Source organism: Eumetopias jubatus, unplaced genomic scaffold, assembly GCF_037043125.1.
Source record: "Eumetopias jubatus isolate StellerSeaLion01/CBP00866 unplaced genomic scaffold, mEumJub1_p1.0 scaffold_11, whole genome shotgun sequence".
NCBI lineage: Eukaryota > Metazoa > Chordata > Mammalia > Carnivora > Otariidae > Eumetopias > Eumetopias jubatus.
Window position 1 is genome coordinate 101,315,440 of NW_028274817.1, and position 72,089 is coordinate 101,387,528.

At 41.2% G+C, this 72,089-nt stretch overlaps 1 protein-coding gene across 2 annotated transcripts; it reads left to right on the plus strand.

The window, feature by feature from the left end:
- Nucleotides 1–12,953: 12,953 nt before the first annotated feature.
- Nucleotides 12,954–28,341, plus strand: TASL (TLR adaptor interacting with endolysosomal SLC15A4). Of its 2 annotated transcripts, XM_028088665.2 has the most exons (3): nucleotides 12,954–13,178; nucleotides 13,705–13,809; nucleotides 26,015–28,341. In XM_028088665.2, the coding sequence occupies exon 3, from the start codon at nucleotides 26,016–26,018 to the stop codon at nucleotides 26,907–26,909; it is 894 nt and encodes a 297-aa protein (XP_027944466.1). In that variant the 5' UTR covers nucleotides 12,954–13,178; nucleotides 13,705–13,809; nucleotide 26,015; the 3' UTR covers nucleotides 26,910–28,341. The 2 variants fall into 2 exon arrangements, with proteins under 2 accessions (XP_027944466.1, XP_027944465.1); XM_028088664.2 differs by lacking the exon at nucleotides 13,705–13,809 and having other exon boundaries at nucleotides 12,955–13,178.
- Nucleotides 28,342–72,089: the final 43,748 nt, after the last annotated feature.

Below are 72,089 nucleotides of genomic sequence, written 5' to 3' on the forward strand. Positions count from 1 at the left end.
AGAACCACTAAGTGTAGCAATACTTGTAGGGTAAAGAGCTTTCTGACCCCTCGAGGCAGCTCTAAATGGGAGAGTAGATCCTTCAGGTTCCCAGTTTCAGGTGGAGTCCCTCTGGGCAGGGCCTGGAATTCTAGGGTTGGGGAATAAAAACCCTAATGGGAAGTGGGAAAGCTTTAGGAGGGAGAAGGCCGCATCAGGTTTGGAGCTGAGGGGCCGTAGTGGGCAGGAGGGAAGGGATGAGCCTGTGGGAAGAAAAGTTCGTGTACAGAAGACAGGTCGGTCATCTCTTCCTTTCTCCTATTACTGGGCCATTCCGGTGGGTGATAAGCAGAGACTGAAACCTCATGGGGGGGAAGAGCATCCGTGGAAAAGTTGGTTCTTAGTTACTGAACGAGATTTTCTCTTCCTTGCTTTCTTGCAGGTAGATGGCGCCCACTCCGGGAGGCTTTCCTGCCCCCCCCCCCAGGCCCTTCCTGCCCTATAGAGACCCTCTGCCCCGCCCTGCTCTGATGTGGGAAGGCAAGGCTGGTAGAAGACCTGTTCCCGAGGGAGGCATTTTCTTGAGCACACAGGGACAGGAGCAAGTGGGGGGCAGCCTGTCTGCGTTTTTATGCTTTTTCATAGATAAAAGCAAATAACCTTTCTTTCTAGGCGAGGGGTCTCCCATTGGCTGGAGAAGTGGAGTCCCACTTCAGAAAAAGAGCTCTTGCCTTGGAAGTTAACACAGAAAGCCATTTTAGTGGATTGAGTAACAATACTGCTGCCATTATTTTTAGAAAAAGGAAATAAACCCCAAGAGGACTAATTCTTGAGGTGGTAAATGGTAAAGGAAATGGTTCTCTTGTTACACCCATGAGGGTTCCAGTGCCCTGGCCTTCTCCAGGAACAGGTGCGCTCTTCAACGGGTGTCTGTCATATGCTCAGTATGACATAGACCACATCATTTTCCCATCTGCACCCTGGGTCACCACATCCTGATCTTGAAAAGCTGAAATGTAAACTGAACTATGCTCCTTTTAGGACTCGAAGTGATTTATGTGAATTAACTTCTTGCCTAAATTTCCATACACTGAAGGTTTTTATACACGTGCTTTTGCCTCGCCTTGAGGAAATGAAACATATAAACCAAGATTTGTTGATCATATGCTATTTTATATGTCAAGAGGCAAAATATTTGTTTCATGTATTTGTTTCATATATATAATTTTAGGTTTCTCAGTGTTTTTAATTAGGGGATGTTTTAGCAAAAGATTTTTTTTTTAAAGATTTAGAGGGGGGGAGGGGCAGAGGGAGGGACTCTTCAAGCAGACACCTTGTTGAGCTCGAGCACGGAGCCCAACTCAGGGCTCAATCTCACCACCCTGAGATCATGACCTGAGCCAAAACCAAGAGTCGGATGCTTAACTGACTGAGCCACCCAGGTGCCCCAGCAAAATGGTTCTGGAAGTCAGTCTTCTTGGGTTAAAATCCTAGCTCCGTAGTTATTAGCTCTGTGTCTCTGGAAAAGCTAAGGAACTTCCCTGGGCCTCTGTTTCCTCACATTTAAAATAAGGCTAATCTGTGCCCTGTTGGGAGGATGAAATAAGTTAATACATTTCAAATTTTGAGAATGGTTTTTACTCATATATATATGTATTTGAAGATTTTATTTATTTATTTGAGAGAGAGAAAATGAGAGATAGAGAGCACGAGAGGGAAGAGGGTCAGAGGGAGAAGCAGACTCCCTGCCGAGCAGGGAGCCCGATGTGGGACTCGATCCTGGGACTCCAGGATCATGACCTGAGCCGAAGGCAGTCGCTTAACCAACTGAGCCACCCAGGTGCCCTACTTACATTTTTTTCTGAGAATAGTTTTTAGAGCCTAGTAAGTGTTCATTAAGTCTTATACCTGCCATTCAAGCCCAGAATAGTTCAATAGAAGGAAGGGCAAGAGAACAAGCTTAAAATCACCAAGATCTAGATTTTCATCTAAATTCCTGGTCCTTCTTTCATCCAGAAAATTATTGAACCATTCTGAGCTTCAATTTCCTTATTCGTGAAATGGGAATAACACTATCTACTGTGTGAATGTTACCATGAGGCGTAAATAAAATAACGAAATAACTATGTGTGGTAGATATTCTCGTCTCAGCAATATAAATGTAAATGAATGCTCCACCTGCCCTACCCAAATCCCCTATTAACACTGCTTTCTGGTCTTCTAGGTCAGCAGTTTTCAAAGTACAGTCCCCAAGACCCTTCCAGGGAGACCAGGAGGTCGAAACCATTTTTTTATAATAACGCTAAGAGGCTATCTGTGCTTTTCACTGTATTGACATTTGCACTGAATGTGCAATAGCAATAAAAAGAATTCTGGCTCCTTAGCAAAAATCGAGGCGGGGCACCCCGCTCTCTATCAGTAGTCATTTTATTCTTCCCCACCACACGATGACAGTAAAAAAAAAAAAAAAAAAAAAATTGTTGAATTCAAGAATGTCCTTGATGAAGCTGCACAAAAGATTAATTTTATTAAGTCTTGATGCTTGAGTAGATTTTAAAAAATTACCTGGAATGAAACATGAAGCACACATAAAGCACCTTTTCTGCGTACTGAAGGAGAATTGATGCCTTCAGGATAAGTCCGTGAGTTGCAAGCTGAACTAGCAGCTTTTCTCATGAAACACCATTTTTACGTGAAAGAACAATGGACAAACTATGGCTATTCAGACTTGGAATTTTGGCAGACATTTTCTGGAAAATGAATAGAGTCTGTCACTTCGAGGAAAACAACTGATCATATATGTTGCCTATGATAAAAATTCAAGTTTTCAAATGGAAATTAAAATTTTAGAAAAGTTGATCCACCATTATCATCTAGCCAGCTTCTCAACACTTAAGGTCTTTCTGTTGAGACTGTGATATTAATGTGATTTTTTGATATTATACAATATGAAATGTGCCAGCATTAGGAAGAACCGCAAAACTCACAGTAGTTTTTCAAATGACCAATGCATATTACAAAATCATGCCTGAGTAAAAGATACATTCCAAGTATAAGATACACTAATGGATTTTAATGGAACAGGGCATGAAAAGTTCATTGATACAGTTTCAGACTTCACATAAAAAACCTGTACAAAGTTAGCCCTTAATGAATTATGGTGTGTGTTAAAGAAGGATCTCCACCATTATCTGAAAAGCCTATTAAAATACTCTTTCCTTTTTCAACTGCTTATTTCCAAGAGGCTGGATTTCCTTCATATACTTCAATTTGAAGTCTTTAAACAAAACAACATAGTCGGATTAAATCCAGAATCTAGCTGTCCTCTATAAGCCAACATTAAGGAGATGGACAAAAATAGAAAATGACTCTACTCCTCTCAATGGTTTTGGAAAATAAATTTTTCTTTAAAATCATGTTATTTATATTACTACTTAATGAGTCTATTATGATTTTTCATAATTGTCGTTCTTAAATGAGTACATACTAAGAATTTTCCTTAGTTTTAATTTCTATTGCGAGAAATATCAATATAATCCACCTAAACGAAAGCTCTTTGGTATCCTCACTCCTTTTTAGGTGTACAAAGGAATCCCGACACCAAAACATTTGACAACTACTGCTTTGGACTATCACTTCTGAGCACTGGAATAGCTGTACACTAGAATCACCTGTGAAACTTTTCAGATACACCAGTGCCTGGCCCCACCCCTAGATAAATTAAATCAGAAAATAGTTTAAACCTGTTGCCCTAGTGTTTTCCCAACTTGTCCAGACATAAAATTCATCTGAGACTGGTGTTAAATGCAGCAGTCCCAGGTCCCTTTCTAAATTTCATGAACCCTATCTCTGGGAGAAGTGACTGGGAAATATGCCTGTTTTATAAGAACCTCAGTTGACGCTTTTTTTTTTTTTTTTTAGATTTATTTATTTGAGAGAAAGAGCGCGCACAAGCAGGATGACAGGTGGAGGGAGGGAGGGAGATTCTCAAGCAGACACCCTGCTGAGCATGGAGCCCTATGCAGACTCCCATCTCCAGACCCTGAGATCGTAACCTGAGCCCAAATCAAGAGTCAGATGCTTAACCGACTGAGCCACCCAGGCGCCCCATCTCAGGTGACTTTTAAAATGAGACAACTTTGGAAAACACCCCACTGTTCTCTTCCCACCCTCCTCATTCTTGATGGCAGGCTAGCTAAGGCTTAAGTTGTTAAGGAAGGCATTACTTGCCTAAGTTCAACCTGCCAAGTTTGGAGTGCACACCTTAAAACTTCCCCTGGGAAATTACCTTCTAATGTGAGGTGTTGCATGCAAAAATGACTTTAGAATTTAAAAGTACAAAGACAGAGTAGTTAATTATTTGACAAGGTACTATTCTTGTATGGAGGGACTTTTCTCCCAGGTCACTCAAGTTTCACACAGTTCTGTGGGAAGTACTTCCTAATTTGGGTTAGGTGAGTGAATTCCGCACACAGCGCTGACGCCTCAGCTCTAGTGTGTGGAGGGGGGACTGGCAAGAACCAGTTTTTCTTGATTTGATTGTCTTGTACCTGGGATAAAAGCTTTGTCAATACAACAATGTCATTTCCTCATGAATTTTAAGGAGGCAAACATATCGAGAGAGGGGTTCAAATGGATTACCTTGGAGCGCAGACTGGAGAGTGGTTTATGGGAATTACTGTGGAGAAGTGAAACTTGCCTCAAGAGAACACGCCCTCAAATTCCTACTTTTTATCTTTGGGTAAAACAGGAAGAAGGCACTGCCAGTACTGAATAGTAATTTCCTGTCTGCGCCACCAGAGTTCATTCTTTTTCCTGGTCACAGAAACATAGAAATCACTCCACTCTGAGTGAGCGGAGGTAGAAATTGAACCTTGGTAGTTTTCCTGTGCTAAATGACTAATGCCTGGCTCTCATAATAAATGTTCAGTAACAGTAGTGATCACCTGTCTAGAGCTCAATGCCAAAAAGATACAAAAATATTAATAATTCTATACAGAACATTTAACTTGTGTTCAACAAAGCTCATACCGCATATTGGCAAAAACCCCTAAGAAAAACTTAGTACTGCCAGAAAAGATAACCATAAGGCCGAAAACAGTATTTCCCTCTGGGGAGTGGAAATGAAGGGGCTAGGGGAGGAGACTTTTTTTTATAGCTCTCTACCATACGTTATTTTAACCATGAGTAGCTATAGACTTTTTTTAAATGACACATTGACATTTTGAATTACATAATCATACAAGTGGAGCCCTTGAAGGAACCTTGGAGACTCCTTTCTCCCCCTCAACCCCAACCCTCTGCAAAGGTCCAACTTCCTCTTCACTATTATCTACAATTGGCCTTGGTTGGAATGCTGACAATTCTCCTCCATCAAGGCATACCCATACTGTCTTTTGAATATGGGTTGGCCCTGTGATTTCCTTTGATCAATGGGATCTTAGCAACTGTGCCACGGGCAGAAGCTTAAAAACCACTGGTTCACTGGGGCCTCCACTTTGGTGCCCTTCTCATTGTGCAGCTTGTTGATGATGAGAGACAAAAGCCCATTCGTACTCGGTGCCCTAACCAACCACTAGACATGTTGGCAAGGCCACCTGGGGCTGCCATCTGATTCTCCTACTGACCAGACACTTCAACAACCCCAGCTGAGATCAGCTGAGCCTCGCCCAGACCCGAAGAAGCCTCGGACAGAACTGGGAACTAAATCAATGGTGGTTGTTTTAAGTCTCAAAATTTTGGCATGGTTTGTTATGCAGCAATTGGTAACTGATACAGTCTTCAAATGATGAGTTCTCTGCTCTAATCACATAGGTCCATTCAATCTCCACCACAAACCACTGTTCATACACTCTTGTTCATAACCTTTCCCTAAATGTGCTATCTTCAGTTTTTATCCAAGACCCATCTCTCTTCTTTGAAGATATTCTCAATTCCTCTACTTCTCCATGACCAAGAGCTTTCTTTTCTAAACTCTTGAAATATGCTTTCTGTTAAGTGTGCTAGTGCTAGATTTTGATTTCTATTGGCAATATTTCCATAGTTTAATACAAGGGAGATTAATGAGAGTTAATCCAAAGTAATTCTATAAAAATATGTTGAGTAATCTTTTCCCTTTCCAATTTTATTATTAAACTCAATATTCTATATTTCCGTGATCCTTGCACACTTAAAAAACTGTTATCTTTTTATGTGTATGCCCAGTTTCTGCCATTATATTGTTTTTTTTCTGCCTTTGCATTGTTGACTTCCCAAGGGTAGAAATGCTTCCCTCTTTCTCCCGAAGTGCTCTGTACAAGACTTTTTATGTAACCTACACACAATAGCGCTCTGGCTTTGGAGTCAGAAAAGCCTGAGTCCAAATCCCTGGCACCTATTAGCTGGGTGACCTTGGCAAAAGAATTTCTCTGAAAGCCAACCTTTGCTTATTTAAAAAATATTTACTTGACAGTTATTTTGAGGATTAAAAGACAATTTAAACTTTCTAGTTAGTATTGCACACATAATGGTCACGCTACAAGTAAAAACTTTGGCTAGAAATATAAGCCTCATGTTAAGGTGCCTTAAAACCTGGCAACACAAAGCGTGGTCGGCTGCTCATGAACAGCATGGTCATGCCCTGCGAGACTACTAGAAAGAGAGAAGGTCAGGCCCCACTCCAGACCTACTGAATGTGGATTTTGACAAGATTCCCAGGTGATTTGTATGCATGTTAAAATTTGAGAAGTACTTCCTTAAAAGACCTTAAAGTCAAGAGTCCTGTAAATTGATTTAACATGATATCTGGGCAATTAAGCACTCATATCAACTGGATTAGATGCTCATCTAATCTCATTATTTGGTGAGAATTTCTGATAATGAGCCCCCAAAAGAAAGCTTGGATCATCATCCACATCACAGTAGTTCCTCCCAGAGAGCTGATATAAAGGATTTCTTTTTTTAAAAATGTTTTATTTATTTATTCATGAGAGTCAGAGAGAGAGAGAGAGAGAGAGAGAGAGAGAGAGAGAGAGAAGCAGGCTTCCCGCTGAGCAGGGAGTCCCATGCGAGACTCGATCCCCGAAGGCAGATGCTTAACTATCTGAGCCACCCAGGTGCCCCTAAAGGATTTCTTTATCTAAACTTCAAAACCAATTAATTAATTTCTGCTAAATGTGAGTGCAGAGGGACTTATAGTTTTAAAACTTATCTTGAAAGTTTTTTTGTTTTTTGGTTTTTGGTGGGTTTTTTTTGGTAGCCTCAAACATCTTTCTTTTCATCTCTGGGAGTTAGAGAACAAGGGAAAGACTTAAAGAGAAATTACTTTGTTGTTGTAAATGGTACCTGTAAATAGAAGTTGCTTAAACAAAGCTAGCTCTTAAATCCATAATCCGACATAGGCATTATTTCAAATTTTACCCTACAGGGACAAGAACCAAAGGAGGGTTGGCTGTGGCAAGTAGGAGACAGAGATGGAAAATTTTCACCCCAGAAGGCTCTCCACAAAGGGAGGAAATCTGGAGACTTCAGGGCTCAACAGCACTGTTTTCACTTCCCTGTTGCTTGTGAAATGATATTATTTGGACTGAAGTTCTAGTGTCTCCTCCATAGGCCTCACGTGCTCCTGGCTGCCTTTATAAACATGAGTCAGTACAATGGCATGATAAAAATAGAATCAAGGGGTGTGTGGGGGGGGCTAAGAACACGCATGCCAAAGAGAATGTCAATTTTTAAACATCTGGAACTTTCTCTGGGGTGCTAGAAATTTCTACTTAATTTCAGTTGTGTAGTCCCCCTTGCTTCAGCTCTCTGCTCTTATTGCACAGTCTGGTGGGATCGGAGCTCACAAAGATGAGGCAGGTTTAACTTTTCTAGGCCGGCGTCTAAGAGCTGTTCAGTCGGCTCTCATGAACGAACCTATGAACTTCAAACTGCTTGGGGACAGAAGCTCAAATTTTCATTAGAAGCCTGGGTGTAGGGAGTTATTTAAACTGTTTGGAACCTTTGCCCTCGAGAGCCACTGTCTCAGGCTGGGAGAGAAAATGCATTTGGATTTGAAGTTTTACTATGCTCATTCTCTGTTTATCGTTCACATCATCCTAAAATGCAGAGACAAGGGTGCTCAAGAGAATGGAATCCTTAACTTCTCTCAAAACCCAATTTTTACCTATTGGTTTAACATATCTTTCCTTTTCTTCTAATTCAGTCCCTCAGGGAGGCACAAGTAGGAAGGAAAACTAACAGATTCAACTTTCTCCTTTCTTTTCTTTGATAGAAGTTGGAAAGGCGGACAAAAGGAAGGATAATGAGATACACTTGGGGTGAGGATTAAAACTGATGCATAAAAACTGAAATTCTCCACAGATTTGGCTAAGTCTTTGGCCTCTTGGTCTTAATAGAAATAAATGATTAAGAGGCTAAAGCAGAGTTCATGCAAATACTCATTTGTATGAGCTGCAAAGAAAAGGTCAACAAACATCAGTAAAATGGAAATTCTCAGTTGCTCAACTAAGGGACAGAACAAGTTTCTCTCTTTAAGACCAATTTATGGTAGAGGAAGTGAAGCATTATCTCGACTTGAGGAGGAAGTGTCCCTGTGTCCCAAGACCTGAACATTAGATGGGGCAGAGAGGTAAGACGTGAATAGAGGAAAATATTAGAACTAGGGAAGAGGGGCACAGTTGTGTAAAAATGGGTAAAAAGCAGCAAGGATTTGTAGCCAAACTATCGAATATTTCTGGGGTCACTTACTTCAGAGTAAATGAGAGGGATTTGAGTTTTGGTGTTAGCAACTTTTGGCTAGATTGTTAAGGCAGAGAACGTCAAATAATAGCAAAGACTAACAATTAGAAAGCGGGAGCCGAAATAGTTCATGGGGTTGCTAATTCCTTAAGCATTCAGGTACTTGTCTTGCTACCTTTCATTAATGCCAATTACTGGGTAATGGCCAACGAGGATGAGTTATTCTCTATTCTACACACGGACTTAAAATGAAACCTATGGGATGAAATTCAATTTGCCCTTTTAATTTATATCACATTTTAATTCTGAGTCATTTTTCAACTGAAAGAATTCCGAAATGCTTAAACGTTACAAATGCAATAATCATATTATTTGATGCCAAAATGAAAATCTCTCTGAAGTGGAAAATGGGAGTTATTCAAGAGCAAACAGTACACATTACAATCAATTATATCCTAAATAACAAAATCTCTAGTGCACAACAAGCCACTACAACTTCATAGGAATTCAGAATGTTGTACTTAATAAAGCAATTGTAATCTGTCATCCCGTCCTCAAGATAAGCAGTATTGCCCCAGAGCTTACGTTATGGATTTCTTTGGTAAATTTGGTATAAATTAGACTTACTGAAGTATAAACCAAGAATTTTTAAATGTCATATTCATTTTACTCCATTGAATATGTAACATGTTCCGAAACTCTAACATGTTCATGTTAATTTTTAGGGAATATCAATTAAGATTAATCTTCTGTGGAGGGAATGCATGAAAACTTTCTATATAAAACTCTAATTGTGTCTGCAGGAAAGAGTGATTCTAACAATGACTAAGATAAACTGTGAGAATGAATATGGGAAAACAGGATTGTTTTTAAAGATGCTACAAGTTATACATGGCTATGAAAAAAGCTTATTCTTCCACCATTATGTACTGTCATGTGGACACAAGGGCTTCTGTTTTGTTGGCTTTTCCTAGAGGCACAGCTCAAATTGGGTTATAAACTACTCTGGTCTATTGAGTCGAGTTGGCAGGCACTGGTGATTAATCCTTTGTAGAGATTAGGGATAAAAGTGGAATTAGAGTGAATTTCAAAGCACTTGAGTAATGCTATCAGGATAAGTACAGATGTAAATTTTGGGGCCAAAGATTAAAGATTTGGCCTCATTTACATGAAGCAGTCAGATATCCACAATTGAGAATCTGGAGATGACAGGAGAGACACCTCGAGGACTGGAGATACATATTCACAGACGATCCAGAGAAGATAATGGCAGGTGTGCCAAGTGCTGAGTTCACCAAGAGAAGATACCAGGGGACGGAGGGAGGTGGGGAGAAGCAAGAATTTCAGTTCTAGGAAATGGAAGGTTGATAGGAAACCAATGAAAGTTCTTAGAAAGGAGAAAGTGGGGAGGTAGGAGAATGAGGAGCAGTGCCCAATGACACAAAAATCCACCGGGTGGTGGTAGGGAAACCTTCCTAAAGGAGGGGTTCTACTGATAAAGACCTGGACTCATACATTCTTACTGGAACATTCTATACATTGAAAGACTGTGTAGCTGTTAAAAAAGGATGTCAATCTACACATATGGACATTGAAAAATTCATACATAAAAGGTAAGGGACAAAATCGCCTATGTAGTATCCAATCACTGGTATATAAAAAAGATGTATGTAATCTTCAGAATGATACACAAGAAAGTGACAATCTTAAGTGCCTCTGGGGAGGGCATCTGAGAGCTGAAGATCAGATGGAAAGAGAGCTTGAATTTTCACTGTATACCTTTTGGTACCATTTACACGTTTGCCACATATACGAACCTTTAAAAACAAACCATTAAAAAAGAAAAGTGATTTGTCAACAGGGCCAAAGTCTATAGAAACGTCACAGAGGATACAGACTGAGATAAAGGTCATTAGATTTGTTTAAGGGGCCTTGGTAACTTTGAGAAAGTAGGTTCAGGTCAGTCATTTGATACTGAGAGAGAACACTGTATTGTACGTGGCTGGAGAACATAATTCAGGAAAACAAAGAATTTGTCTTGGAAGTGTTGAAGTTTCAGGGATTAAGCTTGTGAACTGATCAGGTGTGTGTACTTGCATAGATACACATACATACACATATCCACCTTTCTCTGGTTATGGGAAAGGCAATGATAGATTTTACCGGTAACTGGCAATTGGCAAGTATGATGTGACACAAAGACCAACAGTTGAGGAAATTGAGAGCGTGGAGGAAACCTATTGAGGACTAGGGGTGAGCTGAGTACGGATGAAAACATAATGGAAAGAGCTTGGAGGAACTTTCGACACCAGGAGAGGTAATTGAATAACAGGAAAAAATATCCTGTTAGAGGCACAGAAATTAAGGCTGTAACTCTTTACCTACCATCCAGCAGAAATGACAGAAAATCGTATTCTAAGATTTTAGTTACACAGGATATAATTCTGCTTTTATTACAGCCAGGAAAGAGAAAGTAGTCTAAAGCCAATTTCATAAGCTCAGGTCTTATCAAATGAGAAATGGTAAGGCAACCTGACATGGTGCCAACTTTAAATTTTTTTTTTTTTTTTTTTTAAGTAGGCTCTACACCCAACGTGGGGCTTGAAACTCATGACCCCAAGATCAGGAGTTATATGCTCTACCGGCTGAGCCAGCCCGGCGCCCCAACAGAATGCTAACTTTTTGATGACAGAAAATATTTCCTGCAAAGAATGATTTCCATAAAATGCTTGACTTGAGACAAAAATCAATAGTCTGATACAAATTCCGCATATTCAATTTGAAACAATAAACATGAGTTAATGCAACCTAGAGCAGATAGAATCCCCCGAAATGGTTATTGCATGGTACTGCCGGGTGAGCTCTCTGGGAACCCATCGGAAAGTGTTTCTGGAGGTAGGTGTGACCCATTCTAGAATATCCTCAGTATATCTGCTTGTGGTTGAACCTATACTCAAATAAAACAATAAACAAATAAAACAATATTTGGCCCTTAAGTTACGACAAACTCTTGCTCACGACTAAGTTCTTAATGGTCAGATTCAACACTAATTCATATTATGGCTCACATGTGGGAACCTGCCTTTCCATCTTGGATCTAAGTAACGTCCCATGAAATAATGCAGAAAATCCCCAGAGACGCTAACATACATAAAATGCCAGTACACTTTTAAAGATAACACTTTTTAAGGCAAGTTGTAAATCAAAGGTAAACAAAACAAACCCATTAAGTGGACATATTCATAGTTTGGAAGGGGCGGTAGGTGGGGGGGATGGGCAACTGGGTGATGGGCATTAAGGAGGGTACTTGAAGTAATGAGCACTGGGTGTTAAAATTCAACTGATGAATCACTAAATTCTACCCCTGAAACTAATAATACACTATATGTTAATTAAATTGAATTTACATAAAAATTTTTAAAAAGGCAATTGCTTTTTAGTTTCTTCGATCTCTCTACAGAAATAGTCTGTGTAAGCAAACATATATATATACACACACACACACACATATTCTTTTAAATATACAAATTGGAGTATATGTTCTTGCTGAACAACATTATCTTGGGGATCTTTTCCTATGATTCGATGCAAAGCCAATCACTCTAACAACTCTACACAGCTCTACATTTATTTAGCTCCTATCCTATTTATGCATATTTTTTCCAGTTGTTTACTTACTTAATGCTGCAACAAACACCTTTTCACATTTTTTTTGCACAGGTATAAATATGTGACAGGTGAATTTATACATATAAAATTGTTGGGTCAGAGGGTATGAATATTTAAAATTTTGGGAAAAAAAGTCAACAGATACTGGGAAATGGCCCTCTAGAAATGTCTACAATCTCACCACTAACATAGGAGAGTGCCTGTTTCTCCACAACTTTGCCCACTCAGGGTGTTACCACATTTTTTTTTTACCTTGGTTAATTAGAGAGAGAAAACAATTTTCATTTGCATTTTTTAAATTTGTGAGTACAAATCTGAGAATACTTCTAAAAAATTATAGATCCCCGATGAAACTGAAAATTTTCTAAATGCTATCTGATGTAGGCTCCCTTTTGGTAAAGGGATCCCAGAGAATTTACTGTTAGAGGAGTAAACTTATGTTGATAGAGTTCTTATATAAAGTGTGGCAATCAACTCTTTTAACAAGAGACAGTTTCATAGATCGGTTTCATTTTGCACAAAAGGGGAAGAAACACCATTCTGTGGCTCGATGTGGGTTTGCCGGTTATTACCTCCCCCCTTCCTGGGACTTCCCACTGTTCTTGAGCACAAATCAGACTCGAGCAAACACAACTCTTTCCATGGGATCAGTTATAAGAAGAATGGCCAGGCCATGAGCAGCTTAGTTTCTTGGTCTTACCAGCGGAAGTCTTGCCAACATTTCTGAAAAAAGCCCTGGCTGGCTCATTCCTCTCTATATGGTCGACTGCTGTTTCTACCGGACCAAAGGAGCAGATTGGTTAGTGAAGGTAAGTCAAAGGAGGCAACAGGCCCTCTCAGTGCTACCCCTTCGGTCATCTCTCTTCTCACCTTTTTAGTCTGTTCTCATCAGAAGCCAGATGCAATCATAACATCTCAGATGCTTTTCTAGCGGACCAAATCAGGGGTGAGCGGGAGTTGAAGCGAGCATTCCAGAGAGCCGGACAAGAAAGGGCAATTAAGTCAAACACTCCTTTCTCTGAGCTCCCCGTGCTCACCTTTTGGGCATTTCTGGGGGATTTTTTTTGACCTAACAATTTGGACGGGTGGGATCCAGGACTAGTTGTGTAATTGATGCAGCCCTCGTGCATTAACTGCTGCACAGATTTAGCTTCCATGTTTTGGAAAAGAAGGGCTTAAAAACCTGACCACAATTTGGCAGGGACAGCACAATTCTAGAACTGAGTTACAGTGATCGAGTTTTTGAGATGAGTACCATTACAGTAAGTTCCAACCGGCTTTGACTCTCCATTATTCATTCCAAGAGCTTGAGATAAGTGTTTTCCTGTGTGGCAGGGCCGACTCAAAGCGAATGTGATCTTCCGCGCTGTTGCTTTTCAAATTGCCCCATCTGGCTGACCATGGGCAAGTCTACCTGTTGGTAGGAGAGACTGCATCCAGGTGGGCTTTTGTCTGAATTCTCTGTAGATCTGCTCAAACATCCCTTTTTTCTGTGCTTCAATGTAGACCTGACTTGGCCAGAATATTCAGACTGATATTTTTGCAACGTTTCTTCTGGAGGGCAGTGTAGTAACAGTGTGTTTTGGAGCTTGAGAAGCTTCTCGGCAGAGTGGAGAGTATTTTAATTCACATGAGAATGGTCATTTAGGGGATGCACAAAGGTAGTGCACTAATCCTGTTAGCTCACAGCACAGCTGTGTTTGAGTAGCTATTTCAAGTTACTGAAACATTCCTCATCACATACCTAATGATTACTTCAGATGTATAAGGTATTGTCCCTCTAAGCTCTTCACAAACATGACAGAATATAAATTTGCCTTCATTAACTCAACAGAGTTATTTTCCTCCCAGTTTTTGTTTTGCAAAGTTTCAAATCTATATTAAAATGGAAAGAATAGTACAATGAACACCCACATTTCCATCATGGAGGTTAATCAGCTGTAGCCTGCTGCCATATTGACTTTCTCACTATCTTGCTCTCCTCACATATGCGCCCACACACACACACACAAATATAGACACAGTTTCTTTGGTGACTTTAGGACACATGTCACCCCCAGATTCTTGAGCATTTATCTCCTAAGAAAAAGGGCAGTCTTTTACATAATTACAGTGCTAAGGAAATTTAACATCAATATGTTACTATTATCTAATATATGATCCATATTTAAATTTCTCCAATTATCCACAGGTTCTTCACGATTTGATTTTCTTAGTTTAGAACGTAATCGAGTATATTGCACCGCATTTTGTTGATAGGACTACGATTAAATAAATGTTAATGGCAATGGAGGTAATTAGCAATATAATGAACAATGATTATCAATTATAACACCAAAGAAATGTAACATCTGTCAATACTATTATGATCACTTTTCTTATTTTTCTATTCCTCTCATTTTATGTCAAATTCAAGAAATTGATAAGCTTTAATTTTTTCGTTTGTGAGATGTCAAGACTGAATATGAGGAAAATCCAAACTATGACAAAAATGTATTTACAAATTTTCTGCATCAAAATTTACACTTTCCATAATAAGGAAACGGACATATCCAGGTAGAGCCGTTGGAAGTTGCTGTTACCTTCGGTCTGAACTGAACAGAAAATTTACCTGCTAATGTTAATATGGAAAAGAGAGGCCTTTTGACTTATATTTTCTTAGCCATCAGATTAGACTTTCAGAAATCAAGAATCACTTCATGTTTGATAGAAGAGATAATCCCAAACTATTTCTTTTGTAATAAGATTTGATATATTGATGAGTGATACTTCAGAGCACCCGCTGACAGATGCCACCAAAGATGAAATAAGAGGAATATAAAGCAGGGTATATGGTGAAGGGAACGCTCATTTCTAGCTCTAGAAAACATGCGCTTTCAAAGACAATAGTAAGGAAACTGCAGAAGCTTTTTTTTAGATGGGGCGATTCCTCCTAAAGAAACGTTGTTTTGGGTAAAGTTCTTGCATCACTCGCTAAAAAACAAAACATGAAACATAGATTTACTTCTCATGATGAAAAAAAGTGTAATATAGATTTGGTTCCATAATAACTAGATTATGAACAAAATAAAATTCAAGGTTTTCAGTGATAAACTTTTGGTAGTTTAGTCACAAGACCCCAAAATCGGGATCTTAATAGAAACAAAAACAAAAATGAAAACTGGAATTATGGGATGTAGGATTTAGATTAGAGGAAAAAAGTAGAAGAAGAGATGAAATGGAGTATTTTGAGGATTGGGGGGTATTAAAAAATATCTCTGATAGGTCACCTACACATAATCTTCACAAGACAGTGCTTTATTCTCGAATTTGAGGCAAGAATAAATCTGCTCATCTGATTGGCAAATTAAAAAATAAGGTTGTGTTGAAGAGTGTCAGTGGAAACAGTTAATTTCCCGTGTTGCTGGTGAGAGAATTGGCCCAAGCTCCTTGAAAGGCAGGTTGCAAGGGGTGTGAGGTAGTAATTCGCCTTCTCCAAATCTGGCCTAAGGAAATGCTCATGGATGTACGTACCGGGATGACACACAGTAAAAGAGCAAGAAAAATCTGTGTCCGCTTTGAGAAAGGATTTGCTAACCTAAGATGTGCCTGTTAAAAAAGGCAGCTCTATTTAAGCGGACATGCTGACAATAGGGGGGAACCAAACTGCACCCCAGCCAGCCGGGCCCAGGATCTCGGAAACATCAAACAGCATTTTCCTGCCTTTGTTTCCTAGGATGCCAGGAGCTGGCTCCATCCTGCCTCCTCCACGTGGCTCTGGAGGCCTCTTTGCAACCCTGTCTCAACCCAGCCCCTCAGACATATCGCCCCAATTTCCCCACTTCCCACCAATCCCCCCACTTCTTGCTTTCCTTTTGCTATTGCTAGTTACTCCTTCATTCAAAGGACTTTCCCGATGATTCATTTCACTGATTTAAGTTTCAGCTGAATTTGCTCAAATTCCATGCAATCCTGAAAAATATCTTGGGGGTAGGGACAGAATAAGCCAGACATCTCATTTTGGGGCAAGGATGCTGAAGGGATGGCCAGGGGCTCGGAACTGTGGCTTGAGGAGATGTGAAGGGTGAAACAGGGGATGGATAGGGAAAAGCAGGGCTCTCAGGACAGAAATAAAAACGCACGAAGGCCTGGGACGGGCATGAGGTGTGGAGAACAGGGAGCAGGCGGGCATGGCTGGGGTCCCGAGTCTTGCGGGGAACAGGCAGAGAGAAGGTTGGGAAGACAGACAAAGACCATGGATCACGAGGGCCTCACGTGTATGCACTTGATCCCAGAGGTCACGGGGTGCTGTTGATAGTTCAACAGTGCCTCTGTAATATTAAAGTACTCTGCGGTTTTAACATTAAGGGTGCGATGATGTCAGGCCATTGCCCGTGGGCGTGGTTACAGAAAATGTTCACATGGTAAGATTAAAAGGCCAGAGAGGGTGAATTATTTGAATACCTCAAAGACACACTGGCATTGATACAAAATTGGGACATGTGTGTAGCCCTCTGGGCCACTCCTCTGGGGTGGGCACTGGCTGTCTTCTTGGAGCCTTTTTTTTTTTCTGTACTTGCCTGTACCTTCCTTCCTTTATTCCCAAGTGCTGTTGTTAGTAAACGGACTCAGGGTGGACCCCTTTCTCCTCGAAGGATTCACTGCTTGTCATGACTACTTGATGTTAACTGCTCTCAACATGGCAGCAGTGGGATATATTTTACCAAAAGACCACATGCTTTGGGTTCATCCATTTGGACTTGAATCTCGCATCCAGCACTTAGCTGCTTTGTGTCCTTGGGAAAGTCATGGGTCCAATCTCAACCTTGGCTTTCTTGCTGGGAAAATGCAAATTACAGTAATAGCTAACACGCAGTGTTATTGAAAAATGAGGCAGAATGCATGGCAAGCACCCGACACAACTACGATTATTATTATGCTCTATCCCACTACTGCAACTGCTTTCTGACTTAGGTCAAGGGTAGGCAAACCGTGGCTCATGAATCAAATTGGCCCTTTGCCTGGTTTTCTAAATGAAGTTGTGTTGGAGAACAGCCACCTCCATTTGTTTACATATGGTCTATGGCTGCTTTCCTGCTGTGAGGCAGACTAGCAGGGGCAGAGACGTAAAATACTAAATATTTGGTCCCTTATAAAAAAAAAATTGCTGATCCCTAACTTAGGTTTTTCCAAATGTTCCCTGTTAGAGAGTTGTTAATCCATGCTTATTTTGTTTGGGTATAAATGAAAAGTATTTCTACGTACAGAGTATAACAAGAGTTTTTGGAGAAACGAGGTAAATGCTAGCGAAGAAGGAAGAATTTGTATTGCCATTTCTTCTGAAATCCAAGTCAATGATTTAACAAGTTTCTGTACTTTAGCACAGACTTCTAAGATGTGAATTTGCACCTAAGGTTAATTTTGGTATTCCCCTGTCTGGTAATGATTAATGTAGACTAAATTTGCCTGGAACATCTCATCTGCAAATGTCCTTGGATGTCTTTTCCTTCACACTTAGTTATGGGCAGTTCTAAATGCCTATATATATATACACACACCTACCTACCTATATATCTTTTCTGGGATGAGAAACAAAAATTCAAGTGATAAACTATCTTGGAACAATTAAAATAATCCATTGGCTTACATTTCAGCGTCTCAGATGAAATTTACTCTAATGCATGTCTTAATATTTGTTTGAATTATACATTTTACATTATCTGTGAAGAGATTAAGGTCATAAGAATTTCACAAATAATCACTGAAATTTTTTAAAATGCTAACAATTAAAATCGACCCAAATAACATTATTTATCTATTTTTAAATTTTAGGATGTCAGGATATGCAGCATTCTTTTCACTCTAATGGTACATTAAGGGGTTTTATGAATATTAAATGGGTTAATACATGTATAATTTTTGTTTATAAATTTCACCCAATATTCCTCTGCATAGCTTTAGAGCAAGCTTTCAAAAGCTGCGTTAGCATGCTCTCTGCTGCACTCTGCTGCTAATTTTCAGAAACTGCTTTCAATTCTGAGTAACGCCCGCTTAACAGTCTTTATGCTTACAAACACACACAGTATTAAAGTCTGAGGGGACTCAACCAATGATTTCATCCTACAGTCTTCATTTCCAGCTCAGAAGTTGAGTCTCTAAGGAGTTAAGCGACATGTGAGTGTGGGCTCCGTTTCCTGACTGCCTGTGTTTGAATGTCTGCTGGCTTTGGACATATTACTTAATTTTGACTTCTACGTAATGAGCAGAGTAATAGTACCTCCATCTTAGAGTCTTTGTGGGGAATCCAGTGATCTAGTACGTAAAAAGCACTTAGGATAGGATGGGGGTTGTAGCCAGCACTGATGTGAGCTATTTTATTGACTTGTCATTAACAAGACTAAAATTCTGGTCTCCTGATGACTGGTTCAAGAATTTTTTTTTTTTGCCTTAGTCCGACTATATGATGAAACTTTACCTTTGAATGTAGATTTTAAAAACATGAGTTGCCCAGTATATCTGAAGTTCTTGTTTTTACAAAGCTATTGAAACTACCGCTCTGGCTGTGGCTCATTCCTCCTTGGACTATGCAAGGCTGGCTTCCCCTAGAAATTACTACAAGCTCCTCTAGCTCTCAGTATAAATTCCTGCTGCACACACCTAGAAGATGATTTCACTGTGGACTGTAAGTAGCCTCTCTAGTGGTCTCCCTGCCCGAATCTCCAATGCACAATTAGACACCTGCCCCCAGAAAGTTAATCTTGCATGAGACTCAAGAGAACTCAACTAAACCCGTTAGCTCCTTTTCCAGCCCTTTCTCCAGATCTCCCCATTTCAGTCAGTGCTGGTACCATTTCCCCAGCAGGTCCAGACTCAGTTATTTTTGGCTCCTCTCTCTCCTTCATTTCCATGTCCATGAGTCTTGGTTTCTCCAGTTCATTCCTTCTCTTCCTCTTCTGCTACCTCGCTCCCAGGTTCCTGTCCCAATCCCCTCCGCTGGGGATGAATCCAGCCACCTCCTCACTTGGGTCCTTAACTCCAATCTCACCTTGCTGAAGTCGGTCTTGTACTTTACTGAGAGATGGCATCACGTCCTGTATCAGCTTGGTTCCCTTCCAGAGCTTTGTATGGCCTGCAGGGTACACTGGATGTCCTCAGCCTCACATGACCCAACTTACTTCCCCGAATGCTCCTCCCTCCGAGCAACTTTTTCCTTTAGCCATGAGCCTATCTCTTCCTAGAAATTAGGATATATTTTCTGCTTTTCCATCACCGGACTTACCACTTTCTGCTTTAGTGGCCTGCCTTGGGCCCCACACATCAGAACGGTAGGGTTCTCGTTCCACCAGAATCAAGTTACCACCAAAGCTCTCGGCTGATGACAAATAGTGCAAATGGCCCATTAGTCCAAGCCAAATCCTAGACCCTCTTCCATCATTTTTTTGAAGGAGTGGAGATGATCTCAGAGTGCTCATAAACATTATTCACATAAAATGAGAGAAGACTCCATTAGGGCCGATTATTTGGTGTGAAAAGCAGCAGGACACACAGTGGGAGATTTGGGATAGGGCTAAATGGCAACAAGGGCTAATAAAGAAGGATTGTGAAATTTTAGTAAAAGCCTTAGGTGACCATGATTTTGAGAAATAACACTTGTATCCCACCCAGACTGGTGTCTGTTACTGACGACAGGAGAATGACAACACAAGTCTTTTTACTTCTGTTGACTTCCTCTCTCTACAAGAATTCTTCCTTTTCCTCATGCCTGTTCAAATCCTTCCTGTTCTTTAGGGCTAAATAAAAGTTTACTTTTTACACAGTGATTTTTCGGTCTCTTCTTCACCCTTAGAATATGTTCTATCTTTGGGGCACCTTGGTGGCTCAGTTGGTTAAGCACCTGACTCTTGATTTCATTTCAGGTCATGATCTCAGGGTCGTGAGAGCCCCAGGTCCAGCTCTGCACTGGGCATGGAGCCTGCTTAAGATTCTCTCTCTCTCGCTGCTCCTCTCTCTCCTCCCCTCCCTACGCTTCCCCACCCTGTTTGCACGCTCTTTCTCTCTCTCTCTCTCTCAAGAAAAAAAAATGTGTTATATCTTTAACCACAAATTCAGCTGTATAGGACGGGCCAGCCTTTTTTTTTTTTTTTTTTCCTCCCTCTTAGTTACTTTAAAAATAGTTCTGGTTTTTATTTTATTTATTTTTAAAGATTTTATTTATTTATTTGAGAGAGAGAGAGAATGAGAGAGAGAGAGCACAAGAGGGAAGAGGGTCAGAGGGAGAAGCAGACTCCCCGCCGAGCAGGGAGCCCGATGTGGGACTCGATCCCGGGACTCCAGGATCATGACCTGAGCCGAAGGCAGTCGCTTAACCAACTGAGCCACCCAGGCGCCCCTATAGTTTTTATTTTAATTAAAAATTGAATCTAAGTTCTACATGAACATAATTTGGGTCAAATGATCTTAAAAGGTTTGTTAGGCAAAACAGCAGTCCCTGCCCCTCTTTTTCAAAAGCAACTATTTTTATCTCCTTTTTATTAATTATTTAGTATTTGCCTCCAACTTTTATATTTTTCACTTTGGGACCTTATTTATTGCCTTGTCACCAACCAGATAATGATTTAATTTTTTTATTCCCCTCCCCAGGCTTCTACCAAGAACATACACCAAGCATATGCTAAGTCAGTGTTCCTTTGTCTACACTGGCTGGCCACCCAGTCTGGACACAGAGGCAAATGCCCATGACAATTTTTATTGCTATTACATTACTCTATGTGATAAAGTACTATCCTTGTCTCCTGACTTTGTCACCCTGTGACTATACCTCAAATTTGGTTAGATTAATTTTCACCGTTTTATATAGTGTTGTGACTATTGAAAACTATGTCCAATTGGGGAGGGTATGTGCTGTGGTGAGCACTGTGAGTTGCTCTGATGAACCACAGACCTATACCCCTGAAATAATACATTATGTGTTAATTAAAAAAAAATAGAAAACTATGTCCAACTCGACCATGTAGTAAACCACACTTTTTCTTTTCTGCACAACTTTTTCTAAATTATGAGCTGGAGTTTAGAATTGCCTAGATCTGTGGAGCGTGATACGGTAGCCAAATGCAGCAATTTAAATGAAAGGAAACTGTCTGTCACTCTAGCTACGTTTCACGCCCTCCCAAGTCCTATGTGGCTCTCGGCTATCATATTGGACAGCACAGATATTTCACATTTCCATCACCAGAGAAATCCGTATTATATGGCACTTTCATCACCTCAGAGACAACCTAAGAAACCACACTATTAAAACAAAAATAGCTTTAAAAAATTTCCTTGAACCACTCACACAGGGATTCTAGACTTCCCCAAATAGTAATGGAAAAAAAAATTAAAAGGAAGTGTCATATAATCTTGGTTTCAAAATAGCTAAAGACAAAGTGTCTCAGATTAGGGTCCCATAGATCATCACCAAATAGCTCAAAGTTTATGCCCTTGGTTCACTAGCTTTTGGTAATCCCTCTCCAACACTCCTTGAAAGGAGTACAGAGATGAATTAATCAGACGTTACCCTAGAATTATTGCGATGACAGTGAATGACAGTGATCATCTGGTAGACTTTAAATTGCAATTATAATCGCCTGTCTTGATGATTTTAAAGTTTTGGGTTATCACCTTCACTATCTTCTAAGCCTGTGCTGTCCAATAGAGTGCCATGTGGTGTTTTAAATTAATTTAAATAAAATTAAAATTCCATTGCATTAGCTACATTTCAAGGGCCTGCTAACCACATGTGGCTACCACTTAACATTTTGGACAGCACAGAGAGAGATCATTGCATCATTTCAGAAAGTTCTGTTGGACAGCACTGGTTGAAATTTTTCATTTGCTTCGCTTTTCCTAATTCACCCCCAAGTCCATAGTCAATTACATAAATCTTACTTCACAGTGCTCAGACTTCTGAAGTGGTGTTCAATGTCATCTTCATCTCCAGAAGCCTTCTGATCTGTTCCAACCAGCCAAGTTGCCTTTTGAGCCTCTAATACTTACTCCTTTCTATAGAGCCCATCTTCCATGGACTTCCTGAGAAAGGTGCCTGGGAGATGAGCTATTTGAGACTTGTGACTTAAAAAATATCTCTATTTTATCCTCATACTTGATTGATGATTTGGTCATTAAATTCCAGGTTGAATATAAATTTCATTCAAAAATTTTTAAACATCATTACATAATCTTCTTGCTTCTCATGTTGCTTTGGAGAAGTCTAAACATTCTGGTTCTCATATTTTTTTCTCTCTGAAAATGTATGTTTTCTTTGTCCCAAGCGCTCTTTTTACAGTAACAAGAGGGGACGTATAAGAAAAAAAAGTGGGCATTTACCCAGTATTCTGGAAACACGTCCTTCAGTTCTGGGAAATACTGTTTAAATTTTTCCCCTATATTCTCTGTCTTTTTTCTGAGCCTTCTATTGCTCAGATAATGAATCTCCTGGACTGGTTTTCTAATTTTATCTTTACTATTTTTCATCCTGTGTTTTTGTTCTACTTTCAAAATGGGATTTTGCCTCAACTTTACTTTTCAGTCTTTCCACTGAGCTTTAAAATTCACTAACATTTTTAATTTCTAAGGACTTGAAAATGGTTTTTTTTATAGTATCTTAGTTTTAACTGAAGTTTCATCAACTCTGTCCCCTTGAGAATATTGACAGTAGCTCATGTCCCCCTCCCCCCAAACCCGAATTGGCTCTTGGAGTTTTCCATGGTTCTTATTAAAAGTCAGTTTTCTCATCTCCAAAGACATTAACCCTTGGTCTCCCACTTTCCAGCTTCTGAAATGTTACTGCACTTGTCTCTTCTGTTCTCACTTTTCTCGTGAATATTAACGTTTCAAATTGATCAGGATTTCTTCAGTCACTTCAGGGCTCCTTATTCCTTGAGCGCTCCCTTCAATTCCAGCTTGCTCACACAGAGCTATAGGGTCAGTTGTGCATATGGCGGGGGGACGGGTTTGGTGGTCAACGTGTCATCATACTGGCATCCATGGAAACTTATTCACCCGGTCCCTGGGAAATAGTCTATAGATACGTCTGCAATCTTCCCACCCCCAACCCAGGTCTTCTCCAGGTTTGGAGGCTCTGGGTGTGTGAGCTGACTTGATGAGGCTGATGAGGCAGCCTCAGGCCTGTCCACCTAAGCAATCCATGTGGCTGGCTCTCCTTCTCCCACACCAGGCTGAGCAGGAGAGCATTTCCTTCGACTTCCTGCTCCCTTGGATTTTATGTGGGGGGTAGGGCACAGACCCCTCTTCTTGGCTTCTCAAACCTAGCTGGAGTCCTAGCACTTCCATCCACGGGGACTTCTATCCAGGAGTCTCTTGTTGATGTGTAAATACTATGCCCTAGATCCTTTAGGGCTCTGGATTCTCAAGTTTAAAAGCTCAAGTTACGTTTTCTCAAAAGCCCTTTTTCTAAAACGGAATTCTGCCAAGAGTTCTAGAAGCCCATTTAGGAACTCAGAAGTAGAGTCTCATTTTTGCTCTGGTTTTTCGGATGGTATTCTGAGACCTTGAAGGCTGAAGCCCCTAGCTGCAGCCTAAGTGGGGCGGCGCAGGCGAGTCGTGACCTCTCCCTGTTAGACCTGTATGATAACGTCCTTTGCTCTGTCAACGATCTGCTTTTCACGAATGTAAGAGCGGTCTTTTCATATTGATGTACAGTTTGAGGGAAGAACTACACTTAGAAAGTTTTCTCAGGAAACATTTTCATTATCCTAAGGGTGTTCGGCATACAAGAATCACCTCACAGATTTTTTGAAAACCTTTAATTTTGTGTCTTTATGGTATGTAACCCTGAGTAGAAAATAGTAATTAATTGATAAATTTACTGCATCTAACTCCAAATGGCTCTAAAAGAGAAAATCAACACTGAAAAATTACTCTTATACAATTAAAACAATTGTACTATTTTTTTGTTTATATTACCTTTATACAATTAAAAATTCACTTGCGAAGTAACTGAATTTAGATGCTGAACTGTAAAAATTGGACCCTTCTATTTAGATAAAATTACTTCCTAATTTTTTTCTTTTTTTGAACACTGGGTTTTTTTTTTTTTTTTTAAGATGTTATTTGTGAGAGAGAGAGACAGAGAGAGGGAGTGAGCACAAGGGGGGAACGGCAGGCAGAGGCAGAGGGAGAAGCAGACACCCTGCTGGAGCCGGGAGCCCGACGCGGGGCTCCATCCCAAGACCCCGGGATCATAACCTAAGCCAAAGGCAGATGCTTAACTGACTGAGCCACCCAGGCTCTCCTCATTTGACTATTCAATTTCCGGCTCAAGTTAATAGATGTGTTTGAAAAGCCTGGCCCTCAAAGCCAAAGAGGAACAGTTATCTTTTGTGTTGTCTGGTGCCCCAGTGCCAGAAATGCCACACTGTTCCTTTTTTAGAAAATGCAGATGCCCGTTTCCAGCCTGTTCTAGCCCCTCCAGATTCCACGGACACCCGCTGAGGGGGAGGAGGGGAGGCCAGTGGTGCCAAAGCCCCAGATCAGGAAAGCTCCCTACTGGCTAGGGCAGAGGGAAAGCCATCTGCTGGGCACAGACATTTCTAGGACGTCGTACAGTGAGAAGTGGGCCGGACAGAGCCGAGAAAGCCCCCCCACCCCCCCGCCCGGCTGCAGAGGAAGGGAGGCTCCGTGGGCCTTCGTGGTGGGTTGGTAGTGAATTCTTTATCCTCCCTGCCATTTTTGATTATTTAATTCAAGCTCTTCACAACAATCTTTTGAGTCCCTTCAAAATGCAAACACTTGTGCCAGTCCCCAGGGATAAATGCAACGATGAGTAAGACACTGTTCTTATGGTCAGCAGAATTTGCCGTAAGTTTCTGGGTTTTTTTTTCCCCCCATAACCCACTAGTTAGTTACCCAATTTCCAGCTTCTCAGTCATTCCCCATTTTCTCTGGGACAGAGAGCAAACACTGCTGCCTGACATCCAAGGCCCTCCAAGACCCAATTCACGTCTTTTCCAGCCCCTTCTACTTATGTTTGACATCTTGGTACATGGTGAACAGGCCAAGCCACCATATTCTCTTTTAACTCTGTGTGGCTGAAACTCCCACTCAGTCGTCTTCTCAGTTTAGCTGAAATGTCACCATCCCTAGGACACATCCTGTGACTTCTCTGCGTTTGCCCCAGGCTGTTAGGGGCTCTTCTGTGCTTCCTTAGTGTCCATCACTTTTCGAATCTTCAGTGATGTAATTATTGGAATTGTCTGCACCCAATTTTTCTCCCATAGTAGAACCTTCTTGCAAGACACAACTATGTTCTCTTTTTATCTCTACCATAGGCCATAGTCCTGGTACACAGCAGGCACATCATTATTAATGGCTTGGTAGATGAATGAAATCACCTTCTTTGTTGTCCTCTATTGTTTAAAAAAATTAAATGAGGGAGAGGGAGAGAGAAAAGAGCGTAGGTCAGAGGGAGAAGCAGGCTTCCTGCTGAGCAGGGAGCCCGACACGGGGCTCGATCCCAGGACCCTGGGACCATGACCTGAGCCAAAGGCAGAGGCTGAACCACCTGAGCCACCCGGGTGCATCCCTTTATTTTGGCTATCATCAACTGCTCATTTTTACAATTCCAATCTTCATTTCTCCCATTGTTACTTATCAACTCTCTTTCCAGAATGCTGTCAGAAGGGTATCTCAGTGGACTTGCCTACCAGAAGGACATCCACTGGAGCTGTTCATCTTATAATGAGCCGGTGGCTGAGGAGAAGGAAGAAGAGACAGAATCTGTTACTCATCCCTACTGCTCGGTGGATGAAACCCAAGTCCGAAGTCTGTATGTGAGCTGCAAATCCTCAGACAAATTTATTTCTTCAGTGCGTTCAAGAGAGAGCCAACACAGTAGAAATCCGAGAGCCACAATGCTGCAGATGAACCCCAATCCTGTGTTTGAAAGTCCCAACGTGGCTGCGGTCGAAATATGTAGAGACTCCAGCCGAGAGACCTACTTGGTCCCACCTTCCTGCCAAAGTATTTGCAAGAATTACAATGACTTGCATATTGCAGGGGACCAGGTGATGGCTATTAATTCAGTGACAACAGATTTCCCCCCTCAGAGCAGTTTTGAATACGGCCCTTTGCTGAAATCATCTGAGATTCCTTTGCCCATGGAGGATTCCATTTCCCCTCAACCCAGCTACTTTCCCCAAAAACCTATCCAGCGGTATTCATCCTACTGGAGAATAACGAGCATCAAAGAGAAAAGCAGCCTGCAAATGCAGAAGCCTATGTCTAACGCAGTGCTGAATGAATACCTGGAGCAGAAGGTGGCCGAGTTATATAAGCAGTACATTATGGACACCGAGTTTCACGACAGTTCTCCCACCCAGATCCTGGCATCTGAACTCATCATGACAAGTGTGGATCAAATTAGTCTCCAAGTGTCTAGAGAGAAGAATCTGGAGACCTCCAAAGCCAAGGACATAGTCATTAACTGTCTATTACAGCTGGTATCAAGTGAGATCAGCACACCTAGTCTCCGTATTTCTCAGTATAGCAACATCAATCCATAGAGAGGATGCCTCTCAACTACTCCAAGCTAGAGCAACATTTTCTTCATTGATTCCGAGAATGTGCAGGAGTTGGGTGTGAAGCGGAGTCCAAAGCTAGAGAAGTAAAGGTTGGATGGAGGTCAGGTGTAAATTCAGAGGAAATCTTAACTATTACATGCGATGAAGGCGTGTGGAAAGAGGAGCCATAAAGACTAATTTCAAAGCTTATTTGAAGCCACGAAGCAAAAATAAAACCGACCCAAAAAGAAAAGGTATGATTTAAAGGACTATAGAAGTTTAAAAAGAAGCCAAGCCAAACAAGAACATCCACCATGGGAAAACAAAAGGCCAAAGGTTTCAGGGTCAAGAGTTAATGTTTGTTAAGCAAATAAATTCCTCCAAATTGTTTCTTCTTGAGAAGAACGGACTGTAGAGGGTGCTATGTTTGGCTAGAAAGACCGGTTTCCAACAGTTGGGAAATTCTCTATTTCTTTTCTCTATTCTTTATCAGATCATTTAAAATCTATATATTCTTTATAAGCATTCAAAGAGTAGCAAATTGCAATTGTGGTTTTTTTTTAATGATTACTTAGCTATGGCCACTCTAACCTTCTAGTTCTGTTTACTAGTGAAGTTTTCTAAATGAAAAATATCACACCGTGAATTTTTCTTTTTAAGATCTTGTTTTTAAGTCCTCTCTCCACCCAACTTGGGGCTTGAACTAACAACCCTGAGACCAAGAGTTGCATGCTCTACCGACTGAGCCAGCCAGGTACCCCTCACATCGTGAATATTAAAATAATTCCTTTTATTTTGCTATATATGATTTTCTTGGTGGTACTAAGCTTCTAAAGAAGTTATGAATGTTAATCCCCCCCAACATTTTTTTCCTCCACTTTCTCTTGACCCTTTTGGAGCCAGGAAGGGGTCTTCTGCATCCTCCAAACAAGGTTACAAGCTCTAGGGGCCCATCATAGCAAATTCTGTCACCTCATGCCCTAGAATGGTAGCTTCATGAGCACCTCACTGCTCTACCCCATTCTTCTCACCTAAGGGAAGGCAAAATGGCTCACTGGCCTTATCTAGCCTGCTGCCTATTTTTTTTAAATTATGATATAATTGACATAACATTACATTAGTTTCAGGCGTATACCATGAGTCACTGTATCAATTGCAAAATGATCACCATCAATCTAGTTACACCCTTTTTGAACCCCCATGAGCTCAGAGTTTCTTCTATCATTTAAAAATGGAAAAACCGGGGCGCCTGGGTGGCTCAGTCATTAAGCAACTGCCTTTGGCTCAGGTCATGATTCCCAGCGTCCTGGGATCAAGCCCCACATCGGGCTCCCTGCTCAGCAGGAAGCCTGCTTCTCCCTCTCCCACTCCTCCTGCTTATGTTCCCTCTCTGTCTCTATCAAATAAATAAATAAAATCTTTAAAAAAATAAAAATGGAAAAGCCATCAAAAAGTATTTGACAGGTGGACTTAAGATACTCAAATTCAGTGTCCATAAAATCAGGCTTTACTATAATTCAGCCACAGCCATCCATTTATGTATTGTCAATGGCTGCTTTCACACTCGAATGGCAGAGTTGGATAAATACGACAGAGAAAGTATGGCCCACAGGAGTCTGAAACACTATCTGTCCTCTTAAGGACAAAGTTTGCCAACCATGCTCCCCAGTAGGGCTTTGCCCATACAATGGTTGTTGGACTTAACTGAGCTTCCTTGGGAAGGTGACGGAGATGAAGCCTGGGGAGGTAGCTTCCTGGGGAATGAGGAAACAGAAAAGGTTTCCACAGAGGTCTCAGGCTATCTCAGAAAGCTCTGGAGCTGGGATGGCCCTTCAAAATGGATCCAAATTGAAATCAGAGGGTTGGCTGTGGTTCTCCATCTTGGCCAGAAGGGGGCGTAACTTGAGTTGAGGCAGTTCAGTTCAGGGCAACATTCTCCAAGTGGGAAGTAGTTGCTGGGGGAAGGAGCGCCTCATACGGAAGCAGTGATCGGGATGGAGCAAAACAGCATCTTTTACATTTCTATTTTTATAAATTAATATTTTACAACATATAATCTTGAGTAAGGAAACCTGGTTTTGAAATGATTATTCAGATATTTTATTCAGTTTTAAATTTACGGAAATAGCTGCTCTTTATTAATTGCTTGGTATGTGTCTGGCACCATGTTAAGTATTTTGCACGAATTATCTTATAGAATCCTCATCACCTATGAGAGCAAATGCCTATTATCCCTTTCATCGGGGATGAGCCTGCTGGGCTCCGGGAAGTTAAGTAATTTGTGGTAGGGCTAACAGTGGGTGGTGAACTTGGATTTGAATCCAGTTCTATTGAAAATCAAAGTCCTGGTCCTTAAGTGCTACCACCTGCTCTCCTGTTGACCACCATGTTTTTTCTCATTAAAGACTGGTTTTCCTCTCCAAAGGAAAAGAACTCAATTCCTTCACCATCATGCTACATCATTTTTTTCTTCATTGTTTTGCTTGATAAAATTTGCAGATCTTCATCCCAAGAACATAAGCTTTGATTTACTCATTTGTTTCTCCAGGTCTCAAACACTATTTACACATAGTAGGCACCCAATTAATGTATGCCAAATGGATACATCTGGTGGTCGAAGTGAGAAACCATCAGTATGAAAACCAACTACTTCTGACTAGAATCAAGTGCTACTGAGAGTTCCCCCTCAAGGAGAAAAATAACTGAATGAGCTTAATTTCTTCTAACATGTTAGTATAATAAAGTACATTATAATGAAATATCAGATATTTTTCTTTTTGCTTACTGAGAAATAACTCATTACAGAAGAGACTGGTTTATCTTTTCCACTGAGCCTTATTTTGATGCTATTTTGGGTGGGGGGGTTGGAACACGGTGCATTAAACACAGGTAGGGAAGACGTGTGTGCACGCACACACACAGGGGAATAGGCCCTGTTCTCCGCCAGCTTACTAGATTGTTGGAGAGACCTAGCAAATAACTAGGTGACAAGTGACAAGGCCCCTTAATAGACAGGAACTTGGCAAAGTGGCACAAACAGAAACACAATTATCAATGATTGCAACTCAAGTGTGATATGGGCTAAAAGTAGATGGCTTAGAAGGTGGTGGACAGTGGGGGAGCCCAGCGCAGATGCCAAAGGGAAGGGATGGTTTAGATGACTCTTGAAGAGCAAGATAGGATCTGGGTAGACCGATGGGAGAGGTGTTTCATGCCACAGGGAGCTCCGAGTCCACAGCTACAATGGAAGCTGCATGAATGCACCAACGGCAGGTTGCTAGTTTGCTATGGCTCATGTAACGGACGGCCACAAAATTAGCAGCTTAAAATAAAACAAACCTATTATCTTAGGGTTATGGAGGTCAGAAGTCCAAATTGATTCCTACTGGGCTAAAATCAACGTGTTGGTAAGGCTGAGTTCCTTCTGGAGGTTACAGGGGAAGAAACAGTTTGCTTACCCTTTACAGCTTCTAGAAGCTACCCACACGCCGGGGCTCCTGGCTGCACAACAAAGCGACCACAACCACCAATGGAACTTCGCCTGCCCTGCCCCGCCCGCTTCCCTTTTATAAGGACCCTTAGGACTCCACTGGGTCCACCTGGATAATTGAGGCTAACGTGCTCGCCTCAAGATTCTTCAAGTAATCACAGCTGCTAAGTTCCTTTTGCCTTGTACGGGAACATTCACAGGTTCCAGGAATCAAGATACGAATATCTGTCAGGGCAAGAGGGTGATGGTGGACAGTATTCTGTCTACCACAGAAACGACCATTTTCCCCCCTCCTGACTGTCAGAAATTTGCCTTTCCACTCTTAATTCTTATTCAAGATGAATAAGTCCATGTTTGTTTATATGTAAAATAGATGGTTTCCTTTTCTGCCTGTCATCCCATGCTGTATATTTTGATTTGTCCATATACATTAATCCACTTTTTCTTGTGCTCATTTTAGATATCCTTTTCTGGATTCTATTTTTATCTTTCTTTTAAAATATGTTTCTTTTATTCATTATGAACATGGTATCGGTTTGTTCCAGAAAATCTGAGTAACAGCAAAGCAGAAAGCTGTCCTCAGTCCCCAAATATTCAGGTAATGTTTTTGAATGAAATTTTTTTAAAGACTTTATTTATTTATTTGACAGAGAGAGACACAGTGAGAGAGAGAACACAAGCAGGGGGAGTGGGAGAGGGAGAAGCAGGCTTCCCGCCGAGCAGGGAGCCCGATGCGGGGCTCGATCCCAGGACCCCAAGATCATGTCCTGAGCCGAAGGCAGACGCTTAACGACTGAGCCACCCAGGCACCCCGATCACATCATCTTTGAATAAAATACTGTATCTTTGTTTGTTTCAATGACACTGTTACAGAGGTAGAAGTTCTAAAACTAGTAGATTTGTAATGTTTGTCTGGGGGACAATTAGTTTTTCTTCCTTCCTCATATACTATTTGATAATGCCCAATATTTTGTGGACATTTTTGTCTGTTGTAGAACATTGGGGCAATAGACTCAGGAAATTGTATTAACAGTAAGGTCTCTCTCTGAGTTTTAACTGTTAACCTGAAGTTTGACATTCAAGAAATGATTTAGATTATTTGCCTTTCTATATTGTAGTTGTCTATCCTGATAATCACCCGCCAGACTTTCATTTACTCACTTTAAATTCAAAGAAATCCAACTAATATTTATTCAGCATGAACTATTATACAAAGATGAGGTTGACACGGTCCCTGTTTAAAGAGCTTATTGATGTGGTACAAAATCTAGCAAGCAATGCACACTAGTGTGGTAAGACATGGGCAATGACTATTTAAGGTATGTTGAATAATTTTCCTTTCAATTTATCCCAATTCAACATCTGCAGTCCTAGCCCATATCTTGTTTTATTTATTTTCTTACTTTTTGACCCTCAGCCCCTATTAGAGGGCTATGACTAGAACCTTCTTTACTAAGCACACCGAGAAGCAGGAAAGGGGTAGGGATGGGGTACCTTCAGTATGGACTTGAGTAATCAAGCCTGGCTTTGACTTTGACTTGGTCTTAATCTCAGAGTTGGCATGATGTGTGGCTAAGGCACATTTGGTACTGAAACCTCTCCCCTCCTTTGCACAACACTGATTTCTGTCTTCCTGTCTTTCCTTCCTTCCTTCCTCCTTCCTTCCTTCCTTCCTTCCTTCCGAGAGTGTGAGTGTGAACAGGGGGTGGGGAGGGACAGAGGGAGAGAGAGAATCTTAAGCAGGTTCCAAAGTCAGCATGGAGCCAGATGCGGGGCTCAATCTCACCACCCTGAGATGACCTGAGCTGAAATCAAAGAGTCAGAAACTTAACGGACTGAGCCACCCAGGTGCCCCCCTTCATTTTCTCTCTCGTTCTTTCCCGCTCCTCCCAACCTTCTGCTTCCCTCCCCTGCTCCATTCCTTTCTTTCCTTTTCTTCTTTGTGTCTTTTCTCCCTCCTCCTTCCTTTCTCTCCCTACTTTTCTTCTCCCTCTCTCTCTTTTGTTATTTATTTGGTAAAATGCAAATTTCTGAAATTTCAAATACATCCCTCTATCTGATTTGATGAAATGCTAATGAATAAGAACATTGCACATTGCACAAAAGAAGTTCAAAGAGAGAAAACTCCTTACTTCAGCACCCCCTTGTCTTTTGATTTCCCAAATAGCAAGTCTCATAGTACTCTACCCTTAAACAAATGTTTAGATTAGTATTTTTAGGCAAATGGTATTCTACTATCTTGTCCTGGCTTTTGTCACTTAACGATACAACTTTCCATAGGAAGGAGCACTGTAAAAGGTTTAAGTCACACACACTCTGTGAGGAGGATGCTCTGAGACCCCATCCCACTCCAGCTTCCGCTGGGATAGGAAATATGGAGACCTACACACGCAAATGTCAATACAGAAGAAACACTTAACACTATTACTCCTTGTAAGCTGTATCTCTTCCAGGGGGAAGAATAACCTCACCAAATAAATGAGACTCTTACTGTGTTTTAGGCATCCAGTGTTATGTGGAGCATAATTCAGTTGAAGCACATGGTCTTACACTGAAAAGGACTCTGTATAAGTCATCCATTTGTCATAAGTCTCTTGCCGTACTGACACTGGGCCATCAACAAACTTCTCATCTATGGATCACAGATTGTAGATTGTCTTTTCATCTAGTTCTTATTTCTGTGTCTTGTCCACAGGATACTGTGATGGTTAATTTCATCTGTCAACTAGACTGGGCAACTGAGTGCCCAGATATTTGGTCCAACATGATTCTGGATGTGTCTGTGAGGGCGTTTGAGCATGACAGAAGCATTCGAATCAGTAGACTGAGTAAAGCAGATTGCCTCCCTTACGGGTATGGCCCTCAGCCAATCAGCTGAAGGCCTGAATAGAACAAAAAGTTGACCTTCCCCCAGGTAACAGAGAATTTCTCCTGCTTGATGGCCATTGAACAGGGACATTTGGCTTTTCCTGCCTTCAGACTCAAACTGAAACATGGCTCTTCGTGGGTCTCCAGCCTGCCAGTCCCCCGAGAGCCTTGGGTCTCCTGCTTCCCAGGCTTTCAGATTCAGGCCGGAACCACACACTGGCCTTCCAGGGTCTCCAGCTGTCTGACTGCAGATCCTGGGACTTGTCAGCCACCCTAATTGCATGAGTCAATTCCTGACAATAATTTTTTTTTCTTTTCAAATTTTTTATTTAAATTCTAGTTAACATATAGTGCAATATCGGTTTCAGTGCTCATCACAAGGGCCCTCCTTAATACCCATCACCCATCTAGGCCATCCCCCACCCATCAACCCTCAGTTTGTTCTTCATCTTTAAGAGTCCCTTATGCTTTGTTTTCCTCTTTTTTCCTCCCCCCCATATGATCATCTGTTTTGTTTCTTAAATTCCACACGAGTGAGATCATATGGTATTTGACTGACTTATTTCGCTTAGCATAACACTCTCTAGCAAGACTAAACTAGAATGTCTAGGGGTGATACAACTATTAAGAAGGATAAGGATATGATTAGTTTAGAGGTCAAGATCGTGGTTACTTTTGGAAGGAAGCGGAGGCTGGGATTAGGGTGGAACACAGGAGTGACTTCCACAGTGTCTGGCAAATTTCTCTTTCTTTGCTTGAATCAGGATTTAAATAAAGTCAGTATGTTGCAATTGACTGATACGTTTCAAGTGTCTTTCAACCTTCATCCTTGTTTATTTGTTTTCCTTACAGTTTGGAAACTAACTTGGTCACTTTACTCTTAGATTTTGCTGACGCATTCCCAGAGTATTTTTCTGTCCCCTGTGTTTCTTTTAAATTATTAGTTAGATCTAGAGGCTTAATCAGTTGCAGGATTTTTTTTTCAAGAAGAATTCATGGGTACTATTGTGTCCTTCCACGAGAAGGCACATAATGGCTGGTTGCCTAACATTTTTATCTGAGGTAATATCCTTCCAACTGCTAAAAAGCAAGTATTACAATCTTTAAAAAATATTGAAAAAGTATATTTTCCAGATGATATCTTTGACTCGATTTTTCAATAAGTATTTTTACGAGAGAAACTGAGTCCAGTACATTGTCTCTACCTATGATACTTGGGAATGTTTTGCCAAATTTCAATGCTACAAAATTAAAGCCTTCTTGATTTTATGCTGATAAAGATAATAAATTTATCCAGTTAAAAACTAGAGCTCCACCAAAGGATTCTTTCCACAAGTTGAGATATTCCAAAGCCCAAAAATAGAATATCAAAATTAAATCTTGCATACTATTTGTGCTATTGTCATTCCATTTGTTTAGTTCCTCCTTTTTTTTTCCCAAAGATAAATTTCCAGTCTTCCTTTTTGCAGTTTTCATCTAGGAGCTCCAATGGTTTCCAATGGAAAAACCACTGCATTTTGAATGAAATGCAACCACATTTGAGAGGGCTAATTTACATAAAAGTTCAATATTAATGAAGATACTTAGGTTGATTTACAAAGGAGTTTTTCAAAAGTGCCAGCATTTCTACAATCTGATTGATGATAGGAAGCAGAGAAAAGTCATATTACCATGTTAAAGTATTTTTAGTTTTCAATGTCAGCTTTATTACAAATATTTTATAGTTCACTTATTCTGTATCTTTATTAAAATACTTAAAAGTATTTACAACTTTCATTTCAATTGGTAGAATATTACTCCTTATTTGGATGCATTTAGGAATTTTGTGTTCACTATGATCTATTCTGAATATCTTTTTGTTTTATTGGTTTCTTAATTTAGTGAAAAACACTGTTCTTACCATCATGCTTTGCTCTACCAAAATTAGCAACTATTTTATCCTACCAAAAGTAAAAACTTTGTCTTCAAAGTTTAACTTTTTAATTGATTTGTAATACCATTGATACTAATGTCAGATGTTTTATCTTCAACAGAATTAGCACTCCAAGCTTTACTTTAATCGCATAAATTGAATGGAAAAAAATGAACGATTCTTGGAATTAACCAATTTTCTACTTGAAGCATCCGGGGTCATTTAACTTCATAAGAAATTCCTCTTCTGTTCATGGTACAAGCATATTTATAACAATTACATTAGCTTTTTTATACATGCACAAGAAAATTTGGAACTGAAAATTAGTAAAATTAATTTAGAATGGGTATTTGATCTCATTGAAAAGTGATATGTCACGTTCCTTTGATCTTCTGCAGGTAGTCTTAAATAACTATAAAATTTTGTAGTAGATGCTGATGCCTCTTCAGCGGATTTCTATTTCCACGTAGTCAGTAATACTTTTGTGATCCCCATGGTTGATGACAAATGTTTCTTCTAAAGTTACACATTTATCATTTCTGCCTGAGTAATGAAAATCCAGTTCTTTTTATTTTTTAATTTTTTTTAAAGATTTTTATTTATTATTTATGAGAGAGAGAGAGAGCAAGAGAGCACAAGCAGGGGGAGCAGCAGAGGCAGAGGGAGAGGGAGAAGCAGGCTTCCCGCTGAGCAGGGAGCCCGATGCGGGGCTCGATCCCAGGACCCTGGGATCATGACCTGAGCTGAAGGCAGATGCTTAACCACTGAGTCACCCAGGTGCTCCGAAAATCTAGTTCTTAATTACACTTAATATTCTTCCTTTTTTATATACAAAATGGTTTAGTATAAAATAAGACATTACTATATGATAAAATAAATAAATGGTAGTAGATTCACAGTATTCAACAAATGACAAAACTACGTAGCAAGGGTGTTCAAGACTTGGGAGACTACTCTGCCTCTTTTTCCTGTACATGTTTCATATAAACCTCAATGATAATTTTCTCCGTTTCCCACTGACCTCCCTGTCAGCTGGTGGCACCGTGTGTGTGTGTATATATGAGTTCCTCTTGGGTGCACACCTAAGAGTTGAAGTGCTGGGTCATAGGCTGCATGAATTTTCAAAGTAAGGAGATAAATCCATTCTCAGCAGCGATATGTACGACATAGTGTCAATCCCTACCCTTGACAAATCTTGACATCATTTCAGTTTGCAAGAGATTGAGATGATCTCTTCTGGGCTTGGTGTTTGCTTGAAAGGAAGATTTTAAATTATTTTAAATCTTTAATTCCTATAATATTAGCAAGACAATTCAAGCTTACAATACTGTTCTCAAGTCAATTCTGGGTTTTTTTTCCCCTAGGAATTTTTCCATTTTTGCCTAATTCGTTACAATGTGTATACCTCACACTCATTATCTTTCTCATCTCTGCTTTATCTGGGTTAGGTTCCTCTTTTTCATTTATCATTTTTATTTTGGGGCCTCCTCTCTCTTTCTTGAATCTTGCTGGAAGTAGGTCTACTTTGTAATGTTTTTTCTCCCCGAAGGATCAATTTTTGTCTTTGTTGTTCTGTGTTTTCTCTCATTGATTTACACTCTATTTTTATTCTGCTTTCTTTAGGTTTAATCTATTTTTTTTTCAAATGTCTAATTAATTTGCGGCTTTTCTTTTTCTGAGAGAAGTAATTTTTTTTGAGAGAGCACGCATGTGCACGTGTGCTTGAAAGTGGGGCTGAGGGAGGGGCAGAGGAAGAGGAGAAAGAGAATCTCAAGCGGACTCCGCCTTGAGCACAGAGCCAGACTTGGGGCTCCACCTCACAATCCTGAGATCATAACCTGAGTCAAAATCAAGAGTCGGGCACTTAAACTGACTGAGCCACCCAGGTGCCCCTCTAAGAGAAGTATTTAAGGCTATAAGATTTCCTTTATGGCACAACTTTTGCTATATTCCTTAAGTTTTGACATGCAGTATTTTTATAATTTATTTTTAGACATGCTTTTCATTATGACTTATTTACCAGTGTGTTTTTAAAATTTCTGAAAATATGGATGTCATTCATCATGAACAATCGGACATTTTACCCTACTTACAAGCCAACAAGGTAACCTACCTTCGTTCCATGAATGATGATAGAAGATTTGACGCCTGGGTCAGAGACAAAGGAGGTTGTTACACACAGCATGATCAGTTGCCAGCATATCAGCTCTCATAGGCGGGGTCCCCAAGGCCCAACTGCTCCAGGGTGATGCAGAAGGAGCCAGGTGGTACCTGGATTTGCAGCGAGCTGTGTTGCAGGAGAGGAACTCCCAAGTTTAAGGAACACAAATCTTTTACACTGTAGAGGAAGCATACCTGCCCTTTGCTCCGAAGGAAGACTCTGTCTCCGTCTACCAAGCCTGTTTGCTATACCATCCTCGAAAAGACAGCCCAGCAAAAAGCGAGTCAGTGCCTCTGCTTGCAAGACTTGCAGAAATGAGACCCATGGGAAACTGACTCCCAGTAGTGAATAGATTTGTTAATTACATGTTTTGCAGTCTTTCTAATTCAATTGACTTGGAGTCAGAGAAAATAGTCTTCAAGATACCTATGCTTTGAAAACTGTTAAAGTTTATTTGGTGACCCAGTACATAATCCAATTTTTTTAACTGCCTTATTCACAAAATATGTTGTTAAGGGGAACACATATTCCCAAGCTTTTGAATGTAAAATTCTCTACAGGCCTATTAGTTCAAAATTCTTCATTGTGTTGTTCAGATCTTCAATCCCCTTCCTGAATTTTGTCTCCCTAATCTATGGATAATTGAAAGAGCTGTATTTAAATGTATTTAAATGTCCCACCATAATGGTATCAATTTCTCCTTTTTGTTCTTGTAATTCTATCAGTTTTAACCCTACATATTTTGAGGTTATTTTCTTAGATTCATCCGTCATTAGAATTTCGATATCTTCTTAGCAAAATGAATCTTTATCATTGTGTACTGACCCTTTATCACTGTCCCTGACCCTAAGAGTGCTTTGTTTTTTTTTTTAATTTATTTTGTCTGATACTAACATAGATATTAGGTTTCTCCCCTCCCCCCGCTTTTTTTTTTTAGGTTTCTTTTGGTTAGTATTTGCCTGAGATGACTACTTCCGTCCATTTACTTTCAACCTCTGCATGTCTTTGATGCTTTCCATGTGGCTCTCGTAAAGATATTTTGTATTGTTTTTATTAATCTGATTTTTAAAACAATTGTTCTTTGTGTTGTAATATTTCTTTCTGCTTAAGATGGAATCTTTTGAAATGATCTTTTTCTGTGAAATAGTCCTGCTCTTCAGATACCTTGATGTACCGGCCTGTGGACTCCTATTTCTCGCAATATGGGCTACTTTTTCCAGCAATGGCTATGGGGAAAGGGTCAGAGGCCAGACCTCACTCTGTTCACTCGAATAAGTTCAGAGATTCACTACGGGGCGGGGGGAATAAGCCCCCTAGAGTGGGGAACTTCTCATTGAATCACTCCCCACTCCACCACGCTATTTCTTCACGATGAAGCTCTACCCTCCATAACTCCGTCCCCTGCAACTGTGCAACATTTGGAGAAGGCACCTGCCCCACAGGCTGGGGGTGCAGCGGGAAGGTGAGGGTTGGAGATCAGTCCGTCTGCACCTATCTTTCTCCCATCCTCAGCGCTGTCGGCTCACTGCCCTGATTTAACTGCTGAGAACCCCCATACTGGGGGTCTGAACCTCTGAACGGTTACACTCTCCTCCAGACCTTGATATTCTCTCTCGGAGAGCAATCTTGGCCGAGGGAGCCAGGTGTCCTAGTTCAGCAGCTCGGTTGATACTGAAGCTAGAACCTGGAGTTATTTTGTCAGAATAATCTGACATATAAAATCATTGTTATTTATTCATGGTCTCTCTGCTGTTGAGAGCGTTTGAAATATTCAAACTGCTGTAAGGTATTTAAAGTGTTCAAAAGAATCAGTTACACCAAATTTTTTATGGAGACGAACCATTTGGGAAAACTTAATTAGGTCAGCATTTAATCTCAACTTGTTTAAGAAAAAATGACTTTCCCACTTTTTTTTTCACTAGACATGTATGTTTGATGAACTGAACATTAAGGCCAAGTGCAGGTGGGGATGATTTTCTACGTACAAAAGTTTCTCAGGCTTTAAAGACTCCATTAACAAATGGAAGTACATTTAGTTGTATAAATATTGTAAAAGGTTAGAGGAGCTCAGTGACCCAAAATGCAAATTGAGGCAACAATAAGAGACCATCATTTATTAATCAAATTAGAAAAAGGAAGCTTGGTCAGGATTCTTAGTTTTGGGAAGTGTGCAATGGATGAATGCTTGAAAGGAATCTTACATCAGGGAAGGAAAATACATTGGTGCAAAACTTCAGGAAATGATATGAAATAAGTATTCAGAGTGAAACATGTTGATGATGCAATTTTGTTTCTGAGAATGTACCCTGAAGAAATAGTTCTAAATATACATTATAACAGAGATACTACTTAAAAAATGTGTCATTGTAGTTTTACTTTTTGTATAGGTGTATCTGACTTTTTAAGCTGGTCTGGTGTGTTTTTCTATGTGTAGGGAAGGGGATGGGGAGCTGAAGCTGTTACAGCAGAAATGCAGAGATTAAAACAAAACAAAACAAAACACCCAATCCTTAAGTTTTGACTCCTCAGATAGAATTTTTGAGTCGAGAAAAATGTTCAGTTCGGTCATCATCAGGCCAACTAAAGCAAAAATCACATCATTCAAATACAAGAAAAGCACATCGATATATATTTTTGAGAGAAAAAGATTTCAACCTTCTTACAGTTCCCATTAGCGTATTATTTGGGTCAGGGTTCAGTCATACAGCGCACGCTGCGCTTGAACCAGTTTGAGCAGGAAGCACTTACAGAACTGTTGAAAGGATTCTCGTGTGAGCTTTCACCAACAACTTCCACAGACTCACCACAGAACCTGGCCATCTAGACAGATACTACCTCTTACGTGGCTCCAGAATTATGGGGTTATTGCCGCAGTCAGGATCAGGACAGTGCTCCCATGAGCTCCAGAGCGCATCATTCCTGCCATGATCCACACAGACAAAACGAAGGCCCTGCATCCTGTCTCGCAACATCATGACTGGATCCTGAGGCTGTTAAAGCGGCCGCAGGAAACCACATGCCTACACAACCACGCCTGCCCCCAAACATGGTACACACAGAAGTCTCAGCCTCTGTCTTGCTTCCACTTTCTTTTTATTTTTTTTACGATTTATTTATTTACTTTAGAGACTGCGAGGGGAGGGGCAGAGGCAGAGGGAGAGAGAATCTCAAGCAGACTCTGCACTGAGCGGGGAGCCCAATTCAGGGCTCAATCTCACAATCCCGAGATCATGACCTGAGCCGAAAGCAAGAGCCCGATGCCTAACCGACCGTGCCACCCAGGTGCCCCTCGCTTCCACTTCCTAAGTTTTGGATGGATGTATCTGATGGTCTGATTTGAACTCACACCCAGAATTCTAATTGCAAGGAAGCCTGGGAAATATAGTTCTTGCTTTCCAGCCACTGCAGAACAGAAGGAGGGCCGAATGAGTCTTGAATGCCAAGCCACTATACTATCACACATAATGAAATCTGGACCCAGCGGATTGTATGATATTGATAATGAGAAGATATACCATAGTGGACATTGTCCTGTTTCCCCTAGATCTCCTGTGATCCTTTTAATTGTTTCCATACACTCCTCAGTCAGCTTTGATGTGTTTAGCTTTCAGCCTCCTTCCTACCTGTCAGTGGGAGGCCTGACGTTGGACTCTTGAAGTCAGCTCTGCCCACAGGTGCAGAGGCCTGGAGCTGCTCGGGAGTTTATGTACCTCTGGGCTGGCCTGTTATGGACTGAATGTGTGTGTCGTTCCCCATACCCCAAATTCATTTGTTGAAATCCTAACCCGTGAGGTGATGGTATTAGGAGGTGGGATGTCTGGGAGGTGATGGGGTCATGAGGGTGGGGACCCTCATGATGGGATTACCGCCCTTATAAAAAAGACCCTGGTGAGTGTTCTTGTCCTTTCTGCCATGTGAGGACAGAGAGAGAACATGGCCTCCTGTGAACCAGGAAGTGGGCCCTCGCCAGACACCACGTCTGCTGGCGCCTTCATCTGGGACTTCCCAGCCTCCAGAACTGTGAGAAACAAATGTTCATTGTGTAAACCACCTGGTCTAGCAGCCTGAATGGAATAAGACACAACCCTCAGCCAACAGCAGCTGAAGAACGCACTAGTATGAAAGCCTAGGCCTCTTGTCTCTAATTGGGACCCACTCCCAGGCACAACACTGCAGAGCTGTCCCTCGGGATCAGGCTGCAGCTGTCTTCCTAAGGACTATGTCTGCAACTGCAACCTTGCTTGCCTTCTCCTGCTTCTTTATCCTGATGTTTTCTTTTTTTCACCCCTTTATCACAAGAGCACTTCCTTCATAAATCAAATGCACAGGGATCCTTGCCGTGGGGTATGTTTCTCAGGAACCCAACTCGCAAATGGCCCATCTGTCATTCAGGATCAGAGGAAGGGTAGCAGAGATGGATAGAGAAGGAGCAGATGGTCAGTTATGCATCCTGATCTCTCTTCTCTAACCTTGGAGTTTAGGATAGGAAGCTTGGATAGATTCTGCAGAGTAGAGCTCTTAGCATCCATTGCAACCACCTTCCAGCTTACTTCCCTGTACAATCAAAGCTGGAAGTTTAAAAACGACAATTCTCGATTTCCCAGCCTCTAGAGTTCTGCATGTGACCCAGTTTCTTGAGCTCCTTAGCACTGAACCTGGAGGCAGCAACGTGAGTTAACGGTTGCACGTGGGAAGAGTTGATTATCTGGAAAGTACCAGAGCTGAGGCATTTGATGTTCAGCTGTGGTGGAGTTTCTGGCACCCAGGGTCAAAGACCTCTGTGGTGGGTCTGTGATAGGATTGTGTGTTTTATTTTCCCAGGCTGTATTAATTCTTCATACTTTGATCCTGAGAGTAAAGCATCTAGGTTCATCCTTTGGTCCTTTTAGAATGTCTATCTAACATATTTTGGGGCGACTGGGTGGCTCAGTTAAGCATCTGTCTTCAGCTCAGGTCATGATCCCAGGGTCCTGAGATTGAGCCCTGTGTCGGGCTCCAAGCTTGGCAGGGAGTCTGCTTCTCCCTCTCCCTCTGCCCCTCCCCCTGCTTGTGTGTGCTCTCTCTTTCAAATAAATAAATCTTTAAAAAAAAGAAGGTCTACCTAACATATTTTAATACACATTTTGTGCTAAATTCGTCCATGAATCCTTTTGTGTGCAACTATGAATCCTGGCAGACACAGGATGTATTTAAGAGAGGTTGAAGATAAAGCTGACAGGGGGTCATTTTCCCACTTGCCCCAGGAACAAGGGACAATGGAGTGATCAGAAAGAGAGAACTAGAGCTAGTACTCCAAAGCTGCCCTTGGTTCTTAAATGGTACCGGGAAATTTCTGCAGGTCCCCAGTGGGTTGCCTGGAGTCTAACTGGGTAGTACATGAGTGGGTTGCTATGGCTCTCGTGTCTACAATTGAATAATCACAGTGTGTCATAGGTTATGAAAATGGCCACAAAATACTCCCTCCCCATTATCATGCCCTTTGGTAGTGTGTTCTTACACTTGCTTTAGCCAGTGGGATGTGTGCAAACATTATGTAAACGTTAGCTGGAAAGCAATTGCTCAGTGGAGTTTGCCCTCTTCCTGCTTTTGGAACTCGGCTGCCATACAAAACGGTCCAGACTAGCCTGCTGGATCACAAGGGATCTGTGGACTAGTCACCCCCAACAGCCTCTGCCTACCACCAGACATGAAAATGGGGCCCTCTGAGGCCACCCGGCCCCTGGCTGACCTGGCAGCTGACCACAAATGCACGAATGAGCTCAGCTGAAATCCCTTGAGCCCAAAGAACCGCCCAGCAGAGCCGAGAGCTAAATGGTTGGTTTAAACCACTCTATTTTAGGGGGGGGGTTATTATGCAGCAAAAGCTGACACATATCAAGACTTCAGAGGTGTCTCAGGCACCACTGGGAAGTCAGATTGAGCAAAGTTGTCAGGAAGACAGGCTCCCAATCCTGGCAGCAGATGCTAGTAGGACATAACAGGGATGGGCTCTGATCAGTACCATCCTATGGCCTCCATCTCTTTCCCCAGGGCCAGGAAGTAGAGGAAGCCCTATAGCTTCCCTAGGAGCAACAGTAGATGTAAAGGCTCATCCAAATAAAACTCAGCCTAACTCATTAGACTTAATGGAATTTACCAGGTTGGACTAAAACTTAATTTTTACTCTATCTTGTGAGGTGAGGACGAATATACCAGTTAAACAAAATGAAGGAGTCAGTGTAAGGTGACCCTGCATAGGCAAGACAATTTTTAAATAAATTATTAATTTCAGTGTAATTTATGATCACAAAAATTAATGTGTCAACTAAACATTAATTTAAAAATGAAGAATGTTTAAGCAGTCCATGGTACTGCATTTGATGAATTATTTTGCAAAACGACCCAGAATGTCATTTGTGAAGATTATGTAATAGTGTAGAAAAATATTGCTCTGTAATATTAAACACAAAATCATGACATAATATTATATATCCGGTAAGACTTATAGTTATGTTTTCATAAAATGAGTCACCTTTGCAAGGAGAGTAGGCTGGAAGAAAGGACATAATATTCAAGGTGACTGTATGTAATGGGTAATGGGACAAGATGTGAGTTTTGTCCCGTATTTTCCAAATTATCTTTGATAACAAGGAGTTATGTTTGTGATGTCTATTCTGAAAAATTTACACTGTACTATGATTTTAAAAGTCTCTTCTAGATACAAGATTCAATGATTCTAAGAACTCAAAGCCATTCACTAACAAATGGCTTAATGACATGATGCCTTGTGGAATAATTTAATTACTTTTGTTGATTATAGCCAGTATCTAATAAATATGAGTGGTTTCTTTACAGTCAAATAACAATTTATTGTTGGCTAGAAGAATCTGCATTCTTACCATTACTTACTACTGCCCTTCCATTTCTTAGTCATAATTAGCTATTAATTAATTAATAATTAATTCCTGCCTGGTATTGTGGGATATAAACGAAGACGACAAAATGTCAAGACAAAATGATATGCATGTCTGGAGGGGAGAGAAAGTATCTTCTAGAAACCCAAGGAAGAGAAAAGAAGCTTCAGGTTTCCAAGAAGCAAAGATTTACATTCAGCTGGTTGTTTTGTAGGCTTTGTGGCAGTTTTTTGGGGGCAAGAGGATTCTGAAAAACAATGTGGTACTGTAGGCCTGGACTTGTTCATTTCGATGTTTAAGAACCATAACATTTTTCTTGTTATTTATGAAACTTTAGGAAGACTCTCAAGGGAAATGGGGTAATGGAAGAAGCCAGGTCTTTTCCCTTATCTCACTAAGGATGGAAGATCTCTTAGACATAAAGAGCTAAAAAGTTAGGCGTAGCAATATAGAAAAGCTCATAGGAGAGGAACGTACGTGTGTGAGTGTGTGAAAGAATAGGATCATTTATTCTCAAGTTCACAGCTGCTCAGATTGTGGCCCACACACCTCTGCTGGTCTGCAAATGATTTTTAGTCCCAAACAGTTTTTCCTCGTTCATGCACAGGCACTTGAGGCAGGCTTGCCTTGACTGGTTTATTTGTTCTCGATGGTGCTTGAAAGTCAATGTGATCTCCTAAGCTCAAGTATATGCTTGTTAATTCAGGGGCTCTCTCTTACCAATCTCAGTTATTCCCCCCAAACTCCTGGAGTAATGTGCCAACACGTCGTGGCCTTCTGTGACCTCTACTTTGTGTGTGTTGTCTTCTGTTAGAGGTGCAGGTAGCCCAGGGTTTTCTAGACTTTGTTTTTTCTTTCTCATCTAGATTGTCACGACAGCTGCTTTTTCTCCTAATGACCCCAGAGTCCTTCTGGTGGAGGGGAAAGTTCAAACAACCGCCCTCATACTGTACTCAGGATCACCGCTGCCTCTCTGGGACTAAGGCTTCTGGTATCGGTTTCGGATCTTTATGATCGATATTAGGTTTCTACAGTCCCCAGCTGCTGCAACATTCATGAATCATCTTCCACAGCTGTGCTACTGTGGCACATTCACTGCGCTTCTTTCTATTCTCAAAATGAGGTGTTTTCCAGGAGCATTGCAGGTTCTTATGCAAATGGACTTCTGACCACCTGTTCCAACAATGAGCCAGACATGGCCAGCCAGGTTTGTATCCCTGTTTGTTTGTTTTTAAGATTTTTCTTTTCACTACATTCTTTATTTATTAGAGAGAGGGAGAGGGAGAAAGAGAACATGACGGGGGGAGGGGCAGAGGCAGAGGGAGAAGCAGACTCCCCGCTGAGGAGGGAGCCCAAAGTGGGGCTCAATCCCAGGACCCTGGGATCATGACCTGAGCCGAAGGCAGACACTTAACCGACTGAGCCACCCAGGCGCCCTCCCTGATTTTTATCTGGTGCTAGGAATGTCGCTCCTCGCAGGACAATGACCCTGCCAGATGTGTAGCACTTTACACCTTACAAAGCGATGTCCGATCAGTGAGCTCACCTCGTTTCTAAAACCTGTGAGGTAGGTATTAGCATCACTTTTGTAAGAATTTGTGGTTTCCTCTCTCAAGGCTCTGGAGCCAGTCATAGAAAGAGAGGACGAGTTAGATGAGAGGGAGAGATGTGGGTGTTGTGGGGGCGGTGGGGGAGGGACAGACCTTCTGAGGAGCAGAATCTGACAGAGGTTGAAGAAATGCGAATGACAGTAGACGCAGAGAGTGCTATACATGGGAGACGTTTGGGAAAGCGAGGCAGGAACGGTCTCCGTCATCCAGGTGGACTTCTCTTCCGTTCCTATGTCCTTTCTGTCAGTCAGTTTCCCCCAGAGCGCTGCCCTGGGAAGCAGAGGTGCCCGGGGTACAAAGATGATCATTTCACTTTTAAAACTGGTGAAAGGGGGCACCTGGGTGACTCAGTTGGTTAGGTGACTGCCTTCGGCTCAGGTCATGATCCTGGGCTCTCACGATCGAGTCCCGCATCAGGCTCCCTGCTCAGCAGGGAGTCTGCTGCTCCCTCTGACCCTCCCCCCTCTCATGTGCTCTCTCTCTCTCTCAAATAAATAAATAAATAAAATCTTTAAAAAAAAACTGGTGAAGGGAAGGACTGTTAAACACCGCACGTTACTCCAATGCAGGGAAAGGGAAAAAAAATTTTTTTTAAAGATTTTATTTATTTGAGAGAGAGAATGAGAGAGAGAGAGCACATCAGAGGGGATAGGGTCAGAGGGAGAAGCAGACTCCCTGCCGAGCAGGGAACCCGATGCGGGACTCGATCCCAGGACTCCAGGATCATGACCTGAGCCGAAGGCAGACGCTTAACCAACTGAGCCACCCAGGCGCCCAAGGAAAGGGAAATTTTTGTGGCGCCAGAGAAAAAGAACTGAGAGATTGTGAAACAAGAGTGGACAGAAGCAAAGAGTAATTAAAACTGGTAGCTTTTATTAAATGGCTCAGAGAGGTCAACTGATCGGTTGCATATCATACAGCTACTAAGAGCTGAAGCCAAAATGTGAACCAAGGTGTGTTTGGTACCAAACCTGAACTTCATCCCACCATATAACACTCTGCCTCACCTGATAGGTAGGACAGGGTAATATTTAGAGACAGGACCAAGAGATCTAAGGCATTTTACCCATACCTCCTCGTAGAAGGGCTCGCATTCCCAAACACACAGACAACAGAATCAGGGTCTTGTCTTTTGAGTGGAAAAACAAAATCAGGTTTGTGGCTTAAGACAAAAGATTCAGAAGATTATATATTATCAGTAATAGCTTTTGTGGACTCATGAAGAGGGGGACAAAACTGAAAGACAGGAAAGAGCTTGAACATGAGGGCAGTTTCTGAAAAGAAGCCCTTTCCCTGACCTTCCCTGCCCAAGTTAGGCCAAGCCCTTGTGGGAAGGGGAGACTTGAACCCTACTAAACCACTAAAGGATGTCTTAGGTTCAGGCTGACAATCACATTCAAAAGATACCACTGGCTTCACACAGCCCCGAGTGTACTGAGTTTTAACCAAGGGTGCAGGGCAGGAAAATCAGCATACATAATGACAGCAACACAAAGGCCTTACAACTCCAGGTACAGCTTCCAATGTCTTTAATTACTCACAAGGTCACAAGAGACGAGGCTGAGTGTACATGGACTATGTCAGATCAGGGAATGCTCTGGGGTCTCGTTAGCATTTATATTTTCATAGCATTATAAACCTTTCAGGAGTACATGACTAGATTCCATTCTGCAGTGCTCCTTAATCTCATCAATCACAGATTACGCAAGTAAATAATGAACAATCTCAATAACCAAATAACCATGTATAGCCTGCCCACGTAACAGGGCTCAGTACATAGCAATCTCAATAGAACCGTTGTTCACCTTGGGTCTGGTATACTTCTGCACATTCTGTGAGTTAATGTTGCAAGAGGCTAGGCCATGGGTCAAGTATTCAGGGGTCCCTGAGATGGGGAAACTTTTATAATTCACCTTTTGATGATAAATAGGCAGACGTGCCTGACACATCTCTATAGCATTCAAGTATCACCCCACAGGACCTACTAGTGGCCAAGAAGTCTTGACAGAGAATCAACCCACTTGAAAAGGCCTTGCCATTGGTGAAAGGAGATGTAGTAGTGACCTATGTCAACCGATGACCAAAGAGCACAATGGAATGAAGAGGGGAATTAGAAGATGCCAGAATGGATAAATGATGATCATGCATAAAGGTTGTTCCCCACCCTTCATGCTTAGAGTTATGAAAGCCTGTTGCCTAATCTATAAATGTAGCCCCAAGGGGAAACTTGAGGTATCTAAGAATTAGTTTTGGCCATCTGGCTGGTGAGCTGTGATAGACGGAAACTATTGGCCTTAATTATGTACCCTCCATCTGTCCATGACCTTTGCCATATAATTTGTAGGATCTCACACAGAAGGCTGAGAGTGTACCTCCTCACACTCTGACTTGGGGCCTGGAAATATGACTTGCTTGGCTAATGGTATATGGATAAAAATGATAGTGAGTTTCAAACCTAGGTCTTGAGAGGCCTGAATGTTTTCATGTGCCCTCTTGAGCCTCTACCAACACCATGAAAAGAGCTTCCTCAAGGGACTGGCTGCTCCTTCTATCTGAACTCCAAAATGCACACATGTGGGGTAGAGCCACCCAGCCGTGCTCAGTCAGACTTACAGTTTCGAGGAAAGCCATCCAGCCAAACCCTGTATAGATGAGCCTATAAAACATGCATATTATTGTATTTCACTGAGATTTTCAGTTTAATTCTTATGCTGGATTATTTGTACAATAACTGACTGATATAGGTGCATGGAAAACCACATTCAGTTTCAGAAGAATAAGGTTAAAGTTTTAGCACATACGATTTTTTGTGGACTGAGATTTACACCTGGCATTTCAAAGTCTTAGGGAAGTAAAAGGAAGTATGGCACATGAAAAAATGTTTAACATTATTAGCCATTAGGGAAATGCAAAGGGATATCACTACATATCTTTCAGAATGGCTAAAATAAAAAATAGTGGCAATACCAAATGCTGGTGAAGATGCAGAGAAACTGGATCGTTCAAAATTAATGATAGAAATGTAAAATGATACAGCCACTCTGGGAAACACTTGGACAGTTTCTTTGATAACTAAAACTAAACCTACCATATGTATTAGTTGGCTTGGGCTTCCATAACAAAATATCCCAGCCTGGGTGACTTAAACAACAGAAACTTATTTTTTTCATAGTTCTGGAGCCCAGAAGTCCAAGATCAAGGTTCTGGCAAATTTGGTTTCTGGTAACAGCCCTCTTCCTGGCTTACTGACGGCCACCTTCTCAACATTTCCTCCCATGGCTTTTTCTCAGTATAGCTCACTCTCTGGGGTCTTCTTATAAGGATATTAATCTTCCAGTTATTGGGGCCCCACCCTTAGGACCTCATTTAACCTTAACTACTTCCTTACTCCAAATACAGCCACACTGGGAGTTAGGGCTTCAACAGAGGAATATTGAGGGGGGGGGGGCAAATATTTGGTCCATAACACCATACAATCTAACAATTCATTCCCCAGATATGAAAACATACTCACACAAAAACCTGCACACAAAGGTTTATAGTAGCCTTATTTGTAATAGACAAAAACTAGACACAACCCAGATGTCCTTCAATGGATGAATGTAAACAAACTCGAACAATGGAATACTGCTGACTGATAAACAGGAGCGAACTACTGAGGCACACATGACTTGTACGAACCTCGAAGGAACTATGCGGAGTGAAAAGAACCAAGTGCAACGTGTTAAATATTCTATGATTATGTCATATTATGTTGTCAAAGTAACAAAATTGTGGAAACTGAGAACAGAAGGGTGGTTTCCAGGGATCAAGAATGGGGAGGGCAAGAGAGTAGGCATGGCTAGAAAGGGGGTAGCTGGAAGGAGCCTTTTGGTGATGGGAAAGGTCTGTATTTTGATTATGGTGATGGATACACAGTTCTAAACATATGATAAAACTGCACAGAAGTATACACAGACACAAGCATACACACGCTACGCATAAAAGAATGCACGTAAACCTGATGAAATCTGAATAAACTGTGCATTGTATCAGCGTCAACTTCCTGGTTTTGATATCGTACCAGAGTTATACCATGTTATTATTGGGATGAAGGGTACACAGAAGTCCCCTGTGCATTTCTGGCAATTTCCTAGGAATCTATAATTATTTCAGAATAACAACTTAAAAGAGTTGAACAAATTATGACTAAGGAGAAAATATCAAGTGAAACAAGTTGTATAAAATGGTAAGGATACGAGGGCCTGGGTGGCACAGTCGGATGGGTGTCTGACTCTTGGTTTCAGCTTAGGTCATGATTTCGGGGCCGTGGGATCGAGCCCTGCATCAGGCTCCACGCTCAGCATGGAGTCTGCTTGAGATTCTTTCTCCCTCTCCCTCTGCCCCTCCCGCTCGTGCTCTCTCTCTAAAATAAATAAATAAATGTTTAAAAACATGGTAAGGACAGCACAAGTACAATCAACTATAAAAATAAAATATGTATTTGGAAACAAGAGTAGAAGGACATGTGCAAAAAGGTAATAATGGTTGTGCTGTGGCAGTAGGATTATGTGGGTTTACCTTTTCTTTCTCTATTTTCAAAAGTTTTGGTGTAAAATTTATAAAATAATTCCAAAAAATAAAACATATGGTATATTCCCCGAAAGACAGAAATAAGAGCAACACTGATTTTCAGATAATCAGAGCATCTCAGAATTGAGAGGGACACAGCAGATGTCTCGTTCAACCCCCACCTCAATGAGTGGGTCAAATGATAATAAACCCATTTCTTTGGTTGCCCAGGCTTTTTTCAAATTGGATATTATTATTACAAAATTATTATTTTAATCGAATCAAAATATACCTTTCTGTTACCTCTAGCTTTTGTAGATGTTCAAACATAAATCACTTTTGAGTTTGTTAAATCTGTTCCTTTTCTTGATTATGGTCATGATTCCTTGGTACTGTGTTAAAACTGATTAAATTGTATATTTTAAATATGCACAATTTATAAAATGACTATTGTACCTCAATAAACCCAGTTTTAAGAAAAGAAATATGGGGGGAACCTAGAAAGTATAAAAAAAGTCCTCTTTTATTAAGTTAATTTTGTTTAAATTTTATTTTTTTAGTTGTTTTTTTTTAAATTTTATTACGTTATGTTGGTCTCCATACAATACATCATTAGTTTTTGATGTGGTGATCCACGATCCATTGTTTTCATATAACACCCAGTGCTCCATGCAGTACGTGCCCCCCTTAATACCCATCACCGGGCTAACCCATCCCCCCACCCCCCTCCCCTCTAAAACCCTCAGTTTGTTTCTCGGAGTCCACAGTCTCTCGTGGTTCATCTCCCCCTCCGACATGCCCCTGTTCATTTTTCCCTTCCTTCTAATGGCCTCCATGCTATCCCTTATGTTCCACAAATAAGTGAAACCATAGGATAACTGACTTTCTCTGCTTGACTTAGTTCACTTAGCATAATCTCTTCCAGTCCCATCCATGTTGATGTAAAAGTTGGGTATTCGTCCTTTCTGATGCCTGAGTAATATTCCATTGTATATATGGACCACATCTTCTTTATCCATTCGTCTGTTGAAGGGCATCTCGGCTCTTTCCACAGTTTGGCTATTGTGGACATTGCTGCTGTGAACATTGGGGTGCATGTGGCCCTTCTTTTCACTACATCTGTGTCTTTGGGGTAAATACCCAGGAGTGCAATGGCTGGGTCATAGGGTAGCTCTATTTTTAAATTTTGGAGGCACCTCCACACTGTTTTCCAAAGTGGCTGTACCAACTTGCATTCCCACCAACAGTGTAAGAGGGCTCCCCTTTCTCCACAACCTCTCCAACATTTGTTGTTTCTTTCCCTGTCCACTTTTGCCATTCTAACTGGGGTAAGGTGGTATCTCAATGTGGTTTTGACTTGAATTTCCCTGATGGCTAATGATGATGAACATTTTTTCATGTGTCTGTTAGCCATTTGTATGTCTTCTTCAGAGAAGTGTCTGTTCATATCTTCTGCCCACTTTTTGACTTGATTGTTTTTTGGGTGTTGAGTTTGAGAAGTTCTTTATAGATCTTGGATACCAGCCCTTTATCTGTAGTGTCATTTGCAAATATCTTCTCCCGTTCTGTGGGTTGCCTCTTTGTTTTGTTGACTGTTTCCTTTGCTGTGCAGAAGCTTTTTATCTCGATGAAGTCCCAAAAGTTCATTTTTGTTTTTGTTTCACTAACTTTTGGAGATGTATCTTGAAAGAAGTTGCTGTGGACGATGTCAAAGAGGTTACTGCCTATGTTCTCCTCTAGGATTTTGATGGATTCCTGTCTCACATTGAGGTCTTTCATCCACTTTGAGTTTATCTTTGTGTAGGGTGTTAGAGAATGGTCGAGTTTCATTCTTCTGCATGTGGCTGTCCAATTTTCCCAGCACCATTTATTGAAGAGACTGTCTTTTTTTCCACTGCATGTTTTTTCCTGCTTTGTCGAAGATTATTTGACCATAGAGTTGAGGGTCCATATCTGGGCTCTCTATTCTGTTCCATTGGTCTATATGTCTGTTTTTGTGCCAGTACCATGCTGTCTTGGTGATCACAGCTTTGTAATATAGCTTGAAATCGGGCAACGTGATGCCCATAGCTTTGTTTTTCTTTTTCAACATTTCCTTGGCCATTCAGAGTCTTTTCTGATTCCATACAAATTTTAGGATTGTTTGTTCCAGCACTTTGAAAAATGTCATTGGAATTTTGATTGGGATGGCATTGAAGGTATAGATTGCTCTGCGTAGCACAGACATTTTAACAATGTTTATTCTTCCGATCCATGAGCATGGGATATTTTTCCATCTTTTTGTGTCTTCAATTTCTTTCATGAGTGTTCTGTAGTTCCCAGAGTATAGATCCTTTACCTCTTTGGTTAGGTTTATTCCGAGGTATCTTATGGTTTTTGGTGCTATTGTAAATGGAATCATTTCTCTAATTTCTCTTTCTACAGTTGCATTGTCAGTGTATAAGAAATCAACTGATTTCTGTGCATTGATTTTGTATCCTTCCACATTACTGAATTGCTATAAGCATTCTAGTAATTTGGGGGTGGAGTCTTTTGGGTTTTCCACATAAAGGATCATGTCGTCTGCGAAAAGAGAGTTTGACTTCTTCTTTGCCAATTTGAATACCTTTTATTTCTTTTCGTTGTCTGATTGCTGTTGCTAGGACTTCTAGTACTATGTTCAACACTATTGACGAGAGTGGGCATCCTTGACGTGTTCCTGCTCTTAAGGGAAAGCCTCTCAGCTTTTCCCCATTGAGGAGGATATTCACTGTGGGTTTTTCATAGATGGATTTTATGAACTTGAGGAATGTTCCCTCTATCCCTATACTCTGAAGAGTTTTAATCAGGAAAGGATGTTGTATTTTGTGAAATGCTTTTTCTGCATCAATTGAGAGGACCATATGGTTCTTCTCCCTCCTCTTATTAACGTGTTCTATCACATTGATTGATTTGCGAATGTTGAACCACCTTGCATCCCGGGGATAAATCCCACTTGGTCATGGTGGATGATCCTTTTAATGTATTGTTGAGTCCTAGTAGCTAGGATTTTGTTGAGGATTTTGGAATCCATATTCATCAGGGATATCGGTCTGAAATTCTCCTTTTTGATGGGGTCTCTGCCTGGTTTGGGGATTACGGTAATGCTGGCCTCATAGAATGAGTTTGGAAGTTTTCCTTCTGTTTCTATTTTTTGAAACAGCTTCAGTAGAATAGGAATTATTTCTTCTTTGAGCGTTTGGTAGAATTCCCCAGGGAATCCATCAGGCCCTGGACTCTTGTTTTTTGGGAGGTTTTTGATCACTGCTTCAATCTCATTACTGGTTATTGGCCTATTCAGGTTGTCAATTTCTTCCTGTTTCTGTCTTGGCAGCTTATAGGTTTCCAGGAAGGCCTGCATTTCATCCAGATTGCTCAGTTTATTGGCATATAGTTGTTGATAATAATTTCTAATAATTGTTTCTATTTCCTTGGTGTTAGTCACGATCTCTCCCCCTTTCATTCATCATTTTATTAATTTGGGTCCTTTTTCTTTTCTTTTGGATAAGTCTGGCCAGTGGTTTATCGATCTTATTAATTCTTTCAAAGAACCAACTTCTAGTTTTGTTGATCTGATTTACTGTGTTTCTGGTTTCTAATTCATTGATTTCTGCTCTAATTTTAATTATTTCTCTTCTAATGCGTGGCTTAGGCATCATTTGTTGCTTTTTCTCTAGTTCTTTAAGGTGTAGGGTTAGTTGGTGAATTCGGGATTTTTCTATTTTTTTGAGTGAGGCTTAGATGGCTATGTATTTCCCCCTTAGGACCGCCTTTGCAGTGTCCCATAGGTTTTGGACCGATGTGTTTTCGTTCTCATTGATTTCCATGAATTGTTTAAGTTCTTCTTGATTTCCTGGTTGACCCAAACATTCTTGAGCAGAGTGGTCTTTAGCTTCCAAGTGTTTGAATTTCTGCCAAATTTTTTCTTGTGATTGAGTACCAGTTTTAAAGCATTGTGGTCTGAGAATATGCAGGGAATAATCTCAATCTTTTGGTATCGGTTGAGACCTGATTTGTGACCCAGGATGTGGTCTATTCTGGAGAAAGTTCCATGTGCGCTCAAGAAGAATGAGTATTCTGTTGTTTTAGGGTGGAATGTTCTGTAAATATCTATGAGGTCCATCTGGTCCAGTGTGTCATTCAAAGCTCTTGTTTCCTTGTTGATTTTCTGCTTAGACAATCTGTCCATTGCTGAGAGTGTAGTATTGAGGTCTCCTACAATTAACATATTGTTATCAATAGGACTCTTTATTTTGGTGAACAGTTGGCTTATGTAGATGGCTGCTCCCATGTTGAGGGCATAGATATTTACAATTGTTAGATCTTCTTGTTGGATAGACCCTTTAAGAATGATATAGTGTCCTTCTGTGTCTCTAATTACAGACTTTAGTTTAAAATTTAATTTGTCTGATGTAAGATTTGCTACCCCAGCTTTCTTTTGAGGTCCGCTGGCATGGAAGATGGATCTCCATCCCTTCACTTTCAGTCTGGATGTATCTTTAGGTTCAAAATGAGTCTCTTGTAGGCAGCCTATGGATGGGTCCTGTCTTTTTATCCAATCTGCAACCCTGTGCCGTTTTATGGGAGCATCGAGGCCATTCATGTTGAGAGTGATTATTGAAAGATATGAATTAATTGTCATCATGTTGCTTGTGAAGACGTTGTTTTTATAGATTGTCCCTGTAACTTTCTGTCGTATATGACTCTTGGGGTCTTTCTCCTTTTATAGAACCCCCCTTAATATTTCTTGCATGGCCGGCTTAGTGGTCACATATTCTTTCAGTTTCTGCTGGTCGTGGAAGCTCTGCATCTCTCCATCCATTCTAAATGACAGCCTTGCCAGATAAAGTATTCTTGGCTGCATGTTCTTCTCATTTAGTACCCTGAATATGTCTTGCCAGGCCATTCTGGCTTGCCAGGTCTCTGTGGATAGGTCTGACGTTATTCTGATGTTCCTCCCTGTGTACGTAAGGAATCTCTTCCCCCTAACTGCCCTTAAGATGGTTTCCTGGGTTCTAAGATGTGCAAGTTTTACTATTCCATGCCGGGGTGTTGGCCTGTTTTCCTTGATCTTGGGAGGGGTCCTCTCTGCCTCTAGGACGCGAATGTTTGTTTCATTCCCCAGATTAGGGAAGTTCTCAGCTACGATTTGCTCAAATACATCTTCTAGTCCTCTCTCTCTCTCCACTCCCTCCGGGATTCCAATTCTTCTGACATTGGAATGCTTCATGGTGTCACTTATTTCTCTGATTCTATTTTCATGGATTCTGAGTTGTTTTCCCTGGCCTCCTCTTTTCCCTTTTTATCTATTATACTGTCTTCCAGGTCGCTTATTCGTTCTTCTGCCTCACTTACCCTAGCTGTTAGATTGGATTGGATCTCATTGATAGCATTTTTAAGTTCTGCCAATTCAGCTTTCATTTCTGCCCTTAGAGACTCTATGTTGCCATTAATTGATTTCTCCATTCTAGCCATTGTCTTCACAATTGCTTAGCCTGAATTCCATCTCTGACATCTTGGTTATATCTGCATCCATTTGTAAATCTGCAGCATAAGTCATGATCTCTGAGATCCTATTTTGGGGGTTCCTCCTCCTAGTCATTCTGTTGATGGGTGTTTGAGGGAATGTATCGAGCCCAAATTATTGACCAGAACTCAAGCAAGATGCACCTGTTTTCTTGGGACCTTAGGGTTGCTGGCCTCTTGTTTTCCCAGCCTGTCTTCTGGGGGAGGGGCCTGCCACGCTGTTACTCAGGCAACCCTGTTTGGGCGGAGTTGCCCTGCCCCCCTGTGGCGGGGGATGAGCTCCGAGGGAATCAGTTTTTGGGGCTTTTGTTCTCTGGCAGCTTTCCCTGGCGGCTTTCCGCGTCGCTTCTGCGAGTCAGAGCAGAAGAGACCGTTTCCAACCCTCTGCCTCAGAGCAGAGAGATCGCAGTCCGTTCTTCAGTAAACTCTCCAGGCCACACCGTCTCCGTTTCTGTCTGTGCTGCTATAAACTGCAGTGGCCTGGATTGTGCGCCCCTCCGCAGCGCCCCCAGTCCTGCCTCCAGGTCGGGGCACGTCTCTGCCCTTTGTGGTTCTAAAACCGCCAGCCGCCCCCAGTTCACGCACGCGCGACCCCGCTGCTCCACGTTTCCGCCCCGGGGGCTGCCCTAAAGTCCTTTACCCGCTGCCACCAGTCTGCCAGTCTGTGCCCAGTCCCCAGCGTGCAAGGCTGTCGCTCACCGGTGGTGTAGGATCCCCACAGCCAGGCTCCCTCCCGCTACCGTTTATCCTCCGATAGATATCTGCCCGTGGAATCACGGCTCTCCGCTTCGTACCTCAAAACCAACCACCTGCGATATTCTGTTTGTAGAGATCCAGATCTTCTTACATCTCAGGCTGGTTGCGTGGGTGCTCAGAGTGGTCTGGTAGATATCCAGCTCAATTCCGGGGACCAGGTGAAATAGGGTCCTCTGCCATCTTTCCTTCTCCTCTAAATTTTATTTTTTTTAAAGTAATTTCTGTGCCCAATGTGGTGCTCAAACTCACAACCCCAAGATTAAAAGTTGCATGCTCTACCAACTGAGCCAGCCAGGTGCCCCTAAAGTTTTTATATTTTAATTCCGGTAGAGTTAATGTACAGTGTTATATGAGTTTTAGGCGTACAATATAGTGATTCAACAATTCCATACATCACCTGGTGCTCATCACGACAAGCACACTCCCTATTAATCCCCATCACCTCTTTAACCCATCCTCCACCTCCCTCCCCACTGGTAACCATCAGTTGGTTCTCTTTCATTAAGAATCTGTTTCTTGGGGCGCCTGGGAGGCTCAGTTGTTAAGCATCTGCCTTCGGCTCAGGTCATAGTCTCAGGGTCCTGGGATCGAGCCCCGCATTGGGCTCCCTGCTCAGCAGGGAGCCTGCTTCTCCCTCTCCCACTCCCCCTGCTTGTGTTCCCTCTCTCGCTGTGTCTCTCTCTGGCAAATAAATAAATAAAATCTTAAAAAAAAGAATCTGTTTCTTGGTTTGCCTCTCTCCCCGCCCCTTGCTTGTTTTTTCTTAAATTTCAAATATGAATGAAATCATATGGTATTTATCTTTCTCTGAGTTATTACGCCTAGTATTATACTCTCTAGCTCCATCCATGTCATTTCAAATGGTAAGATTTCATTCTTTTTCATGGCTGAATTACACACACACACACATCTTCTTTATCCATTCATCAATGGACGGACGCTTCAGTTGCTTCCATATCTTGGCTATTATAAATAATGCTGCTATAAACATAGTGGAGCATGTATCCCTTTGAATTAGTGTTTTTGTATTCTTTGGGTAAATACACAGTGGTGCGATTACTGGATCATTGGCTAGTTTTTTTTTCTTTTTTGAGGAAACTCCATACTGTATTCCATAGTAGCTGCACCAGTTTGCACTCCCACGAGTAGCAATAGTGCACGAGGGTTCCTTTTTCTCCACATACTTGCCAACATTTGTCATTTCTTGAGTTGTTGATTCTAGCCATTCTGACAGGAGTGAGGCAATATCTCATTATAGTTTTGATTTGCATTTCCCTGATGGTCAGTGATGATGAATGCATGACTTCTTTATATGTTTTGGATATTAACCCCTCATTGGATATATCACTTGCAAATAAGTATACAAAGATAAGCATCATGAGAGATAGTATTATTTAAGAAAAAGTTAGTGAAGGACAAGGAGAAAGTGAGAAAAAGGGAAATGAATTTGGGTTATTTGCAAATGTCATGAATTATTGCTTTGAAAGGTCGACTTTTTTTAGTTAAGATATATCAGAGTCTTAAGACAAAGCTGTTTAGGGGCGCCTGGGTGGCTCAGTCAGTTAAGCGTCTGCCTTCAGCTCAGGTCATGATCCCAGGGTCCTGGGATTGAGCCCCACGTCGGGTTCCCTGCTCAGTAGAGAGCCTGCTCCTCCCCCTGCCACTCACCCTGCTCATGCTCTCTCTTGCTCTTTCTCTCTCTCACTCTCCCAAATAAAAAAATAAAATCTTAAAAAAAGAAAAAGGACAAAGCTGTTTAGTTGCAACTTGTTGGGGAAGAGGACTTGGGGGTCTAAACATTGCAGTGTAATTGAGACACTGTATGATTTTATGAATAGTTGGACTTTGTCATTTATATAACATTATTTGAGATTTAAACCACAGGGCTCCACAGTGCTGAAAGAACGTATGATTAAAATAGGCATTATAAAAAAATAAAATAGGCATCGTCCAGCAAGTATTTACTTTTATAAAAACTTGTAAGGGGCGCCTGGGTGGCTCAGTTGGTGAAGCATCTGACTCTTGATTTCGGCTAAGGTCATGAACTCAGGGCTGTGAGATCGAGCCCCATGTCCATCTCTGGGCTGAGTGGGGAGTCTGCTGGAGATTCTCTCCCTCTCTCTCTGCCTCTCCCCCTGCTGGTATACTCTCTCTTTCTCTCTCAAATAAATAAATCAATCTTAAAAAAACTTATACATAAAGTCATGGCGAAGTAGTCTGTTACAGCAGTATCGATTTTCCTTCCAAGTAAGGATGAGCAGCCCCGTAGCTGGGTCGCTGGAAGGGCACACAAGTGGAAGGGGCGCACTTGCCACTCTTGAGCCCACAATTACAACAATTGTGTTCATGTAGCACGTGCTATCATGATCAACCTCATAAAATCCCTTTGAGCTAAGCTATCTCCTGGAAGGAAGTACTCTAAGATTACAGGCCTTTCTAGGTAGAATGCACAACTAATTTCAAATCAGCACTACAAAAGTTCATAAACTCATTCTGTAAGCAGCTACCCTGGATATCTCAAAAGATTCAAGAATAAACAGCTCAACTGAAGGAAAATTCTTGCTGGAAAATGTGCTTTATAAAACTTTCTTTTGCAGTGCTTCCTGCTCCCTGGAGAAGGCAATGCTTTCAGAAGTTACTTAATGGGCCAAGAAAACTCACTGCGCTAGTGACTTGCAGCCACGAGAAGTTCCAAAGCAGCTGCCTATGGTATCATACTCACCATAGTAATCATCTCAGTTGACAGACACAAACTTCAGTTACTCATCCATGTATTTCATCTGTATTAGTCCATATACTCCTTTTTCAAAAGTTTGACTTGAGAGAGAGAGAGAGAGAGAGAGAGAGGGAGGGAGGGAGGGAGGGAGGGAGGGAGGGAGGGAGGAAGAGAGACAATGAGTGGGGGGGAGGCAGAGGGAGAGGAAATCTCAAGCAGACTCCCCACTGAGCAGGGAGCCCGACGTGGGGCTCATTCTCAGGACCCTGAGATGATGACCTGAGCCGAAATCAAGAGTTAGATACTTAACTGACTGCACCACCCAGGTGCCCCTAGTCCATATACTCCTATAGAAAGAGGAATTGATGAGAGATTCTCAAGCTTTTCAAATAGAAGGACCCCCTTTTTAAACAACAAAACATTTTAAGATCCACATAAATTGAGAAAATACAGCATTGCAAATTACCACTATGGATTCCAGAATGCTGTAATGGCCATCTGTTACTTCGGCTGGTCAGCATTCCCTCCCTTTATTGACATCCCAGTGCCCCAAATATCCTATGGTGAATCACCTCTCCCTTTCTATTTTCAATCCATTCATGTTGAATGATTTTCACTCAATTCTTGGCTCTAAGCCTGGGCATGTGACTCAGGCCTGGCCAATCCTAGTATTTCTTCTCCATGGCCACAGCAACTGTTTAGTCATTATTTCCAGGATGAGTACGGACTACCAGTTGCAGATGGTCTTTCAGCCCATGCTGGGACTGTTGAGACTGGTGTTGTCCCTTTTGTCCTGGAGTGTCCGGATTGGCCTATATCAGCCTGTAGCTGTTGGCAACGTCTACACAATGAGAAAGTGTGTATGAGAATAAAGCTCAAGGACAGGAGATAAAGCTGAGATATTTAAAGAGATGGAGTACCATTTTCATGGTCTGAGTCCCTGAAACTATCCATGCCCGCATTCACTCCTACTTTTCAGATATATGAATCCATAAACACCATTTGGAGTTCAAATTGGGTTTCCCTTACTTGCAAGCAAGAGTCTTTTCTACTATAAATGCTTTGAGATGGTATTTCATTAATCCCCAAGAGCAAGTAATGTTTAAAATATTAGCACAAATATTCATGAAGAATTAATGAGAAATTAACCTTCTGTGTGTATATGAACACGCACCCTTTTGCAACCAACCACCACAACGGGTCAGAGATCTAAGGATTTGGAAGCACTATCATCTAAATTTTGGAGGTCACAGAGGTACAGATTATGGCCATGTTTACACAACTGAAATGTAGAGAAGATGATTATCTTGAAAATCTAGTGGGGCTTAGAAAGCTAATCAACACTGCATTTTCTCTCTCAGGCAGCATAGCTTCAAAGTCAAATATGGCTTACATCTAAAAACCAGGCACTGCAGTTAGATGGTATCTTATAGTGACTGAAAATACTTCAGGGAATGTACTATAATTTTATTTTAGCATGTAGAATATTTAGAACTTCAATAAGGCTACGAGGTATTATTCAGTAAAATAAAATAAGTTCATTCTCAATGTTGACTTCAAAAGAATCATGAGGATATGTACATGGCTAAAGCTATTTTTTCAAGCATCATTTTATCACCTTGTAAGCTTGTCAAGCTAATTTACTGTTTTCCAGGTGCCTCCAAACACATTATTTCATTTAATTCTAACAGTAATTCTGTAAGGAACTGAAGTTATCAAAGCTATGTTGAGTTCTATGGTGCATGAACCATTTTAAGCACACATACACATATTTTAATTTAAAGTGACATCGTAAAGTGAGTGTTACTAAAAGTATTTTATACACCAGAAAATCAGGGCTCAACAGGTAAATAGAATGCCCTAGTTTACATATTCAATACAAAGCAAAGCTTGGATTAATAGAATTTTTTTTAGGACCCCAGATCCTATTTTCTACCTTGTTTTCTACTTTTTTTTTTTTTTAAAGATTTTATTTATTTATCTGACAGAGAGAGACACACACACAGCGAGAGAGGGAACACAAGCAGGGGGAGTGGAAGAGGGAGAAGCAGGCTCCCCGCCGAGCAGGGAGCCCGGTGCGGGGCTCGATCCCAGGACCCTGGGATCGTGACCTGAGCCGAAGGCAGCCACTTAATGACTGAGCCACCCAGGCGCCCCAGCTTGTTTTCTACTTCTAATAGATCGGAGGGGGTCTATCTGTCAGAAGCAGAATTAATGGGTCTAGCTTTATCTGATTAATGAGTGTTGAGGACTGGCATATCTAGATTTCTTGCCCCCATGTTGACTTGAATTACTGAAAACAATCATCTTTATGTGACTGTACGGCACCTCAGTGGATCCAATCAAAACATTTTTTCCTTCTTTCCTCCTTCCCTTCCTCCCTCCCTTCCTTTCTTGTTCTTCATTTTTCATCCTCCCCTGCTCCCTCCTCCCTCTCCCCCTGCTTCCCCCCTTCACCTTTTCTTTCTGTGGTGCCGATCTGGCGAGGGAAAAATCTAGCTTTGCTGACCTGCCAAAGTTTTATTCTATTCCTTTGTCTGACAAAAGTGATTAAAAAAAAAAAAAAAAAGCTCAGGCGCCTGGGTGGCTCAGTTGGTTAAGTGACTGCCTTCTGCTCAGGTCGTGATCCTGGAGTCCCAGGATCGAGTCCCGCGTCGGGCTCCCTGCTCAGCGAGGAGCCTGCTTCTCCCTCTAACCCTCCCCCCTCTCATGTACTCTCTCTCTCAAAATAAATAAATAAATCTAAAAAAAAAAAAAAGCTCACTTTAAACACTGCCGTTCTGGAAACACTGATTCAATTATACCCCTGGGTTTATGGTCCTACGAGACTAGCCGTGAGGTAAAAGACTAGACGAGACCTAAAAGGCTTGAAGAAAAAGAGGTAGTGATTCTAGGTAACAATGCAAAAGCCCTGGAAATCAGGGGGAAGTGAGCAAGTTTGCTATAGGGAAATAAACCACAGGGTTTGTTCCTTCTGTCTTGTCCATTCTAAGACCAGCCATTCAATACCGCTTTTGCTAGTAATTTGAAATAGTCATTCTTCTTGGCCTCATTCCTGATGGGTCTTGTTCCTCAGTGAGGTCTTGACTTCCTTCCAGGTGGGTCTCATTGACAGGCGGATCACAATACCTAGCCTGTGATTAACTCTACTGTCTAGAGTTTCTGCTCACACACAAGGAGAAATCACAAAACTGAGTAGGTCTCATGAAGTTCACGCCACTGAATGGAAGTGGAGCTTCCTAGCCGATTGTTTCATGGGGGCCTCAAATTCAGCATATTTTATTTAATTTTAACTTAATTTAATTTTAATTTTTTCACATTCAACATATTTTAAACCTGAACTAATTATCTCTCCTTTTCCATATGCCCACTGTCTTGGCTTTTAATTTGTATAAATGCCACGTGATTTTCCCAGTCCCACAGACTTCACAGTGAATTCATATTTGTCTGTACCCATTTAATCTTCACATCTCAGGATTTATATTTTTTAAATTTATTTTTATTTTAATTGTTATTCTTTTTAGAGAGAGAGAGCCCAAGTGGTGAGAGGGGCAGAGGGAGAGGGAGAGGGAGAGAGAGAATCTTAGGCAACACGAGGTTCAATCTCACGACCCGGAGATCATGACCTGAGCAGAAATCAAGAGTCAGATGCTTAAATGACTGAGCCACCCACGCACCCAGACCTCAGCACTTATAAAACCCTGGAGGTTATGTCTCTCTTTCTAAAACACTTCATTTTTTATAGATCAGTTTTAAGTTCACACCAAAATTGAGAAGAAGGTACTGAGATTTCTCATATATCCCCTGCCCCAAAACATGCATAATCTCTCCCATTAGCAACTGCACTCACCAAAATGGTACTTTTTTGTTTGTTTGTTTTACCAAGGATGAATCTACATTGACAGATCATAATCACCTGAAGTCCATAAAGTCTGAGTCACCTTAGAGTTTACTCTTGGTGTTGTACATTCTGTGGTTTGAATGAATAATGACATGTACCCATCATTGTCATATCACGTGTTTACTGCCATTTTGCATTCCCATCAGCAATGAATGAGAATTCCTGTTGTTCCACATCTTCACCAGCATTTGGTGTTGTCAGTATTTTGGATTTTGTCCATTTTAACAGGTCTCAGTGGTATTTCATTGTTTTAATTTGCATTTCTCTGATGACATACGATGAGAGACATCTTTTCATAAGCTTCTTTGTCATCTGTATATCTTCTTTGGTGAGGGGTCTGTTGAGGTCTTTGCTCCAGCTTTTAATCGGGTTCTTCATTTTCTTATTGTTGAGTTTTAAGAGTACTTTGTGGGTTTTGTATAGTACTTTACCTGATGTTTCGGCAAATATTTTATCCCCTCCTGTGGCTTGTCTTTTCCATTCTCTTGATATTGTCTTTCACAGAGCTGAAGTTCTAAATTTCAATTAAGTTCAGTTTCTCATTTATTTCATGGATTGTCTTTGGTGGGGTACCTAAAAAGGCATCATCATACCCAAAGTCATCTAGGTTTTCTCCTATGTTATCTTTTAGGAGTTTCATAGTTTGAGGTTTTGCATTTAGGTCTATGATCCATTTTGAGTTAATTTTTGGGAAGAGTGTAAGGTCTGTATCTAGATTTTTTTTTTTTTTTTTTTTTGCATGTGGCTGTCCATTTGTTCCAGCACTGAGCCTCCACCAGTTCATCAATTATAGTTCAGATTTTTCTACCCTGGCACTGGTTCTTATGATGGTTTCCACTTGTGAGTCTCTGCTCCAATAAACTGTGACTCCCTGCATTTGCTCATCTGTCTCTTCAGTTTTGGGAGCAGTGGTTGGCCCCGTGTCCTCCCCTCTCTTAGGAATCTAAGAAAAGTCTTTGGTTTTCCAGCCTGTTCAGCTTTTTACTGGTTGTTAGGACAATGTGGTGACTTCCAAGCTCCTTACATGCAGAATTGGATACTGGAAGCCATTCTGTCTCTTTATATCCCTTGAATTTGGATCCTCCTGCCCACTGCCCCTGCTGGCACTCTGGTTTAAGGTTCCATTCCTGGGCTCTTATAATAGCTGTCTTGTTGGTGTGTCTCTGACGTCTCTCTCTCTACTCTACTACAGCCTCACATCACTTCCTAATCTATTTAAAAAATATTTTATTTATTTATTTGAGAGAGAGAGAGAGAGAGAGTGTGTGTGTGTGTGTGAGAGAGAGAGCACAAGCAGGGGAGACGGTCAGATGGAGAGGGAGAAGCAGACTCCCCACTGAGCAGGGAGCCCAACATGGGGCTCAATCCCAGGACCCTGGGATCATGACTTGAGCTGAAGGCAGATGCTTAACAGACTGAGCCACCCAGGCACCCCACTTCCTAAATAATCTAAAATGCAACTGACCTCACATCATTTCCTGGCTTTGAAACATTCACATTATCTTATAAAATCCAAATTCTTGGTGCTGACACTCGAGGTCACTGATTATTTGTTCTACACTTAGTTTTTCAAACTTTCTCTCACTGCTCTTACTCCTAGGGGACTCGGACTCTTTGCCTCTTCTTGAAGACTCCTGGTCCTATGTTTATCCCATTTTCTTTGACTAGAATGCCCCCGGGTTCCCAGTCCTGGTTAGTTCTGAAGTTAGCCCTTCTTTCTCTGAGTATTGTTGTCACTTCTGACACCTTTCCAAGATAATGATCTTATTATTCTATACATTTCAGGTATGTGTGTACACCTCTTATTGTCTCTGCTAGACTGGGTGTTCTCTGAGGAAAGAGATTATTTATATTTGCAATCTTCACAAGGGTCTCTTACTTCTAGTTTCTGATTTTTTGGATGAAAAGTAACCAAGTCTCAGGTTTGGATCATTTCTTATATGATGACTGGAAAACTGGAGAAGAGTAGTGTGTTCATTTTAACTTCTGTTTTGAACCTCTTTCGAAATACTGACTTAGGGGCACCTTGGTGGCTCAGTCGTTAAGCGTCTGCCTTCGGCTCAGGTCATGATCCCAGGGTCCTGGGATCGAGCCCCACATCAGGCTCCCTGCTCAGCGGGAAGCCTGCTTCTCCCTCTCCCACTCCCCCTGCTTGTGTTCCCTCTCTTGATGTGTCTCTGTCAAATAAACAAATAAAATCTTTAAAAATAAATAAATAAATAAATACTGACTTAATTTAGGGTTGTAGGTAGTTAAGGAAAACGAAAATGTTCTTTCTTTGTTCTTTGTGTTGTTAAGGCACCGTTGAGAGCTATTTTAAAAGCATGGAGATAGCTAGAAGGCAGAGTTCTTTAATATTTTAAAATTTAGATAGATATGGTATAAATCATTTCTGGAGGTGACATAGTACCCACTGTAGTACTGTATCCGAGAGGGCTGTTAGATGAAAGTAATCTTTTCTAAACTCAAACTGACATGGGAACAGTTAAGTCTGATTTGTGAGCTACTGAAGTGTCATCTTTTATTCTTCTCAAAGACCTTAACAACTTGAAGGTGAGAACAAAGAGAAGGAAAGAAATGGAGGCTCATTTATTTTTCTTGATATAGAAGTTGATGTTCATCAAAATCTTCTAACAACTTGCGATGATACAATTGATGGGTCATAAAAATGTTCACCGAGTTTTGACATATTGGGTCACATTTTTATTTTATTTCTGGTGGATTTTGGAATTCAGCTCTTTTTCTGTGGACAGGACTGTGCCCCACTACTTCACATGGGGATATTCGTGGCCACTCACTTCTACCAGAATTTGCAATAATATCCCAGGTCTTTCTCCACTTTATTTTATTCTCAGTGTGTGGATCTAATGCTACGTTTTGTTTATTCATAAAAAAAGTCTTTTTCCTCGCTAAGGTACAAGAAGGGGGAAATATTAATTCATATGCTATTCTAAGAATTGAAACATGTTCCCACTTCTGGTAGAATTGAATAGTAGTTTGAACTGCAGAAAATAAAAATGGGGAAAAATCAGAGAATATGACAAAGTATTTATTATGCTTTTTTATTGCAACCACAGGAGGGAGGGCATCAGTATTTTCTTACCATTTCAGAGACAAGTATCACAAGGAAGTCATTTATGTATTCTTTTAAAAAAAAAAAGATTTGAGAGAGAGAGTATGGGAGAGAGAGAGAGAGAGCACAAGCAGGGGGAAGGGTAGAGGGAGAAGCAGACTCCCTGTTGAGCAGGGAGCCCGATGCGGGGCTCGATCCCAGGACCCCGGGATCATGACCTGAGCCGAAGGCAGATGCTTAACTGACTGAGCCACCCAGGTGCCCCTCATTTATGCATTCTTGATATCTACTTTTCTGGTTCATTCATTCATCCTCCAAATGTTCCCTGAGTACTACTCTATGTCAGGTAGAGCTCTGGGCACTGGCATTCAATAAGGGGTTCTTAACTGATGGGGTAATATCCCACTCCCACTCTCATCTTTACCCACTAAATGATATCCAGCACTAATCGTGGAGTGCTAACATTTTATTTTCTGCCTGCTCTCACTATGTTTTGTATAGTACCTGTGTGACAAAGTGATTCTCAGAAATTTATCATGATATGAAGACATGTAGGCCCAATGCACATTGAGCCTTCTGTTACCAATGCCAGGAGGGCAGCCATTTCAAATAAGGATTTCCATGGAAATTAATAACAGTAGTTCTGTTTCCATTGAGAATGTGAGTCTCCCTATGACAGGGGACTCCTGTCTTGTCACTAGCAGCTGCCGGACTAGTCCTGAGGAAGGAGTTCTTGGTTTCTTTCTTAGTTAGAACAGTTACCAGCAGGGCAACTACCACATATATCACAGGAATTGGAAAATTTTAGTTTTTTCCATACATGGGACAAAGCAGTTGCCTTTTATATACCTCTTGTTGGAGTACTGAGCTTTCATTATTTCTCCCTCCTGAGGTCACCGAGAAGTCCCTCCTCTGTTCCCAGACTCCACATTTTATTTGGTCTCTTTTAATAGCTCTTGACTGATTGATTGCAAGAACCTCTTAACTAGTTTGACTGCTTTTTCCCTGCCTGAGTGTTTTTGGAGAAAGCTGATCTAATCATACCTTTCTCCGGCTCTAAGTCTCCAGTGGCTTTTCAAGGCTCACCTGAGCTACAGGACCTCCCCAGACCTACCTTCTCCCCTCTCCCTGAAAGCCCCGGGCTAGATCACTCTGTCACTTGCTTATTCCCATACGGCTCTCTCTGTACCTTGCATGTAGAACTTACTACACAGCAATATAGTCATTCATAACTCTGTCCTCCTTCCTTAGACTTTGAGTGTGTTGAGGACAGAAGAGAACGCCCTGTTTATCTCTGCTTTTTCAGCACAGTGCCTGGCATGAAACAGGTAATACTTATGTGTGGAATTGAATTAAATGAGTACACTGGAAGCTCTCGGTGAGGTCCTAAAGAATTTTACAGGAAACACTGAATCTTTTTATGTCTCACAAATTTGTACTTTTTTCAGCAACTACCCGCTCCTTGGCAGGATATTCCAAGTTTAAATAAGTCACCCTATAGTAATTCAACGAATTCTGTATCTTTTTGCTCTTGATGAGGCACAGTTGATCACTTACTGTATGATAGACTTTAGAAGAAGTAAACGCAGCTATCAGAGAGCCCCCAGCTATGCCCATTTTGTCCCATTTCTCCTTCCCAGCATTTATAAAAATACAAAATAAATAATTTTGAGGCCGTTCTTCCTTGGGCAATTCATTCCAAAAACCTATGGATTGAAACGGATGTTCTGAGCTTGGGATCAATCCGAATTATAGAGAATGCCACAGTACGTGTGGGATCCAAAGGAAGCCCACCTCCTTGGTTTTCCCCACAGAAGAGGGAAGTGAACTTCCTAAAAGCTCTGTGTTAAGAGAAAATGATCTCTGTACGTTACGTACTAGGGCTCACTTAGTGAAAAAGTATTTCTCAGACAAGACTTGGTTCTGTTTTGAATTCACCTCACCTTTCTACTTACATCTTCCTTTTTCTCTGTTCAGTTTTTTTTTTCTTTTTTCTAGAGCTTCTCCTGACCCCTGGTCAGCATGGCCCTTGAACATCTAGGACTCACATTTCTTCCTGCACCTAACTGTGCTGTCTACAGGCCATCCGAAAATCCCGATTCAAGCTAAGGTATTCATGGATGGATGGATTGTTTCTCTAAAGAGATTTTACACCTTTAAAAGGGCTCCTGGGCAAGAAAATGCCCTCGACCAAAGGAGCAGAGCCTCCCATTTGCAGATACGCAGACACTGTCGCAGACTAAAGCAAGAGAAATTTCCTACGCATCTCGGATCACATCACAGAGGCACTGGGACTGAGAGAGCTTTATGCTTTCACAGAGGTTGTGGGAGGTTCAGTGTGGTGTGAAAGACAAGAGGATCCATCAGACATTCCTAACATGAGAGTTCACGTTACTGGTTTTCAAACTGTATTCCTCAGTATTTAGAGAATCTGTGGAAGAACTTCAGGGGTCGCCAGGGTGGAATGAGAGGGAGACCCAGAGAGCAAGTCAGTGTGTCTCTTGCCTGGTGCCCCCGTGTGAACTAATAATAGTTGACTAGTAATAATAGCATTAATAGTATTGGACTACTAATAGGATAATAGTACAGTACCACTATTCTATTCTAAAACATTCGGTTTTAAATTAAGGTCATTTAAAGATAAAAAGAGTTTTCCTTCCCCAAATTGGGTCAGCAACGGCTATTTAGGCACACATGCCCCGCACCCAGGAATCCCTGGTGAAACTTACTCAGCTGTCGCTACCTCAGCGGGGGTTACGTCTCGGACAGTTCAGCCCTGAAATGCAGAGGGTAGGGTTTAAGGAGATGGAATATTTTGTTACAGAGACAGGAGAAATAGGTAAGACTGAGGCACGAAAGTGGGCATGACTGGAGGTGAGATTAAGGAGTGTTGAGGACAGAATTGGCCTGCTTCATGGTTTTGCCTCTGATGCGCCCTGCCAGTGATGTTAGGCCTCAGGCTTTCAGGACTGAGAGATATAACACCCATGTCTTGTAAACTGATCACATTTGCTATCCTTTCAGCACCCCTGAGTGTATCAGAATGATAGCTCATTCCTGACCTCACTACAAACACGTACACGTCCAATCATTTATGAAAGAGGACACCACTATGACAGTCCCCTGACAGAGTGACTGGGATATGCTGAATTCTTTCCCGTATCCACACTCTTCTGCCATGTCACTTTGCACGTCCTCTCAGTGCAAGAGGAATATACTTCCATGCCTCTGAACTCGGAGCTTGGCCACGTGACTCGCTTTGGTCAGTGGGATGTGGGTGGAAATGACATTGTACCCGTGCCAAGTTGAGGCCGGATGAGGCCTTGTGTGTTCTGCTTACCCTCGGCACTTCTGTCGTCACCATGAGAAGACCATGGTCTTCTACAGACCACCAGTCTGTTCACTGATCCACTGAGGTTGAGGGATGTGTGGAGCAGAGCTGGATCCAACCTGCAGCTTGGAGCCGTCTAGTTAAGCCCAACCAAGATCAGTTTGAGCCACTTCACCTGATAGGCAGATCTGCGAAAAATAAATGTTCAGAGTTGTAAACCACTGAGATTTTGTGATTGCTTATTATACAGCAAGAGCTGGCTGATATCATAGGTAAGAGCTTGATTTTTCTGTCAGACCAGAATTTGGACAAACTCCCTAAGGATTCAGCATTCTCATCTGTAAAATGTATATAATTATCACTATAACACAGTGTTATAGGCACTAACTAAAATAGTATATGTAAAATACTAGGTAGATGCCTATTAGTATTATTATACCTCCAGTTGTAAAGATACTTTGGGACTGAGAAATGCAATGAAGTAGGGCACGTGTAGATTTCAAGATCGGGATTAGATATTAGAATACACGGTAGTTTAAAGAAAGGCATTTATTCTGAAACCTGGGGCAGATAAATCCTTTTTCTTTAGTTTAATGACTCTTAAATGTCATAAGTTTATTACCTGAGGAGATGAATAATTGACCTGGAAATACTTTTCTATTAAAGGGAAATAAAAACATGACTTTACCAACATCACTTGGTGTATAAAGTGCTATTAGTCACATGCTGTAGTTAGCACATTTGACTTATTTGTGACCAAGAGTTCAGGTGAATACATTTGAGATTTATTTTGTAATTTTCGACATGCCAAGATAAAACAGCTTTTTTTTCTGCTCCTCATTGCCATCAGGTTGGAACAAATCGGCTCTTGATGCAAAGTTGTGGCCAGGGGTTGAAATTTACATGTGATTGATGGTCAAAGTGCTGACTAGCTGTACCCGCCCCCACCCCTACCCCCTCACCCCTCCGCTTCTGGTGTATCACCTCCTGGACTGGGACCTGTTTTGTGTAAAATATTGAGATACTCACTGGTTTCTCTGCCCCTCACATGCACTTGAAAGTATAGAAAAATAGTTGACTAAATGGATTGTTAGAAAAGAAAAAAGCCAACTCCTAATGGATAAACATGTTTTGTAAAATATAGTTCATTTTTTTGAAATTTAAACATTTTAATTTTAATTGAATTATTATACATATATTCATATGGAATTACTGTATATAAAGTACCCAATGAATGTATTAATTAAATAATTTGACTGCTAAATGATCAGGAACTTGAAAATATCATTGTTAATGCAGCACTTCTGTAAATAACCAAGATTTCATTTTATTCAAACCAGAAAAACACAGGTATAGGCAAAGATGTGAAAAGCTATACATTATCATGGAGAATGTTAAATTAAATATACTTTGGGCACTCCTTTCCATTTGCTGTCTTTTGTGAAACCAGTTTTCTGTGGTCTCATTTTATGGTACAAAAGATTGAGTAACTTTCCCAAGGTCACAAAAGTCTCATTACTTGCTGAGATGTTGACTAGCCATTGCTTATTATTAAAATAATGAACTCTGTGGTCATTTCAGTCATTAGAATTACGTAGTCTGATTGATTCATGAACCATAAATCAAATATTTGGTGATTAACTATTTTAACAACTGAGGCAGGTTCCAAATACTCATGCTGGTTTTACCATGTCCTTTTTGTTGATAGGGCAAGAACTTAGTTATCGAAGTTCAATGGTATGACCACAAAACTTTCTTAACTATGAATACTTTTGATCTTTTCTTTTTTCCTTTTTTTGTACTCTTTTTATTATGTTATGTTAATCACCATACATTACATCATTAGTTTTTGATGTACTGTTCCATGATTCATTGTTTGTGTATAACACCCAGTGCTCCATGCAGAACGTGCCCTCCTTAATACCCATCACCGGGCTAACCCATTCCCCCACCCCCCTCCTCTCTAGAACCCTCAGTCTGCTCCGCTGAGGGACACAAAATATAGTTCTAATTATTGGGTCTTCATGTATGGAATCTTAACATGTTATTTCCTAACCGATTAGAAAATCAATTGGTTCAATCAGCTTTTAGCAGCCAGTTCAAGTTTTCTTGCAGGGATTTAAGAACGGATACACAATCCCAGGAGTGAAGGTGCCCTCTTTCCTTACCACGGCAATTCCCCTTTGTTGAACTCGCATTTCCACAAAGACAAAGCCCACGGGGACTGCAGCAGGTCTGCGAGCAGCTGTGAAGAGCTTTACAGCTGCAGTAAAACCAAGATGCCTTGGACTTGTCTTGGCTTTTTTCACTTTGGTAAAACTAGTAAAAATGCTTGGACCTCATATTTTTCCCTTTGATACACCTGTTTGTGTGTGTG

Excerpts from the sequence above, each read along its gene's own strand:
- TASL (XM_028088665.2), top strand. The coding sequence starts at position 26,016 with ATGCTGTCAGAAGGGTATCTCAGTGGACTTGCCTACCAGAAGGACATC.